Source organism: Panthera pardus, unplaced genomic scaffold (genome assembly GCF_024362965.1).
Source record: "Panthera pardus isolate Hobbes unplaced genomic scaffold, ASM2436296v1 HiC_scaffold_21, whole genome shotgun sequence".
NCBI classification, from domain to species: domain Eukaryota; kingdom Metazoa; phylum Chordata; class Mammalia; order Carnivora; family Felidae; genus Panthera; species Panthera pardus.
In genome coordinates, this window is record NW_026526777.1 from 20,423,083 (window position 1) to 20,495,171 (window position 72,089).

Here is a 72,089-nt window from a genome sequence, read left to right on the forward strand (position 1 = left end):
ATTATCACCATATAAAAATGAAAAAGCTGAGGCAAAGTGAGGCCAAGTGACCTGTAGGTCACACAGCTTGCAATTTATGAGCCCAGGACAGACTAAGGCTAGAAGCTATGTTGTTCACAGCTCCCTGTCATTGCTTCTCATGAATTAAATATCAAACTATAACACCTAACCAATATAAAACACCATTTCCCAAGGCGCCTGAGTGGCTCAGTCGGTTAAGCATCTGACTTAGGCTCAGGTCATGATCTCATGGTCCGTGAGTTTGAGCCCCACGTTGGGCTCTGTGCTGACAGCTCAGGGCCAGGAGCCTGTTTTGGATTCTATGTCTCCCTCTCTCTGTGGCCCTCCCCCATTCATGCTCTGTCTCTCCCTGTCTCAAAAGATAAACATTAAAAAAAAATTTTTAATTAAAAAAAACACAATTTCCTATCATTTTTAGAGACCTCTATATCTAATCTGAGATAGTCCTTATTCTGTGTCTCTACCTAGTTTTCAAAAGAAGAAGCAAAAATCTTCTCTCAAAACACAATACTATTTACAAAAGCACTAGTAAAAAAACATTTGAAATGCAACATTCCTAAACATCATATGATTTGTAAGTAATCATTGTAGATTTCCTTGTGTACCAGAAATTTATTTAAAAAATTTTAACATTCTATGAAAAATAAGATGCTCTGGGTGTTACTGGTTTTTAGAGGTCACTATTCTTTTGAGAAAAGATTCAATGATTATTTCTGAAAAGCGAATGACAAATGATCAATTCTCAATGCATTGTTTTGCTATGTAAATAAAACCAAAATGTTAGGCTCCTGCTACAGATGCTGTTAATGGCAATAGACTTGGTAAATTTCAGAGAACAAGCCTCAAGTGATACTGCAAGTCCTGTTTCACACTGTGTGCATCCTGTTTCCTGTCGACAGTGGCTGTAATGGGCACATAAACTAAAATTTACACACTATTTAGTCTGCAAATGTTCTGTGTCCTTAGCCTTTAGCAATGGAAATATGCCAGTATCTTTTTCGTACATAATACCCTATCTTTATCAGATTTGAGGCAATTTTATCTATCATGGAATTATAAACTGTTAATGTCATTTGTACATTAGGAGGCTCCTAATAAACTTAAATCCAGATAAAGAGTTAAACTTAAATTATACCACAGTTATCTGATCAGAAAAGCCTACAGTACATATCTAAAATATATTGCATTAAAAACAACTTTAAATGCATAACCTACATAAACTTGAGAAATTATTTACAAATTTAGGAGTCCTTGGCCAAATCTCCACTGAAGGATGAAACTCATAAAAGCATTATCTAAATGAATAGGGCAAAGTGAAGAGATTTATTTTGTTAGCCAAATCATATAATTTAACATTGACCTTTACTTTTTTCCTTTCCTAAATTTTCTATAATCTCATTTAAGCCATTATTTTAGGCATATGATTTATTCACCACATTCTTCCTTTCTAAGTAAATCTTAATAAGCAAACAAGATTTTTTAAATGTGATGATTATTTAAAATTTCAAACTCTTTTATTTTTTCTAATAAACATTCTAGTAATAATTTACCAGAAACTACAGAGCAGAATAAAAAGGAAAATTAAATGAAAGGCTATGACCATACGTAGAGTAGGATATTGACTTATTGACAGCTGAGTTTATATATCTCACCAAATACATTATTTTTATTTTTCTAAGAGTTATTTTCCAATTATGTTTGTCATAAAGCATGGTAATCTCTCCAGCATAGAGAACTACTCAATGAAACAATGTACTTTAGGTTTTAGGTAGAAATTTTAGAATTGTTATGAATGCCTTTCTTCATTTGTATGGAATCGGGGTTTATCAAAAGTGGGCGTACTATTTCTTGAAGGCTTAAATCAGGGATGAAATTTGAAGACAGATTTGGCTTAACAATTTTAAAAATTTTATCTGAGAAGTTATGAGGTAATTATCAAGTAGCATTAATGAGTATATCTTAATTCTGTAAAATAAATGAATTTTAAATTATTTCTTTAATGTTATACTAGACAACTAGTAGATGGGAATAAAAAATCAATTTATTTGCATATTTATGTTTCAGAATTATCAACACATTTTCCTCGTAAATTTCCAGATTCTTGCTTATTTTGAAGTGTCAAAAATGAGGCAATAGTATTTTGCAATGCTGTGAACAAAAATTGTGTTGTTGATGGAGATTAGGAAGATAGACTTGAAAGGCTTTTGACTTGTAGGAAGTGGTTTGCAATTTGCATTTACCATGTATTTCTGCAGTTCAGAGTTAACTACAAAGGACCTGTGAACTTGAATATCTATGTGTACAAAACTGCATAAAATGAATACATAGATAACATCACACACTTCTTGTTCCATTGCCTAAAACATATGCATGATAAGGAATGTAGATACTTACTTAAAGCCATTAATTAAATCACAGTATTTTTTGTTATGATATATTTCTCGATCAACATATGCTGTAAGTATCACAACTAACTTGGTATAAAATTGCATTGATATTATAAAAAAAAATCTTCATATTCAAAACACTTCGGAAACTTTCCACCAAAGGAAGACTTGCCACCAAGGAGAAAATTATCTATATGTTCAATTTCAGAGTATTTACTGTTCATATTGACTGATGTAGAGAATAACTTCAGTATGTCATTGTAGTAAAAGAACCACTTTCTACTAGGAGTGAGGAGGTCAAGGACATGAATGGATTGTAGAAACAAAAAATTCCTCTTCATTCCACATTTACATTTTTACTAGATATCTGAACTGTAATATTTAGGCATCAGTCAAAGAGACCATAGAAGAAAAAACAATTTAAACAATGAAATGTATGTAGACTCAAAATCATTCTTACTTCAAAAGTATACACTGTCATTAAACCAAACTCTCAACTATAAGGATAATTGAAATTTACCCTAATCCTGTTTTATGGGCTTTTCTTGTTGTGAATGTATGTGTGGTAGAGAGACTAATGGTCTTCCAAAAATGTCCGGGCCCTATTCCCTAGAGCTTTTTGATATGTTTCATGGCCAAGGGGAATTAAAATAATAGACAGAATTAAGATTGCTAGTCAGTTGATCTTAAAATAAAGAGATTAGCATGCATTATCCTTATGGTACCAGTGTAATCACAAGGGTACTTAAATGCGGAAGAGGGAGGCAGAAAAGTCAGTGTTAAAGTGATGCCAAGGGAAAAAAAAAAAAAAAAAAAAAAAAAGACTTGGGGATCCTGGGTGGCTTAGTCAGTTAAGCACCTGTCTCCTGCTTTCAGCTCAGGTCATGATCTCACCATTCGTGAAATGGAGCCCCGTGTCAGGCTCTGTGTTGACAGTGTGGGGCCTGCTTCAGATTCTCTTTCTCCCTGTCTCTGTTCCTCTCTCTCTCAAAATAAATAAACATTAAAAAAAAGTAAAAAGGGTCAACTGGACATTGCAGTTTTTGGAGCAGGACCATGAGCACCTCTGGAAGCTGGAAAAGGCAAGAAGATGGATTTACTCCAGAGCCTCCAGAAAGGAATATGGCCCTGCCGACACTTTGATTTTAACCCAGTCAGACACATTTTGGACTTCCAACCTCCAAAACTGTAAGAGAAAAAAATGTGTGTTGTTTTAAGCCACCTGGTTTGTAGTAATTTCATACAGCAGCAATAGGAAACTGATAGAGTATGCTAAGGTCTATGCATTTGATAAATATATAAATTTTCATGAACATAGAAAGAATTCAAGTGAAATAACAATGAATTAGTTTAGCCCTCTCCCAACATAATTGCTTAAAGATAATGACATTTTTTATATAATGAGAAAAGATGCCCTGCTTGTCCTTAGAAAAGAACATTTGAGCCAGTAGGATGAGGCAGAAATCTGGATAGGTGTAACAAGTTTATGGGGGTGAACAAAGCACTGGGCCAAAAATGTTCAATCAGGGCCATTCCAGGACCACCTGGTCTTTGACTTGATCATCACAGCACTGATTCTGCACAGAGACAGGCAGAACAACTTAATGAAACTACATGATTCATAGGCAAGTGTGACTACTCCACAGGAGATAATGGGACTTTCTGTGGGAGAAGAAATCCCTGGGTAGGGGGAGGTAAAGTTAGAAAGGAAATTATGAATTTATTCTGGAAAAGGCAGAAGCAGCTCTAAGTATAATTTTATTATTGAAAAGACTTACATACTCAAGGGTAGGAAGGGCTAGGCATTTGATTTACATTTGAACATGTCTCAATGGATTAATTAAGGAGGAAAAAAATGCAAATAATAAACGAGGAATGTAATTTATGTGTTCAAAACCAGAGCACTTCTTCCCTGGGTCTTCTGTCAAGAGCACTTCCTTTACAGTGCCAAGGCAACCAGGTACTTGAAAGCTCGTGTTTGCTTCATGGACAGAGAATAAGAGCAAAAGAAATAGATGTCCTGAAAGAATATTTTATCTGGTCATGAAAAAACACAATGAACTAGCCTTGCTCAAAAACCTTGCTCAAAAACTTTCCAGTGAGTCAAACACTAATGTCACTTGAAATACTACAATATTTCTCTCAGTGTCTTGGACTTAGACTGACCTGGAAAGAAAATGTCAGATTTTAGTATTTAAATTGTTAGAATAAGCAGTTAGTTAGGTCTAACAAGATGCCTGGAGGCCAGCAAGGAGGAAGTCATGGCTACTTATGAGAAAGTTAAAGGACTGTCCTGGTAGCATTCCAAAAGAAAGCCACAAGAAACGAGATCAAACCAGACAAGCCCAAAGTATCTGGCAAAGTAGGCTGGAATCCCCTGAATAAACAAGGAAGAAAAGGCACATAACCCACATTCTTGGAAGAGACCACCCTGCTTCAAAGAAATCCCCACCTGAAGTAATGAATATTCCACCCATCTGTTAACAACTGTCTATAAAAATAGAAACCTAAACCAAGCATCCAGCTCTCCCTTGAGCTTGTCTGATCTATGCTTTCACTTTAGTAAGTTTTCCTGCTTGTACTGCTTATCCGCTGTGTTGTCTGTCCTTTTAATTCTTGTGACAAGACCAAGAGACTTTGGCAAATCTTTTGGATGGGCTGGGTTGAGGCCTCAGGGTCTAGGTCTCCCAAGTCCACCTAGCAACAGAATCACCTTTATGAACTTATATGAACCATATTTAAACACAAAGTTATGAAAAATGGCTTAAAACAAAAATATAATTTGTTATATTTTATATTTAGTTTTACTTTTGTCCTAAGGGTAAAACCTGGTCAGCTGGAATTTGAGAGTCTCCTGTCTTCATTAGGAATTCAATTATATAAGCAATATTTTAAGTTGGATTTCTAAAGATTGTCTGTCTCTCTCTTTTTTAACTCTTTCTCATTCTTTCTCCCTGGATACATAGGTACTTTGATTATTATCGGTATCCTTTTCAATTTTGACATCAGCTCCATATCCTAGATATTTTATTTTGTCCATCTATATTCTAATATGAAAAAATAAAGCAAACAAACAGCAAAACTTTTTTGACTAATGCTTAGGGAATATGCATATGAAAGTTACCAGGTTCCAAAAGCAGAGTAAAACTAAGACCAAAGAAAGTTTTCATTAAAACTGTTTCTCAGAGGTCATTTCTTTCACACACTTCCTAAGAATGACAACATACTGATCACAGAAGGAAACTTAGAATCATAGGTAATCAGTGATAAATGTCAGCACGTCCAATCAAGACCACAAAGGAAATGTAGAAACATCACCCAAACGGTGGCCATTTTTACCCTTAAAAGAGTGGTGTGAGTAAATATGTGCATGTGGAGCTGGGAGGGAATTTCATTATAAAAACACTCCAGGACTCTGTGTGAAATGTTCATGAAATTAAAAATAACAGAATTATGTGTAAATTTCCAACAGAGATGCCTACAACTACAATATATACTTAGTCATTACTGGCCTCCTCTGACTGAGACACTCATTTATACTAAATGTGAAAAAATCACCACAATCAAGCTAAAACACTTATCCACCCCTCCATATAGTTACCATTGTGCGTGTGTTTGTGTCCGTAAGATTTAAGATCTATCCTCTTAACATATGTAAAGCAGACAATGCAGTATTATTAACTATCATCACTATGCGGTTCCTTAGATCTCCAGAACTCATTCATCTTGTATAACTGAAAATGTGTACCTTTGGGAGGTACAATATAATTAACTAAATTATTGACTTCACTCAGATTTCCCCAACAATTCCCTAAATACCCCTAAATGCTTGTTTAATTTTCCCTCGTCCAATGACTAAGACTGAGCATAGTTTCATGTATTTAAATCCCACTTACATTTATTTTTCTGTGAACTCTTTTTATAGTCTTTTCCATTTTTCCATTGAGTTTAATCTTTTTTATTTTTAGTAGCTCTTTAAATTTAGGGATATTAACCCTTTCTATGTGTTCTATATTTTATTTGTCCCACAGTTTGTTTTTTGGCTTTTGTGTATGGTTTTTCAGTTTATGTTTGAATAAAATTCTGGTTTTATTTTAATATACTCAAATTTATTAAACATTTTAAAAACTAAAACACTTTCAGATTTTGAGTTATTTTTAGGAAGAATTCTATCCTCTCCCAGATTTTAATGAAATCTACCCATGTCTTCTTTTAACTTGTAAAGGGTTGTATAGTTTCATTTTTAATATTTAAGTCCTTGGGGCATTTGGAATTTATCATCTTATAAATAGCAAGGTAAGGATCTACATTTATCTTTTTATAATGGTTATACATTTGTCTCACCATAATTGTTTTTAAAACGCCAATCTTTTCCCACTGATGTAAAAGGTACTATTATTAAATATTGATTTTCTCTAATATTTAAGTCTACCTCTAAACTTCAGATTTTTTTCTATCAGTCTATCAAAAAATATAACAAACACATTTTTTTAAACTGTGGAAACTTTATGATTTGTTAAGCATAGGCTTCTTCTCTTTGTTATATGACTTTCTTGACCATTAACATGTATTCTTTTTTTTTCTGTGTCATTGTTTAAATAGCACTGGGTTGGGAGGCAGGGGCACTGTTTGGATATAACTGAGATTTTATTAACATCGTGTCCATTTTTTTTAATTAAAAGTAAAGTCTTTATTTGTATTTCAGGAGTGTTTTAAAGTTTTTCCCCAGATATATTTTACATATTTTTATTATTATTTTATGTTATATTTCAAAAGGGAACAAAAAGAATATAGAATGTTTTTCTTGAAAATCATCAGTAGGTGGGAATTTTAGAAATTTTATCACAATGGTAATGCATATATAAATACTATACCTCAAAATGGAATTGAATTATTTAAAAAATAAGGACAGGGTGCCTGGGTGACTCAGTCAGTTGTGCATCCAACTCTTGATTTCAGCTCAGTTCATGATCCCAGGGCCATAGGATCAAGCCCCACATCAGGCTCTATGCTTAACATAGAATCTACATAGATTCTCTCTCTCCCTCTTCCCCATTCCCCAGCTTATGCTCTCTCTACAATAATAAATAAGTAAATGAATAAATAAATAAATACATATAAGGACATAAAGGATAAATAAAGTGTGGCAACACATTGCTAGTTTTAAAACTGAGCATTAAAGTGTATGGGGAATTATGATATTCTAATTCCAAACTATAGCAAACATTATATTTTTTTTTTCTCAAAGTTTTTTTTGTCAGCAAAATCCATCACATTAACTTAAAAAGTTATTTCAAGATTTATTGATATCAAAAAAAAATTTGCTTCCCATAGTAATAGTTAAGAAATGAAGTGTATTTAATTACTTAAAAATCCTGCAACAAGGAACTAATTTGAGTTACCAATGACAAAAGCTGGAACTATTGGATATCAAAATAAATCTGCGGTTACTAGATTGTAACTGAAAATGTAAATACACATGAGTCTGTATTGATGGAATGAATTATTGGATAAATAAATGTAAGAGAAGAGATAAATCTTCCTTACAAAAGAATTAGAAATAATTTGTGTGGATACTTCCTCTTCCAGAGGTAGAACCTAATTCTGCCCCCCTCCCACTTGAAGGCAGGCTGAACTTAGTGACTTTTTCCTAAGAATAAAGCATAAAAAGTTTGGGAAAAAAACTTTCAGTGGAAAATCCTGGCAAATTCTACCTAAGCCAAATGATCAAGGTTAGCATCACCAATGCAAGTCATGTTGATAGTATATACCCACTGATAGGTTGTGATAAAAAGGCATTCCACTTCTTTGGTATTTTTTTCCTAAACTCATCCAGTCTAGTCCTGGTAAAAACATCAGACAAACCCAAAGTAAGAGATACTTTACAAAATACCTCACCAGTATTCCTCAAAACTGCCAAAGTGGTGAAAAACAAGGAAAGACTGAGACACTGTCATGGATAGAGGTAACTAATCAGGGATGACTAGTAAATACAATGTGGAAAAAATAAAATAAGTGCAATGGGGAGTTCTTGATTGGAACTTGGAACAGAAAAATGGCATTAGTGGAAAAAAGTGAAATCCAAATCAAACCTAGTTTAGTTCATCATCTAGGCACCAATAGTGATTTCTTTGTTTTCACAAATATACTATGGTAATGTAAGACATTAACAATGGTGGAAACTGAGGAAAGAATAGGTGGGGAACTCCTATACCTTTGAATATCTTTGCAATATTTCTATAAATCTGATTCTTTCAAAATAAAATGTTTATTAAAAATAAAAATTTCTAATCAAATTGAAAAACTTAAAATATATTGAGTCCTAGTATAATTAGCAATAAAGGATCAGAAAACAAGCCTGTTACAGGTCTGCAGGTGGGGAAGACCACCATCAAACTATGATGTAATAGTAGAGCAAAAAAAGTGGGAGAACTGTCAGAGGACTAGAGGCTGGAAGAGAGGCAGAATAATGGTAGCTCTTTCTTTTAATGTTTCTTTATTTATTTTGAAAGAGAGAGAGAGAGAACGCACAAGTAGGGGAGGGGCAGAGAGAGAGGGAGAGAGAGAGAATCCCAAGCAGGCTCCATACCACCAGCACAGAGCCCAAAGCAGGACTCGAACTCATGAACAACGAGATGATGAGCTTAGCTGAAGTCAGACACTTAACTGACTGAGCCACCCAGGCACCCTGGTAGCTCTTTTTCTAATCTAGCTTTTTTTTTTTAAATCCAGTTGCAGGTTAAAGCCCCAGTGGAAGAAAAAAAGGATTCTTGTAGGAGGCTAGTAAAGTCACAAGCAAACTGGAGTGCTTAGACATGGGACATGAGTAGAGCAATTTCCAAGCCAAAAGCTTTTAGTCACTTTCAGATGAGCTGAGGGAAGGCCCAGGAGTTATAAAAATCTTATTCCATTTTCAACTCTGCCAGTAATATGCTGACAGTGAGCAAGTCATTAAATTTTTCTCATCTTGGTTCTCTCATCTATGGGTTGAAATCCATCCATAGTTTTGATTCTATTAATTTACAAAGACAAGTTTCTTAATCCTTTTGGAAATGTTAAATGAAGTTGTATATTTGACAATGACATAAAAATTAAAATAGGTTGCAATATAAAAAGGAAAAAAAGTTTTGGTCAATATATAAAGGTTTAAGTTTTCATTTTGGCAAGTCCTTGGACATGGTCCAAGGTAATTTGTCATACGATTACAGCATAGGCAGGTTTGACCATAGTCATGCCTTTAATTCCTGAAGTATTCATCATGCTTGCTATAATAATACCTGAAAATATCATTCATAATCAGAAGAATATGTTGAACTGCACCATGAATGTGCAATCAGCAAGATTCAGATAGTGGGGAAAATTATAGCTCAGTTTTTCAACAGATAAATTTTAAGGAAAAGAAGGGGATTGATGAGGGACCTATTAAAAGAGACTTAAAAGTCATAGCAAGTTGAAAAAAGGGAGAGGATAAATATAATATCAAAGGATACGTATCTGGGTTACAAAATTAAAAATCAATGATCTTTTTGAAATTCAGAATAATAGTTACCCATGAGAAGATGGAGGGCTGGTAATTGTGGTGTGGCACATGGATGGGGCTTCTGTGTGGCTGGCAAAGTACTGTTTTTTTTTACCTGAATAATGATTACAAGGGTGTTAACATTTAAATAATTTTTATGGCATGCATTTGTTTTGTGTGGTTTTCAGCACTTTTTGTGTGTATTACAATGTGTGATAAAATGTTCAAAAAGGTAAAATTATGATTCTTTTCCAAATGTAAAATAAACATACATCTAAGGTTTTATTTAACTCACTAGTTAATGAGGGAATCAGTAAGACATTATAGAGTGTTCAAAAGAGAATTGAAAACATTCACACATATACTGGTCATCAAGAATACTAAAATGAATTTACAAATAGATGCAAAATTATCAACATCCATAGGGCAATAGTCAAATGCATCTCCTTAGAGCTAATCTGCATATCTGTGAACAGGAATCACAGGCATTGCTATCCGTGTTCATAATTTATAGAACTGTAATATGCTTCAAAGACAATGAAAAGGGAAGACAACTCTGAAGGGTGAACTGGGCAGGACACTCAGTAATCTTTTCCCTATTTTAAAGTCTTTTACTATTATTCCTGACAGTATAAATACTAAGTATTGCAAAACAGCACCATCCATTGTAAGAATGGCAATGATTTTATACAGCTGGGGTTAAAAGGACAGAATGGATGGGGTGAGAAATGAGGCTGGAAAGATGGGCAGGGCCCATATCATGAAGCTGAGTGATGCCTTTTATTTTGTTTGGCACTGGGGAAGAGGTAGAGACAACTCTGGATGGCCCTGCTTGTCCTCTCCTCTTCTTTTTTTCTGTAGGATAGGAATAATTTAGCATAGCAGTTATGAGTTAGCTCAGTAGAAGAGTGTGGTAGACTCTGGAGATTCTTTCTTTCAAATAAGGGCATTTCCTCAACCAGTGCACTCCCATTGATACACAGCTGCTATCTGTCCTCCTTTCCTTATAAATATTTTGATGATTGAGGTAAAGTCTCTGTCTTGAAGCTCTTCTATGAAGTTGTCAAGTGCAGCTATGCCCATGTCAGACATACTTTTAGGTGAAGCAGTGCAGGTGTGGGAGATCTTTTACACTTTGCTGTTTCTCTGCCTGTGAGCTTCCTCAGTAAAACATAATATATAACATTTGCACTGAGGATGTAGGAACTTTTTCCCCCTTTGCATTAGAGGTAGTCAATGAATTTACTTTCTGTTTGGTTTTTTTATTGCTATTGCTGGTAGTAGAAATATCGTGATTTTTGAATTAGTATAATCCTGTAGAGTATTGGAAGAACTAGTGTGTTCCAGTATTCACCCTGAGCTGCTGTGTTGAAAAATTACCAAATTACTATGATTGAGAGTAGTTGGGGGTAATTATGGAAAGGGAGACTTGATTTATTTTCTGATATGTAAGTTCTTACAGAATTTCCTTACCCCAGGTGTTTATGCAGTTACTCTTAAAATGGCTAGTAAAATCATATGTCAATTTTGACGACGTGATTAGTAGTAGAACATGGGTGTTTTCTAGATAAAAATCAAATAGAGTTTCAGGTCGAACTAATGAAGCAATTAGTTCTTTATTTGAAAATACATATTTGGTTTATAGATTAATATTTTTCAGTCGGTCCACAGATACAATTCTAATTCCCCCTTATTTCAATCACCTTTTCCTTGAAGAAGTGAACTATATAGTTTCCCCCAGTCTGGATCTCACTGATTGCACATTCAGGTGCGGTTCAACATGTTCCTCTGTCTTCTCTCATTCCTGCTAACTAGAAACTGGGTCCAGAGACTGGATCAAACTCTGATCTGATCTCTTTGGAAAACTGTAAGTGGGATATGGCAAGGCTATAGGAAACCTATAATGTTTGTCTCTTTTTGTGACCTTAGCAACCATTGAAGCTTAATGCCTATATTTAAATATTTGTTTAAAAAGTTGAAATACTTCTTCTTATCTACTGTTTGATTACTCATCGCAGAATTAATAGGAAAGGCAGGAAAACAGCTTAATTCTTATTTTAAAATTTTTATTTAATTTATTTTTTAAATTTACATTCAAGTTAGCGTATAGTGCAACAATGATTTCAGGAGTAGATTCCTTAGTGCCTCTTACCCATTTACCCCATGCCCCCTCCCACAACCCCTCCAGTAACCCTCTATTTGTTCTCCATATTTAAGTCTCTTATGTTTTTGTCCCCTTCCCTGTTTTTATGTTATTTTTGCTTCCCTTCCCTTATGTTCATCTGTTTTGTCTCTTAAAGTCCTCATATGAATGAAGTCATATGATGTTTGTCTTTCTTTGACTGACTAATTTCACTTAGCATAATACCCTCTAGCTACATCCACATAGTTGCAAATGGCAAGATTTCATTCTTTTTGATTGCTGAGTAATACTCCATTTTATTTATACACCACATCTTCTTTATCCATTTATCCATCGGTGGACATTTGGGCTCTTTCCATACTTTGGCTATTGTTGATAGTGCTGCTATAAACATTGGGGTGCATGTGCCTCTTCAAAACAGCATACCCGTGTCCCTTGGAGAAATACCTAGTAGTGTAATTGCTGGGTCATAGAATAGTTCTATTTTTAATTCTTTGAAGAACCTACATACTGTTTTCCAGAGTGGCTGCACCAGTTTGCATTCCCACCAACAGTGCAAAAGAGATCTTTCTCCACATCCTTGCCAGCATCTGTTGTTGCCTCAGTTGTTAATGTTAGCCATTCTGACAGGTGTGAGGTGATATCTCATTGTGGTTTTGATTTGTATTTCTCTGATGATGAATGATGTTGAGCATTTTTCATGTGTGGGTTGGTCATCTGAATGTCTTCTTTGTAGAAGTGTCTATTCATGTCTTTTGCCCATTTCTTCACTGGATTATCTGGTTTTTTGGGGTGTTGAGTTTGATAAGTTCTTCATAGATCTTGGATACTAACCCTTTAACTGACATGTCGTTTGCACATATCTTCTCCCATTCGAGCAGTTGCCTTTTAGTTTTTCTGATTGTTTCCTTCACCATGCAGAAGGTTTTAATTTTGATGAGGTCCCAATGGTTCATTTTTGTTTTTGTTTCCCTTGCCTCTGGAGACATGTTGAGTAAGAAGTTGCTGCGGCCAAAGTCAAAGAGATTTTTACTTGTTTTCTCCTCAAGGATTTTGATGGTTCCCTGTCTTACATTTAGGTATTTCATCCATTTTGAGCTTTTTTTTGTGTCTGGTGTAAGAAAGTGGTCCAGGTTCATTGTTCTGCATGTCACTCTCCAGTTTTCCCAGCACCACTTGCTGAAGAGACTGTCTTCATTCCACTGGATATTCTTTCCTGCTTTGTCAAAGATTAGTTGGCCATACATTTGTGGGTCCATTTCTGGGTTCTCTATTCTGTTCCATAAAAATCTGGAACGCTTCACGAATTTGCGTGTTATCCTCGCGCGGGGGCCATGCTAATCTTTCCTGTATCGTTCCAATTTTAGTATATATGCTGCCGAAGCGAGCACGAAAACTTCTTAATTCTTTATTATTCCTTTTATTAACAAGTTTTCATGATAATAAGTTAATTTCTATAATCTTCTGAAGGTAGACAATTATTTTTAGATAATATTATGTACCCCACAGATATAAATAAGTTTAATGTGTTCAATCCAGTCTAATTATGAAAATTCTTCAAATTCAAAGGATTTCATTTTGTTTAGTGGAAGACTTGCAGTGTCAGCCCTTGAATATCTTTTATATCTATTCTATTTGTCTTTGATAGTTACTTGCTAACTGACATGACAAGATTGACCAGTTCAGCATGTTCATTTCCTGTCTCAGACATCAGCAATATCTCCACTAAACCTAAGCTGCTTTTAGTAAGGGGTGACATTTCAAAACCACAATCTGGGTCTTAATGCTAATGCATTAGTAATTATATATAGGTCTTTATAGTGGAAAGAGGTAGGAAATATTTACAGGTAGGAAAAATATATATCCTGTGTCCAATATAAAAGACTAGAAACTGTGACCAATCAAGTATCAACTTGCAAAGTTGATACTGATTCTTGCCATCAAATTTCAAGACTAAGGAGATTTTAATTAAACTGTTTCCTATTGCATCTATGTGTCCCTTATTTCACCCTAAGAATTCAGTTTCTCATTGGCACAGGGAATGATAAATTAGAACATCCACTAATTACTCATTTCTTAAATTATTCTCAGAATAATATAAATACTACCTCCACTCTGATTACTGAAATTTAATAAAAATAGAAAAGGTTCCTTGAAACCTGGTCCTTTCTAAAAGCACAAGAAAACTAATTTCACAACAAAAATGTATCAAAAGAAAATAAACAAGAGAAATATATCAAATTTAAATTCCATACAAAGTTATAGTAAGGAGAATAAGGAACATAACTGTATAAATTGTGTAAGTTCACAAAAGATAAGTATGAAACCCAGCCTAATTTTAATGGGCCTTAATTTTTCCTAATGCAATGGAAAAGAAGGTGAGGATTCCAACTATCAACTTACTACACTGAAGTTATAAACCAATCATATTAGACTGGAAAATAAATTAGAGTATAGCAATTTTAAAAGGGTTTGTTGAAACTACTAATATTTATACAGAATCTATTTATTGATAAATTTAAGAAAACTAATTGAAAAAAATCTATGAGTTAATTCTATGAGCAATAATAGAATTCAGTAAGGTAATTGGACATACATATGTCAGGTAAAAGATGGCCAGGATCGTGACTAATTGGCCATGATCATGATGGCCATGGCCATGATTAATTAATAAATACATTACCTTTTGCCAAAAAAACTACAAAACTGAAAAAATAAATGTAATATAACTGTTTCTAGACACTGAGGAATCTGAGATCCTTAACATATGAGAGACAATGAAATGAACCATACAACATCAATCACTTTCTTAAAAGACTTTAGTGTGGGGAAGAAATATCAGTCTCATTTAGAAACTGAGAAGTTTACAGGGGTATTCCTTAAACAGAAAAAAAAAATACGATTTTAAGCTGAGGAAATATCAAGAGTAAGGGGGGCAGAAATTTGCAAGACAAAGTATTAGAAAGAGTACAAGAAATTTGTGCAAGGTTACCTTTGAGTCTGGCTTATTACCAAGCAGCTCACATGCAGGATAAAACTCCATGAGTATTGGCAAAGAATACTTACCATAAGATATAAGTTAATAATTTTCAGAGCTCATGCAGAGCTGAGGGACATTCAATTTCTTAACATCCAAAATAGGAAAGCTTTAATGAACACCCTGGGAATTCATTATAAATTTAGGTGTCATCATACCTCAGTAATTAAGGCTTGTATGCACCCATAATATCAAGCTTTTAAATAAAAGTCTTTAAAGACAAAGCTGATACTTAAATAACTGCTGATCAATGTTAACTCCATCATCATTAATGAAGACCAACAAAATTCTGATATTTAACATCATAAAATTCAAATACCCAGCATCCAATAAATAATTATTGGACATCTGATGGATTGAGAAACTGTGCTGTCATCAGGGAGAAAACAAATATAAAAGCAGACCCAGATCACAGAGATGAATTTTCAGAAATAAACTTCAATATAGGTATTTCAAATGTGTTCAAGAACATTAAAAAACATAATGAAGGTAAAATATTCAAATTATAAAAAATCAGATCTCTGGAGGTGAATTAACATTATTGGATAAGCTTAACAACAAATAAGGCATTGTGGCAAAAAAGATCGGCGAAAATTGTTGTGAAGACATAGCGATGAAAAATATCCGTGAAACAGAGAGAAAAGAGGCAAAAAACTGAATATTTCCTAAGTGACTAATGGGACAATATCAAGAGGTCAGACATACCTGTAATTTGAGTCTCTGAAGTTGTGAGAAAGGGAAACAAAAAATGGAGAGCTAGTACCTAAAAGTTTCCAATTTTGACAAAAATTATAAACCCACAAATCCAAAAGGCTCAACGAATCCCAAGTAAAATGAACACCTTTCATATCTTAATCAAGTCTTTAAAAACCAGAGATAAAGAAGAAATCTGAAAAGTGGTCACAGTCTTACATTAGGATGTAAGAACTCTTAAACGAATTAGCAGTGACTTCTTAACAGGAATAATGGAGGCCAGAAAACAAAAATACAACATCTTTAAAGTTGCTGAAGGAAGAAAAAACAACTGTCAACCTAGATTCTATCTTGTGAAAATATCCCTCAAACTGAGAAGGAAAAAAAAAATTTAAGAGACATTTTCAGAATATCAAGAGCTGAGAAAATTCGTTTTCAGCAGACCTTCACGACAACAAATGTTAAAGGTGTTCAGGCTAAGGGACTTGTGCACTTCTGCACAAAGAAGTGAAGAGAACTGGAAATCATTAACTTGTAGGTAAATATAAAAGACTGTTCTCATTTAAAATATATATTTAATAGATTATTGTGCCCAAGAATGCTGGCCACCATGCAGCATCCACCCTTTTCTTTCTCTCCTGCTTCCGACTGTTTGCATACAAAAAGAGTAAATCCACACATCTCATAGTTCTCTTTCAGATCTTTACACAGGCCTTTAATGTAGTTTCCTTGTGTCCATATTTTCACAATATCTCTCTCCTTAGTTCTATGAGCTTGCACACAATTTCAACACATCTAATGAAAACACCAGTAAGTTTCTGTCTCTCCTCTGGATATAGTACTTCAAATATAGTCTCATTATAGTCAACAGTCAAGATGAATTTAAAAATGTGTTCAGGGGCACCAGGGTAGCTCAGTTGGTCAAATGCCTGATTCTTGGTTTCGGCTCAGGTCATGATCTCACTGTTCGTGTGTTCAAGCCCCACGTCAGGCTCTGTGCTGACAGCGCAGAACCTGCTTGGGATTCTTTCTCTCTCCCTCTCTCTTTGCCCCTCCCCTGCTCTCTCTCTCTCTCAAAATAAATCAATAAACTTTTTAAAAAATTATAAAAATATGTGCAAAATAAAAGTTATCAAATCAGGAGGGTGTGTGTATAAATATATACTAAATATTCTTTAATTTCAGTTCTGTAAATGTTTTGAGCTCCTAGGTGTCATCCCTGTCAACTATTTTCTTGAAATCAATAATTTGAAAAGACTAAAAATAAAACAGGTTTATTATACATTTGTTAACTTCCTTTTTAATAGACAAAATTTTAGAGGAATTAAAGCATCCACTACTGGAGATCAAAGACTTTTCGAAAGACTAAATCACATGCTCCTGGTGATCAAAGGCTCCGATAATTCCAGATCTTTTCTTCCACTGACCTCTGGGGCTTTGCAAGAATAAATCACTTAATATCTATCATTCTTGGTTTCCTTTTCTACAAAATGTAAACTATGGACTACATCAGTATTTCTTAGATATGTAGGTGTCTTAAAACAGTGGAATAAGTGGATGTTTAACCAACTTGGAGTTGTCATTTTTTTTTAATAAGGACGTAAAATAAACAAACACAAAACCTGCCATCTCTAGTTAAAATGTTTCATCAAAAAGAATTTTTTAACAATCAAAAAGGTAGAAGGGCAACTTCAAAATAAGTAAATTCTTCATATTAATATATATGTAGTTTAAGAAAAAATTTACATATTATCTTTTTATCCCCATTTTTACCATGGACTGCTTAAAAATTTCTTAAATGTCTAAAATCATTCCATGAAACTATGCTTAAAAATTATTGAATTAAATACTTTCTACTGTCTCTTTCAACTATAAAACTCCATGATCTATATTCTTATTTTGATACAATATGTTAATCAAAGGTAATTTACATTACATAGCATTATGTCAAGTAAATGAAATTTACTTAACTCCTTGTAATTAAAATATGCACAAAAAAAAATTAAGAACAAGGGAAAATATCTCCTAATGTTTGATGTAGTACTTCACCACAACATATTTGAATACACACTATACACATTTAAAGATGTTTTAAAAAGTTCCTGTGGGAAATGACAGTGTCATTTGGGTCGATTAAAGCATCATTCTGGTTGCACAAACTAGAAAGAGAAGTTCCACTGTGGTAATACTAGTCTTTATCTTAGGGACCAAGAGTCATTTTGCAAATTTGTAGTATCATTTCCCTAAACAACTCAGAACCAAATTGTACTTCAGTTCCTCAGTTCTACTTTTTTGTAGAGGCAGACACACAGCTCTGGACTCTTTTTTTGTTATTGTTTTTTTGGGGGTTTTCTTTGGCACTGCTGACAGAGTTGAGATAACTTTTTATTGTACCATGTATAACTATGAAATACCATTAACAAGTGAAAGATGTAATAAGCTAGGCATCTCTTCCTTTTAGAGAAAGAAGATGGAAACATCTTTGGTTTTCTTTTCTCAATTAAATATGTGTGAACCAAAGGAAAAAGCTTTTTTCAAGTTAATACATGGTTTAGGAAAAGAAGAAACCAGCAAAGAAGCCAAAATCAGGTAAAATCAGTTTTATACTTCTAAAAACATGATTGATGTTGAATATTTGTTAGCAGTTGTTTTTAAAATATCTGGTTGAAAATATATTGACTGTACTGTTAAAACTGGAGGAAAAAGGTCTCTTTGTTAGGCGTAAACAACTGTCAAATCTAAAGTGTTTTTATTTTTTTTAATGCAACAATTTTAACCACACAAAAGAAGTAATAACAATCTTAATTAAAATATAGCCTCAAATACTTCCTAGTCACTGTGGGAAAAAACAAATATATTTCACATATGCTCTCCTAATTCCTCCACAAATTGAATGAAATTCATTAGGAAAAACATTTTGAGTGTGTGGAGAGTGGGTGGTGGATGAGAAGGGATGTTCAGGTGATTACCAATTCCAAATTTGTTCGACAGTCAGAAGGAAAGATTTTAATTGTCATCCAAATAGTCCTGAAGCTAATGCGTTTTCATTTCAGAGCTAAGGAAAAAAGAAATAGGCTAAGTCTTCTTGTGCAGAAACTTGAGTTTCATGAAGAACCCCCCTCCAGCAGATCTGGGAACTTGGCCAAAGAAACAAGGTGAATAACTTTTAATTATTTCAGGGAAGATTTTGCTGATTCTAACATTAAAGGTTTAAGAAAGAGGAAATTAGGGATTTGCATTTTATTGGAAATTACACCATAATATAAGGAAGGTTAGAGATCTCATTTCAAAAAAACTAGGAATATTCCATAAAACTAAACTATTTTAATAACTCAAATTAAATAACCTTATAAAAATTTAAAGGTGCTCTTTTAAAATTATATACCTGTCAATTTTAAATGATATATTTTACTCCTTATAAACTGATGAAATACTCATTAATTTAAGAGTTTTCACAATGTAATATTGTCATAGAGGAGAGCTATTCATCTCTTCCTTTAGTAGTTTGAAAAAAAAATTCCTCTAGGTATAAAAGAAAGAAAGCACAAAAAGGGATGTTTTGTCACTTTAGGCCATTTCTTCAATTCAAACAGAAAATGAAATAGCCTTATCTACTAGTATAATACAGATTCTTCCAAGAATGAAATATGACCAATAAAAGATCCAAAACAAATATATTATACTCTGTAAATTATAACTCTAAAATACTTGTTGTATTGCAGCTTTTTAAATATATTTCTTATCCCTTTAGAACTTCATTAGCCAAACTTCCTGTATCTGTTTTTTTTTTTTTTAAATTGCTGCATATTGTGGTAAGAGCTTCAAGGAAATTGCAGTTAAAAAGTTTGACTAAAAGATACCGTCAGTTTATGTTCTTCTAATTGTTGAATTAAACTGGATATGCAGAAATGAATAAATTGTTTTCTTAAAAAAATAAAAAAGATAAGTGACCTGATTTCCTTTCCTTTGTTCTTAACCTAACACATGATTAATTTTAAATAAAATGATTCGTACACTCATGAGAAAATAATGAATGTTATTTTATTATATGTTAAACTTGACCAATGATTTTGAAATTTCCAATGTAAAAACAACTTTCATTGAATAATAATAAAAGAAGAAACCCCATGAAATATGACTGTAAAGAGCAGTGTAATAGCATATGTTAGAGCAGATCCATAAACAGACTTTCTGCATACTCCATTATAAACATTTTGTTTCTTGAACAGAGTCTCCCCTGAAGAAGCAGTGATATGGGGTGAATCATTTGACAAACTGCTTTCCCATAAAGGTTAGTGGTATTTTCCCCAAATGCTTTACATCTTAATGGAAAACTGCACAAAATATGCATGTAACTATACAAAACAGGCTGCAATAAAAATGTAGTCTGATTGGTAATTGACGGCAATCTGAGTTTCTGATCAAGAGAAATAACTAAAAGAATAGTCAACAAATGGAAAGTATTTCTTCAATATTCTAATGTTACTGAGAAATACTTATTGTGGTTGAAATATTACCTCTTTGTGTCATGATTAACAGTTTCAAATTTTTCATTTATTGATTTTTTTAATGAGATCCTTGGGTTTTTTTATTTTTAATATTTATTTATTATTTATTTTGTGTGTGAGAGAGAGAGAGCAGGTGAGGGACAGAAAGAGAGAGGAAGAGAGAATCCCAAGCAGGCTCTGCACTGACAGTGCATAGCCTGATGCAGGGCTGGAACTCACAAACTATGAGATCGCGACCTGAGTTGAGATCAAGGGTCAGACGCTTAACTGACTGAGCCACCCAGGGACCCTAAGATCCTTTTTTTTCTTTATTAAAAAAGTTTTTTAATGTTTATTTATTTTGAGAGAGAGAGACAGAACATGAGTGGGGGAGAGGCAGAGAGAGACAGAGACACAGAATCCGAAGCAGGCTCAGGTCTCCAAGCTGTCAGCACAGAGTCCCACGCTTCAAGATCATGACCTGAACCAACATCAGCTGCTTAACCAACTGAGCCACCCAGGTTTCCCAATCCTTGTTTTTTTTAAATACTTGATTATCCTATGTTACTTTTATTTTTAAGTGATCTAAAATGTAAAGAAATTCTTTTATTGGAAATTCAGGAAACCCTCATGAAAATACTTATTTTTCCAAATTTTGTAAATATTTCACTCCTCATATCAATAATCTCTTATGATGAGTTTTGTAGGTGACATGGAAGGTGAGGACAAATATTGAGTCCTTGTTTGACTATTCAACACTATGATAAAGCATGAGTCAGAAGATAGGCTGCCTAGATTGTTACTCTGTAGTGTCAACTTACATAAAGCAGGGGTGTGAGCATTTTTTGTCTTTACTGAGTCCCTGATTCCTTTCATGAAGCAAAATTGGTAAGTTTAACTGAGTAAACGATGGGCCTATGAACCACAGGGTTGATCATTTTCGGCAACCAAGCAGAGTTGTTTCAGAAACACTTTACCATTACACACTTCCTCAAGTGCACCACTTTTACTTGTATCTCACAATTTCCCTGGTTCCTCACCTCATTCTTTGTCTAAAACACAAACCCTCCTTGCTCTTGCCCAGACCATTCCAAGATGAGGCTAGCTAAACTACTGTACTGTCACTCTACTGTGTATAGTATTCCTAGTGGAGTTCACATTCTAAAGTTTCTGTTGGAAGAAGAGGTTTCTGTTGCTAGGACAGCTAAGAGTGCACTACTTGTAATTCAGCCTCAAGTACTGTGCTCTGTTTGACGAAACACCAACTTTTCTTGTCTGTCTTCATTTTCTGTATTTTTCTCCTTCCTAGTTGTCCATCTCTGTAAGGTCTTGGTGTTCTGTTAATGCTTCCCTGAATTTATTGACACAAGAATTCTATTTCTGTACACCATCCCTGAATACTTTCCCTCTTCCAATGAAAATACATTGTACCTCTGAATTGTAATATGGACTGAGAGAAAGAAAAATATAGGTAGAAAAACCAAGGCTTGCATTTAAGCAAGAATGTAATCAATGAAAATGACATAAGAAAGAAGTTGATGCTAAAAAAAAAAGTAACTTCTTACTCCTTTCTCCTTATTTCACCTTAATACTGTATCGGTCCATATTTTGGAGAAGAGTAATTTAAACATCTTTCCTCAACTGCTCACTTTTCTTCATCCCCGATATCCAATCATTTTTTAACTATTATTCCAATTCTTGCTCAATATATGTCAAATCTGTCTTGTTCTCACTAACTCCACTGTCTTGGTTCAGGAATTTGTCAGTGCTTAAGAATAATTACAACAATCTGTATAAAACTTTCCTCCATCATTAATTATGCTCCCCAAATTTGTTTCTTTTCTTATTTCTTAGTATTTCCAACATTTGAACACATCCCCCTTTATTCTCTTCACCAGTCACAGCAAGAGAAAAAAGGAATGGAATTCTTTCTTTCTCTTTCTTTCTTTCTTCCTTTCTTTCTTTTTCTTTCTTTCTGGAATTTGATAGTTTATTACAAGGAAGCAGATGTCTTTTCATCTGTGGAGGCTCAGCCCAGTCCATCACCTGATAAATATTAAGTTCTTAAATAATATAACCAATTTTGTTGCGAAGAAAAAGTTAGCCCACGTTTCCTTTGACATTTGAGTTCTGGTTCTCTTCAGCTACATAATGATTGCATAATCTTAGGTAAGCTTCCTTATGTCTCTGACTTTCAGCTTCTTCAATTGTAAATGGAGATAACAGTGTCTTTAACTCCAGTAGGAATGGGTTTCTCTCAGGATTAAATGAGATGATGAATACGAAACCAGTAACTGACACTCCATAAATGTGAATTATTACTGGTATTATGAAAAAATTAGAATTATAAACAATGAATTTAATAATCTTTTTCTATTTTCCAGTTCATTCCCAACAGGGTTAAATTTCAATTAAAAGAAATATATAAGCTGTATTTATTTATTGAACTTAATAAATTGGTACATAATAATTTCATCATATTCTCACGACTCAGAGAGAAGAAAGATTTAGCAAGGCTAATTAGTCCTACAGAAAATTCTCCCCTGGCATTCTGTAATCATTTTGCTTTGCAGGTAGTCAAACCTGAATGGAAAAAATTGAATCTGCTGCTGTCTCTCTTTTCTCTGCTGGTGGAAATATTAAAGAGCTGTAAAATAGCAATTTGAATCAAGAGAGTTCAACATGATAACAAAAGTCAGCACTGACCCACTTGGACATTATTATCATTGTTCATGATCAAAGTGCTAATTAAATTATATGGCATTCACAAAAAAATTATGTTACTAGTATTCGTTTAATCAATCCCTCAAAATCCAATTATTTTTAATTGCAAAGCTTATCATAATATTAAATAATAAAGCTTAAAATAATCAGCTAAAAAGGTCTTTTTGGTTACAATGGTTAAATTCAGCTCAATTCTACTGACTTGACTCCAGACCAAAAAAAAGGAAAGATCTTACTCATTAGTACCCTCCCCCCTCACACACACACACATATGCACACACTTTAAGAAAGATCTTACTCTATCAAATTTTATGTAATTCCCCTTTGGTTAAATGAGTAAGTTTCTCAAATTCTATATGTCATGTCTATATAAAGGAAATAGAGATTGTATTAAATTTAGGCAAATAGGAAATGTAGTGATACATAACAAAATGTAGAATCAAAATACGATGGAAATTTGAGTATTTAGTTTGACAAAAATGGCTGATATTTAAAGCACTGTATGCTGATTATTAGTATCTTTAGAAATGGAGCCACAGAGTAGATGGTTCTTACGCTAGATTTTAGGGGATTAATCAAAATTCACCAGCTGGACAAGAAGAGAGAACACCCAAGTGGAGAGTCATCATAGGCGTGGGGCATTAACCAGTTTAATTTAGGGAATTAAAAAGAAAGTAATTCTCTGCTGAGAAAAATAATTTGAAAAAGGAAGCATGGCTTACAGTGACACACAATAGACAGATAAGACTAAAACAGAAAAAGCATGATTTTTACTATATCTTCCATGGAAGCGACAGAATCCATGGAGTATTTAATAACTCCACTATTTTATCCAAATTTCATTCTTAAAATGTAGTTTTACTCTTTTAAAAAAACAGAAGATAAAATACAAGTAAATCTAAACAAAGTATGCACTTTAGTTAGTAAAAAGTTTCAGTATTTGTTTATTATCATATATGTACCTTACCAACGTAAGATGTTAATAATAAGAGGGAACTGGTTGTGGGATATAAGGAAACTGCACTATCTTCATAACTTTTCTGTAAATTCAAATCTATTCTAAAATAAAATATTCCTCATTTGTTTCTATACAGATATTAGGATACATTTTTTTCCACCATCCCCGTTTATTGACAAATTTGTCTGGAATTGTGAAATGAATCATAAAAGTCTATAATTTAACTATACATATAAAAATCAGTAATTTTTTAAATGTTTTTAATGTTTATTTATTTTTGAGAGAGAAAGAGAAAGAGAGACAGAACACAGCAAGGAAGGGGCAGAGAGAGAGGAAGACACAGAATCCAAAGCAGGCTTCAGGCTCTGAGCTGTCAGCACAGAGCCTTGATGTGGGGCTCGAACTCATGAATGGTGAGATCATGACATAAGCCGAAGTTGGACACCCAAATGACTGAGCCACCCAGGCAGCCCTCCAAAAATCAATAATTTCCAAATGCTATTTAATAGAAATAAAATTTATGATTAAATCAAAAACCAATGTCAGATTATATCTAATTCATAATCACCAATTTCATATTTAGTTATCAGTCTCCTCATTCACTGATTGACTTTATAAAAGTAAATGCTATTAATATGAAGTTAGCAAACCAATTAATACCAATAAGATTATATATATACATATATATACATTATACTTACATATATATGTGTGTGTTTGTATGTATATAGGTATGTTCCATGTAAGACATCTTTGAAAATAAAATCATGATGTTGATCAATATATGTTTGAAAATGATTAGCTAGTTTTATAAATGTTATATAACTTGCAATGTATCATGTAGCCTTTCAAAAAATTTTTAGAGATTGGATAAATGGGTACAAGGTTTCAACAGGCAGAAGAAAAAATAATTCCTGAGCTGAGAAAAAAAGGCAGGAAAAGTGCTAGAGATTTTGTTGTAACTTGGAAAAGCAACCAGTTATCTTTCACTGAGGCAGAGTACTGAAAAAAACACATTGGGAAATCAAGTTGGGGACAAATTTTGGAAGAGTTTGTCAGAAAACTCTGATGGACAGAAACGTAGAATTCTATACATGTAATATGGACTACCCACAAGGTTGTTACAAATATAAAAGCTAACCTCACAGTAAGTGCTATTTTAGCAAGAAAATGGATAAACTTGGTGATTGATTGAATGTGTACGTGTGTTGTAAAGTGAGATGGTGAAGAGATATGAGACGAAGAAAAAGGATGAGCCAAAGGTCCCTAGATTTTATTCCACATTAAATAGGAAGATGACAGTGCCTTTTAAAGATGAGAAAAAGAGGTGGAAGAACAAGATTTGTGAGAAGATAACAGGTCAGAGTTTGAACTTATTTAGTTCCTGGTAAACTACATCAGAAGTTTTGCAGGGTTTTATAAGCATACACCTAGAATGTGGAAGAGTAATCGATCATAAATAGAGATTTTTCTAACCATCTCACATAATTAATAATTGAGGACGTGAAAGAGGATGTTGCTTCCTGCGGGGAGTCTCTATCAATAAGAAAATCTTTCCACTACATAACTGTATATTTTCCTATGCACCCTTTTTTCCAGTCATTACAAATAACTCCAATATTTTTGACCTTTTCATTAATGAGTATTTGCTTGACTTTTTGCACCCTGAATTGTGGTTCAAATAAACTTAATTCTGGGAATAATTCATAATAGATGAGAGAAATAGAATATATAGGTCATTGCACCCCCTTGATTTAAAAGTATAAACTAATTATACTGTGGAAAATACTTATTACTGACTGAGTAAAGGCTGCAAGGAAATGAGTACTTCACTTTTGGGGAAGGAAATGAGTACTTCTCCTTACACTTTCTACCTTGTGGCTTTTCAACTTGCCCTTCCCGATTTTCGGTTACTGATTTTCTGCAAGATAAGGGATTCCAGTGTTCTGCAAAGTTAAATTTCTGAGTCAATCTGAATCAAGCTAAACACTCAATTTCTTAATCTGTTTAACAATAAAAATAAGTAAAATCCAGTTAAAACTAGGAATGGATTACATAAGTAAATCATTATTGCAAAAGTAACCACAACATTCTGTGTAGGGTCAAGAGCTATAAAGCCCAATATTAAAGGGGAAACAATGCAACCTAGTAATACCGTACTTGAGTTTCCAACTTCAGAGTTTCTTGACTTTTTGTTTCATTTGGTTTCTTGGCATCAGAAAAATACTCCAACAGATGCCAGCGTTTCAATTTAGAAACATGCAATCACAAGTGTTTCATATTTGTATGACACATTGAGCCAGCTTCTTCCAGTGTGAATTCTAATCCCAATAGGTTCCATCAGGCACTTATGGCAGCTGCATTCACCACTGCTGCCTTCTAAAGGACTGTTTGGTCAGTTACTCCGTCCGTGTGAGCAGTGGTTCCATGGTGACCTGACAATGCAGCTGCCCAGAGTAAGAGAAACAGGAAGTCACTCATGTGCTGGGATAATCTTTCACAACATTGCTTTTTACTGTTTTTTTTTTTAAGTTTTTATTTAAATTCTAGTTAGTTAAGCATATTACTTTTTAAAAAGTAATTTACTTAAACTTTTAAAATTAAATACTTCTCATTCATTTTTTCAAAAAAAAATTTTTAATGTTTATTTATTTTTGACAGAAAGAGAAACAGTATGAGCTGGAGAGGTGCAGAGAGAGAGGGAGACACAGAATCCAAAGCAGGCTCCAGGCTCTGAGCTGTCAGCACAGAGCCCCACGCAGGGCTCAAACTCACGACTGTAAGATCATGACCTGAGATGAAGTCAGAGGTCCAAGCGACTGAGCCACCCAGCCACCCCTCATTCATTATTAACTCATTTCCTGAATCAGTATTTCTTCTTTTTATTGTATTCATATATGCCAACAAAATCCATTCACTTTGATTTTCCCACTTATCAGCACTTTTTAGCACATAGCGCTTCTCCTATTCAGAGTTGGACTTCACTCTGAGTGTCCATATCAAACTCAAGACCAATCATGGTAACAAAGGCCTTTTGCATGGTATTTCAGAGCACAATGGCAGGCACATAGTCAACACTCATATTTTATGAATTACTAAAGGACTGTATTTTAAGAAACATTTGTGCTATTTTCTGAAGTCTTCGATTTGAATTCCATACAAGCTGATTTTCCTGGGCTGCTCCAAATAGAATAAATCATCCCACAAATATCCTTCCTTAGTCCTTGGTATATAAGTGCGTGCCTTGTCCATTAACCTTCATATTACTCAACACTAGGGATTTTGTTGTTTTATGGCAGTTTATAACTTTGAACAAAATACACTACAGTTCAGACTTCTGCTCTATATTTTACCAGCTATAAATTTAGGGCAACTTAACTCTTTGAATCTCAACTTCTTTATTTATAAAAATGGGTATAAAAGGACTTACTCCACAAGGTTGACATGAAAATTAAATGGAGCCGCACTAATAAAAGTCATATAGCAATGTGCCAAGACCTTAGCAAACACTCAAAACTTCCATTATAATTAATATTATTGCATTTTCAGTATATAATACAGTTCTCGGGCTCATACTAGGTGTTTCATAAATAAAATAGATGAAGAAAGTTATTTTTAATATGTAGCAATTTCAGTTGCCTGGCATATGGATGATCCCTTTTGGATGTTAGTGCAAAAATTGAGATATATTAATAGGAAAAGTAATGATCATATTCTCCCAAAATTATGACATTTATTAACTCACTTTAGGAATAATTTGGCATTTAAAAATTGATCAACCATGCTTATACATGTCATGTGGATAGAATAAATTGAAATCTGAAAAGTTTTTTCCTTCACTTGGGTCAATGTAACTTTATTCACAAACCCAATAAAGCTTATAATTTATTTCCTCTTTCTAAACTAGGTTTAACCTGGAACAGATTATTGTCTCATTGTAAGATAGCAGGATTTTTTTTTAATTTTTTTAACGTTTTATTTATTTTTGAGACAGGGAGAGACAGAGCATGAACGGGGGAGGGTCAGAGAGAGGGAGACACAGAATCCGAAACAGGCTCCGGGCTCTGAGCTGTCAGCACAGAGCCCAAAGCGGGACTCCAACCCACGGACCGCGAGATCATGACCTGAGCCAAAGTCGGCGGCTTAACAGACTGAGCCACCCAGGCGCCCCATGATAGCAGGAATTTTATTTTTAGTCTGAAACGTATACATTTTAGGTATTTGAGGAAAAGCTTCTGTGTATCAAAATGCTTCAGAGAATCATTACCCATTCATATTTCCCTTGCACCTTCTGAGAAAAGCACACCGCTCAACATGAGAAATAAATCTTGAAAATGAAACACAAAGTGAGCTAAAGAAATTAGGAAAGTGGTTAAATATCACCTATATTGATCATTCTTGCTATTCTCAGTGATAAGAATTTGTTGACTCACTCAGGAACTGCTTAGCACTAAGAGCTTTTTAAGAAAGTTCTGTTTAACCAGGAATTATCTTACCAGCATCTAGTGACTGTAGACAAGTTCTGAGTTGCTTGTCAGTCTTAACTGATACCTTCTCAAATCTTGTAAGCCCGATCTTTGCTTGTCTTCCTCGTTTTTCCACGAACAGTTAACCATCAACATCTGCTCAGTGTTAATTTACTGAGAAAGAAAAATGGCAGAATCTCCCTCTTTATCTCAGTAAAAACGCCAGCGGCAGGAGCAGTGGGTAGAGACATGATTCTTTTGTCATGGTTGTGGTTGGAGTGATGCCATAGTCAATATTTTGGAAATACTTGTAGGTTGTCATTTTCTGTTCCTGTATTTCAAATATATGTTTTAATTGCTTACAACATTAAAAAAAAATGATGCTTCATGACAAAGAGGACAAGTTCTATATATAGGAGAAATAAATGGTGAAATGTAAAGCATCATTTGAGGATTGTATTAGTTTCCCATTGCTACTGTAACAAATTACTATAACTTTAGTGGCTTCAAACAACACAAATCTCTCTTATAACTTTGTAGGTCAGAAGTATGGTATGGGTCTCATTGAAAAAAAAAGTCAAGGTGTGAATAGGCTGCTGTCCCTTCTGGAGGGTCTAGGGGAGAAACCCTTTCCTGCTATTCAGGGTTTTAGCAGAATTTAGTTATTTGTAGTTTTGGACCAAAGTCTCCATTCTCTTGCTGGCTGTAAACTGATGGCCATTCCCACCTTCTAGAAGCCACCACATTTTTTGGCTCATGACCATCTTCTTTCATTTTCAAGGTCATTAACAGTCCTTCTTGTGTTGTATCTCTCTGACCCACTCTTCTGCCTTTTTCTGCTTTTAAGGATTTATGTGCTTAGATTGGACTTGATTATCCATCTGGGTAATCCAGGATACTCTCCCCATCTCATGGTCCTTAACCACACTCACTTTTTCCAGGTAAGGTAATGCATTCACAGGTTTTGGGGATTAGGGCATGGACATCTGTGGAGGGCTGTTGCTCTGCCTACCATAGGAAGTGTTACCTTCCTGAGACAGATACACTTCTACAATTTGTTTTGTTTTGTTGTTTGAAAATGAGATCTGGGGAAATTGAACTTATTTGAAACTCAGTTTCCTCATCTATGAAAATGAATATAAGACATATTCCAAGCAACTGTTGTAAAAGTTAAATGGTAAATGTGGTAGTGCATATAAGCAGCACTTAGCCCTCAGAACCTCTAAACATGTCACAAATGCCAGATCTCTTAACTGCCTTCATTCTACCAATAGATTCATTATTCTTGCTTCACTCAATATGGAACTTTTTTTTTAATTAAAAAAATTTTTAATATTTATTTATTTTTGAGAGAGACACACACACACAGTGTGTGTGCCCGTGGGGGAGGGGCTGTGAGAGAGAGACACAGAATCTGAAGCAGGCTCCAGGCTCTGAGCTGCCAGCACAGAGCCCAACGTGTGCCTCAAATCCACAGACCATGATATCGTGACCTGCTTATCCAACTGAGCCACCCAGGTGCCTCAGAACTTTTTATATTAGACACCATCACTGACCGTAAGGAATAGTGCTAGACAGAAGTGAGTATAAGAAATTAATATAGGTGAAAATGAATCGAGGGGAAAAAAAAGCTATCACTTTATTTCACAGTATTTTTTCACCATAATGCTAGAATGCTTGCTTCTTTTAATATATTACTAAATTTAAGTCTTTAATATTTTTTCAGAATCTTTGCATCTGTGATCATGAGGGATCTAGGTCTGTAATTTTCTTTTTGCTTTCTTTCTTAATATTTATTTTATTTATTTTGGAGGAGGCAGGTTTTGTTATGAGAGTTATCCTAGCTTCTTAAAATGAGGGGGAAAGTATTCATCCCTCCACTGTTTTAGAATACTTTCTTTTTTTAGGGAGAGAGAGAGAAAGAAAGAGAGAGAGAGTGCACACATGTGAGCACAGGTTGGAGCAGAGAGAAAGAGACAGAGAGAGACAGAATCTTAAGCAGGCTCCACTCTTAGCTCAGAGCCTGACTCAGGGCCCCATCCCATGACCTTGGGATCATTACCAGAGCCAAAATAGAGTCAGATGCTCAACCAACTGAGCCACCCAGGTACCACTAGAACACTTTTTCTTAAATGTTTAATAAAATTCACCAAGTCTGGGCCCAAAATTTTTGGGGAGAAGAGAGAATATTTTTATTATAAAATCTGTTTATTAATTGGATTAGGGCAATCAGATTTTTCACTTCCTCAGCGTCATTTTGGGTAGGTTTTCTTTTTTTAATGATTTTCTCATTTTATTTAAGTTACATTTATTGGTGTGAAGTTGTTCATAATATTTACTGTCTTTTTTCTATCTGCCAGATATGTGGTAATATCCCTGATTTGCTTCCTACTGTGAAGCAGGCTTACTAAGGGTTCTATTTTATTAACATTTTCAAGGAACCAACTTTTGGCTTTTGTTAATTTTCTCTATGTTTTTTTTTCCTTCATATAGATTTCTGCTCTGTTTTTAATTATTTTTCCTTTCTACTTACTGTGGTTTTAAATTGTTCTTATTTTCAAGCTTCTTAAAGTAGAAACTTAAATCTTGATTTTCATACCCTTTTTTTATTAGTACAGCTTTACATGTAATGAATTTTCCTCTAAATATTGTTTAAACTCTACCCCACAAATTTTGATGTGCCATATTTTCATTATAATACAATTGTAAATATATCCTAATTTCTCATGTAATTCCATATTGACCTATGAATTTATGTGTGTATTTTATTTTCAAATATATAGAGACTTTTATAGCTATGTTACTGGTTATAATTTTTTATTAAAACCCTTGTGGGCAAAGGAGATACTCTGTAAGGTATCAGTCTTTTGAAGTTTGTTTAGATTTATCTTATACCCTATCTAGCATGTGGTTTGTCTTGGATAATCTTTTCTTGTTCTCTTGAATTTTATAAGTGTTTTATAATTAGCAATTAGGTCAATTTGGTTGATAATGTTTTACGTTACTTTATCAATATTCTGTCTACATGTTCTATAAATTTATACATGAATACAATTAAAATCTACAATTATATTATAATTTTTTTACTTCTTTCAGTTCTTCCAGTTTGCTTCATTTATTAAAGCTCTTCATATGTTAAAGGTCTACAATTAAGATCATGTATATGAAGGATTGTTATTTACTAGTAACAGTTGACCACTTTACAATTACGAAATGGAAAGATGCTATTTTGAAGTCACTGTGTCAGGCCACATCAAATTGTGTTTTTGGGTTTTTGTTTTGTATTGTTTTGTTTTGTTTTGTATTGTTTTGTTTTGTTTTGTATTGTTTTGTTTTGTTTTGTTTTCTCCTTCCCTCCCTCTCTACTGAGAGAGAGCCATATCAAATTGTTTTTATACAGATTTCTTATGCAAAACACCTTGTGAATCATTTTCATCTTTTTATACTACCTTCCTGGTATTTTATTTTTAGCATGTGTCTCTTATAGCCAATATATAGTCATTTTAATTTTTAATAAAATCTGACAATCTCTGACTCAATCAGAATGTTTAGTCCATTTAAATGTAATGTCATCATTGATATAAATGGAATCTATAGGTTACATCTTATTTCCCGGTTGTCCCATAATTTTGTGTGGTCATTTTTCTTTTCCTCCTTTCCTTTTCCTTAGATTAAATAATTTCTATTCAACTCTGTTCTAGTTTACTCGCCCTTTCTTCTTTAATTTGTTGTCATGCCCATTCAATAACTTTTTACCCCAGATATTTTCAAGATTCAGATCTAGAATTTCCATTTGATTCCGTAGTTTCAGTTTCTATGCTGAGTTTTTTGCATTTATTTACTCATTATGCCTTAACTATTATGTTCTTCAACAAATTAATAATAGATTTTTTACTGTCCTTGCATGCTACTTCCAATATTTTGGATACTTCATGGTCAGTTTCTTTTTTTTTTTAATTTCATTTATTTATTTTGAGAGAGAGAAAGAGAGAGGGTGGGAGAGGAACACAGAGAGAAAGAGAGACAGAAAGGGCTCACTTCATATGTTTCTTTTCTCTCACTGTTTCCAGTTCCTATTACCAGTTGTATTATGCTTGAAAACTCCTGCCTTGATACTGGGTCAAGTTTTATGGTTATGTATGGTCAGAGGGCAAATTTGGTTCCTGCTACTCTGTCATGACCCTCTTATTTATAGTTTAATAGTAAATATGTCTTCTAATTAACATGGGGCTCTGTAGATTAAATCAAGAACTTTGTCGACTTTGTTTAGCTAGATTCTTCAGTATTGAGAACAGTGTCTGGGATATAATTAGCACTCAATAAATATGTTTTACATTTTTTATTTATTTAAAAAAAATTTTTTTAACGTTTATTTATTTTTGAGACAGAGAGAGACAGGACATGAATGGGGGAGGGTCAGAGAGAGGGAGACACAGAATTTGAAACAGTCTCCAGGCTCTGAACTGTCAGCACAGAGCCCGACGCGGGGCTCTAACTCAGACCACGAGATCATGACCTGACCCGAAGTCGGCTGCTTAACCGACTGAGCCATCCAGGAGCCCCAATAAATATGTTTTAAATAAATTAATGTGTTGCTCACTGGAGAATTTGGGATGAAAACAAACTTATTTAATAAGATAGTTGACCAAAGTTAGGAATACAAAATAGAATTAGGAATATGCTTGAATAGCCCACAGTGATATCCAAAAGGGAGCAATGTACCCCCAGGAAAATATTTCAGCTTGTCTGAAATTACATAGGATGGCATTTACCACAAACTCTAACCTTGAAGGTTGTGAATATTGATGTTGTCATTTTGTTAACACACCATGGACCCAATTCTCAGTAGAAGGCTCACCTTGGCAAAACTCATGAGGCCAACCTCCAACTTACTAATAGAGATTCAGAAATAAAATTCATCAGTTGCCATTTCTCTCCCTTTCTGTTTGCTCAAACAAGTAAAATTATAATAAAAATTCTGCTTGACAAGCTTGAAATTAGAACATTAATTAAATATTTAATAACATTAGGCTAAGATAAGTTTTGACTTTTAAATGAATATATTATTAATTTAATACCTTATGTATCCATATTTATAATATGACAAGATTTTTTGTTTTGTTTCTTTGTTTATCGCCTTTTTATACGTACTGGCTTTAACAATTTCTTTCCTAATTATTATAGAATTGATGTTTTATGAAGAACACAAAACATTTTCCAAAACTTTTTTTATTTTTAATGAAATTTTTTCTCATGTATTTAATTATTTGTAGATCATTTATTTCAGTAAGTAATTATTGAATGTTTTCTTCATGTTGGACATTTGGTGGCAAATTAGACAAAGGTCTTCATCTCATGAATCTTAAAAAGTAGCATGAGATATAAAAGCAAGCAAGCAACTGTAGCACAATGTTCTAAGTTCTTGGATCTTAAAATGTGAAAAAGAGAGTGGAAAGAGATGAAGGGCACCTGGAAAATTTTAAACAGTGAAGAGACATGATAAGGTCTATACTAGCAAGATAATACTAACCAGACTGTGGATAATGAACTAAGAGGTTGTGGGAAGAAATAAGGGAATCCTGGAGCCAGGGTCACTAATTAGAAGGTTGTTATAATAATCCATGGGTAAAATAATTCTAATAAGTAAAATACGTTTAAAAAAACCAGCCTCTTTATGTTTTTCAATGGGCAAATAGTTAAACAAATGGTAGCATATTATTATCTTACTTGTGATACTTACTGTATTACACTTGACCCTTGAACAACATGGGTTTGATTGCATGGCACCCCTAACCCTTGCATTGTTCAACAACAACTGTATAGTTTTGGAAGATGTTACCTTGGTGAACACTGGATAAAGAGTACATGGGACCTCTGTTCTCCTACAACAACATGTGAATTTATAATTTTCTAAAATGAAGAAGTTTCATTTTTTAAAATGTATATAGGCCAAAAAATGTAGACTATCAGGGAAACCTGGATGGCTCAGTCAGTTAAGCATCCAACTCTTGATTTCAGCTCAGTTCATGATCTCACAGTTTGTGGTTCGAGCCCCACATCAGGCTCTCTGCTGACAGTGCAGAGCACTCTTTCTCAAAATAAATAAATATATAATCTAAAAAAAAATTTTAAAAAGTAGAATATCATAAAAAGTTGAATGAGCACTAGTTTTAAAGTCAGTTTGTCTTAGAGAGGAATTCTAAGCCTGCCACATTCTAGCTATGAAAACTTAACCTGACTGAACCTTAAATAAATAATAGTCATCAAGACCATTATCATCACCACCACCACTGAAACCCGTACAGTATACATACTATGTGCCAGTCACTGATCTAAGCACCTTGCATGTTTTAACACTTTTAATTCTCTCCTCTCTTGTTTACTTCTCTCATGGTTTGCTGACTTACTTTAGTGATATACTTGTATTTTGTGTCATAATTTACATCCTTTTATTTTCTTAATCCCTTGACCTATTTTTTATAGATATACTTACTTTTACTGTTTTCGTGCTTTCTACTTTTCTTACTTCTACTTATGGTTTTCCTTTCCTTTCATAGAGTTCCTTTTAGCATTTCTTTTAGGGATGGTTTAGTGGTCATGAATTCCTTTAAATTTTGTTTGTTTGGAAATCTCTTTATCTATTCTTCTATTCTGAATACTAGCCTTCCTGCATGGAGTATTCCTGGTTGCAGGTTTTTGGGGTTTTTTTGTTTTTTTTTTTTTCTTTTAGCACTTTGAATATATCATGTCACTGCATTCTGACCTCCAAAGTTTCTGCTGAAAAATCAACTGATAGACTTTTAGAGTTTCCCTTGTATGTAACTGTTTTCCTTTTTTTTTTTTTTGATGCTTCTAAAATTCTCTTTTTATCTCTACTTCTTCCCATTTTAATTTCTATGTGTCTTGGTGTGGACCTCCTTGGGTTGATTTTGTTGGGTCTCTCTGTGCTTCCTGGATCTGGGTTTCTGTTTTCTTCCCCAGACTGGCAATTTTTCAGCTATTATTTCTTTAAATAAAATTTCTTCCCCCTTTTCTCTCTCTTTTTCTTCTGGGATCTGTATAATGAAAAAGTTATTATACTTGATGGTATTGCTGAGTTCCCCAAGTCTATTTTTCTATTTTGTCCTGCTCTTTTATTTGGGACATAGCCCCTGTCTCCTCATTTTGTCTAGCTCTATGTATATCTTTCTATGTGTTAGGAAAGTCAGCTAGATCTGCTCTTGAAAGTAATGGCCTTATGAAGAAGTCTTGTGGTTCCCTATAGTGCGATGTCCCCTGTTCAGCAGAATCTGGAGCATTAGGGGTGTCTCCTATGTGTGTTATGTGTGTTATACTATTATGGCTGAGCCTGGGGTGCCTGACATGAGGGTCCATTTCTCTCCCCTTTCAGGGCCTTCAGCATCCCTTCCTCCTACGATCGTATGGATCCATTTGACTCCTAACTATGTCTCTTTCCTTCCTACCTACTTCAATGTGTCCTCTTCCCTACATTCTCTACATTTAGCTGTGGAGTGTCTGTTCTGCCAGTCCTGAGGTCATTCTCTTGGTTATTTACACTGATGTGGTTGCTATTTATGGAGCAAAATGAGCTTAGGGTCCTCCTTCTCCATCTTCACCTGAAATCAATGCTTTTAATTCTCTAAACAGCCCTATCTGGTAGGTATCATCATTATCTTAATTTTAAATATTGAGAAAATGAGGCAATGAAAGAAAAGTATTTCACTCAGGACCACATAGTAACTGGCTGAATATGAACTTGAAACCGGGTTGTCTTCCAAAAGGCTTGATACCAATGACTAACATTGAAGGAGCTCAGGAAAAAAGTAAAAATGGAGACTCCCATACTAAATGTCTAAATGCTTAAGAGCTATAAATCAAGCTAACAAACTGTCAAAAATGTATATATTTCATCCTTCTATTTAGACAAATATACTGTGTAACCATTAAGTTTAAATTTAAAATTCTCAGACTTTTTACAGTTCTACTCTGTCAACATGGACTGCCTTTCTTCTCTTTCCACTCATGGTTTGGTTCCACACTGTGAAAGTTCTTTTTGTACATTTTTTTGGACACCCCAGCCTGCAGATCCAAGTCCTGTCCTAATGATATACATACCATTGAGTCAGTGTGCCTTTAGTGGATGAATTTAGGGAAGAAGACCATGCAAACCCTGGTAACACAGAGCTTTTAGATAGGGAATTCCAGGGTCCTGTATACAAAAGCATAGTCTAGAATTGGGGGGATGAACTCCAGATAGAATGGTTTCTTGGCTCTGTAGAATAACGCCCACACCCCTGAGAGAGGTGCTGAGAGATCTGAAAGAAACCCAAGCAAGGTCCTGAATAGGGATTTGTCACTCTTACTCAGATCTAAGTGTGATACCAGCCTCATTTCAACAGGAATGATACTTACCTTTTATAATTGTGAAGACTACAGCTTATTTACATGATGTCCCTCATTATATTCTTCAAGATGTGTGTTACTTCATTGCACTGGAGGGAAGAGGTAGTTATTCTGTTAACATTTGCAATTGTACTTTAATATCAAGTAGTACATTACTGGAGGGGAGTTGGGCAGGGGATGGGTTCCATAGGTGATGGATATTCAGGAGGGCACTTGTTGTGATGAGCACTAAGTCTTATATATAAGTGATGAATAACTAAATTGCACACCAGAAACAATATGACACTGCATGTTAACTAACTGGAATTTAAATAAATATTTGGAGTAAAAAATAATATTATGTAATATAATTTCTCAGCATTTAATTAATATTTTATAGTTAAAATATATCACTTCTTTTCTTGGTAGATGGACTAGAGACTTTTACCAGATTTCTTAAAACTGAATTCAGTGAGGAAAACATTGAATTTTGGATAGCCTGTGAAGATTTCAAAAAAAGCGAAGACCCTCAACAAATTATCCTTAAAGCAAAAGCAATATATGAGAAATTTATACAGAATGATGCTCCACAAGAGGTATAGTAAAGATGATCATAAAAATTTAAAACTGTTTGAAAAATTTTTTGAGAAAGTCTGCCTTGATCAAATTGATATCCTCATACATTCCACCAAAAGGTCAATATTTCACTGAAGTAAAAATGGGTATTAATGTAAATTCCTACATACAAACAAAATTCACTGTAAGACTTTGCCATGGAAATAAAATTATAATTGAAGTCATTCCTTGGGGTTATTTTTATTCTAGACTAAGAGTCAATGCAATTATTTGCAGCATTTAGATTCATTCACTTATCCATATTAATAACCTAAATATAAGCAATGTCTCATCAAAACTAATGATTTCTATAAGTGAGGAAGGCAAGAGAAATTAAAAAGTTTGTATAATGTGCCATTTTAGTGTGAACTCATCTACCAATGCAAAGTTTTGATTGCCCCAAAATAATTATTCCTCCACTTTAAGATAGACTAAAGAAAATTTCATAATAAATAGTTGAGGGAAACCTAATTTGGCAATGGTTCAAGTAAAAAAAACAGTTGTGATTTTCTTTGACCACAAGCTCAGTGTAAGATAACTGTGTGATACAACCACTAAAACAATAGCTATAAAACTAGCCAATATTACCTGACTACCCTCAAAAGTAATTTAAATAGAGTTTCTATATTTCTGTGTGTTCAAAAAATACTGTTTCTTCGCTAAAGGAGTAGAACTGGTAGTCTATCACTGGTAAGAGTTCTGTTTTACTATAAATTACTATTGTCCATGAGGTAGCATCGTCTATGTGGATATCATTTCACATGGAATGATGATTGTTTTTCTTGTTTCAGCATGTTTCAGTTGGTTCTGTGTTTCAGTGCATTATTCTGTTTTTCCCATGGCCAACCTTATACATGGATTTTTAAAAACAGCTAGTTTTATGGTGCTACCTATGAGGGAAAAGGAAGGACCCTTACCTGAAAACACCTCTACCAGAATCAGATATAGCAGTAGTAGTTTCATAAAACCATTGTAAGATTTTATATCTTTATAAGATCTCCATTTTCAGCACACATTTGTTTGTAAGAAAGCATCATAATAAAATGAAAAGAGCATGGTGATTTAAAAAAAAAAGCCCCACATTGAAATCCTAGATATGCCCCAAACTCACTGCCCTCACTCAAAATAATTTGATTTCTGTGAAGCTTAGTTTCCACTTTGAAAATGAGTTACCCTGATGGTCTTTATGATATTTACTATGTTTCGTTATCTTAAATTAGCAGAAGTGAGAAGGACCAGGAGCATAGGAAGAGAAGACCCTGATGAAATGCCAACCCAGAGTAAATCATTGGATCCCTAGACCCATAACAAAGAAAATCACCCAAGCATTCAAGTACATTATGCCCACTCCAACACTGGATCAGTCCTGCACTTTGTTTTTCAAAGGTGTTTACTTAAGTAGATTGACCATATTCATGCTTTTTTGTTATTATTATCATCTAGGTTAACCTTGATTTTCACACCAAAGAAGTTATTACTAAGAGCATCACCCAACCCACCCTACACAGCTTTGATGCTGCACAAAGCAGAGTGTATCAGCTTATGGAACAAGACAGTTACACACGTTTTCTGAAATCTGACATCTATTTAGACTTGATAGAAGGAAGACCTCAGAGACCAACAAATCTTAGAAGACGATCACGCTCATTCACCTGTGCTGAGTTCCAGGATGTAAAGTCAGATGTTGCCATTTGGTTATAAAGAAAATTAATTTTGTTCATTTTGATGGCAAATTTGTAATCTGCTTTTAAGATATAGAATATTTACTTTTTACAAGTGGGTACATCTTTTAAAATAAAATACACCATGTCAATGGATTTTTAAAATGTAAATCAAAATTTACATTCTAACAACACATACTATATCTGCCAATTTATCCTGTAAAACCTTCCATTTGACTTCATTCCATTCATAATCCCAAAAACATTACTTAATTAAAAAGAAGTAAATAAGTAATAATATTTTATGAGACTGTAAAGTTGAATTAAAGTTAAGCTTTTGCAAAATTGTCAATGGTTAGACCCAATATCTACTTTGGATTATTTTTCTAGATTAAACAATTTATTGCTCAGATATCCATATATTCAGAACACAGTTTCCATACTGATGAAGACTCTTTCTTTCTCTTTCAGTCATAGAGAGTGTAGAAGTGATCTGGTTCTACAATAGGAGAAGACAATCATTTGCTCTTGTGTTACTAACACTGGCTCATGAATAAGCATTGTATCACCTCTAGTTATAAACCAGAAACGGGAACTTTGGGGAAGACACATTCACATCTATAGAACTTCCAAGTTCAACATAACCCATATTGATAACTGAGAATAGGATCCACATGTGGGCTCATTCCTAAATGAACATGGGCTTACCCAATAAGTGGAGCACATTTCTGGTGGTCACAGAAACATGACCAGGTCATACATAGCTCCAGGTTGAGACTAGGAGCATCTTCTTACCTGCTAACATAAGTAACCTGCTATTAAAATAGTGGCAGTCAGTGGTTTGAATGACGCCCAGAGGAAGTTTACCCCAGCTGTAGTTAGGTTTCATGCTTAGACTTTTAGGATTGGGATGAAAGTTAGAAATGAGAGGAGGTAAAAAAGCAAGGAGTCAAAGGCCCTGGAGACTCATGCATCTGCTACATTGGCTCATAGAAAGAAAGTGTTCCCCATTGATCATGTTCTTATTTCCAGTCTCATTGAATCATTTAATTCTATCTTATTCAAAATAAGATTATGCTAATAAATATATGTCTCTACTTTAGGGAAATATTTAATTTTCAATGTGTGCTGCATGTAAATGCCTATATAATTAAAGATGTCATACATTTGGCTTTGGCAAATGTTATATTAGTTGAAATGTAAAATATAAAAATCATGGATTACCTATAGTAATAAATATTTTTAATTTCTTCTTTTGTACAGTTAATGTTTATTTTACCATTAAGTGTTCTTGCTAATTATTGAATATTCTTTCTGTCATCAAATTACACATAGACATATTTTCTTATTTTAGAATGATAATGGAATAGAAAGAATTAAAATGTTTTGTCACTGATCTTAATGCTAATTCAATTCTTTATACAGTTATAGATATGAAAACAAGGTATCATGCTTTTCAAAAATCAACCAAGAAAGTGATTTTTAATTTTTCTTTGGGTGATTTGTATTTTATTTTTTGTCTGATTGCCTCATGCACAGTTAAGACTTGATACAAGGTACCTTTTTTATGTTTATTTATTTATTTTGAGAGAGAGACAGCACATGTGGTGGGGGGAGGGACAGGGGAGGGACAAAGAGAGAGGGAAAGAAAGAGAATCCTAAGCAGGCTTTGCACTGTCAGCACAGAGCCAGACACAGGAGTCAATCCCATGAACCATGAGACCATGACCTGAACTGAAATCAAGAGTCAGGTGCTTAATCGACTGAGCCACCCAGGCATCCATGCAAGCTTTCTGGTATCATCAGAAAAATCATGGGCTGATTTTTAACAGCATTGTTCTAGGACTACAAATACATATTATGTAGGGTTTTTTTTTTATTTGTAATACTTCACAGATGTGTCCAATATCTTGTTTAAAATATTCAATGGGACCCTTCAAAAACATACCACGGATAATGTGGCCACAAACAGAAAACAAAATAAACATTTGGAGAAGTGAAAGAAGCCGAGTAAAACTGTGCAGACAGTACTGAGCAATGGCTGAAGGAATTGCAGAAATATATAATAAAAGTCTGAGATCTTGAGAACCTCAGTGCCTGGGCTCCCTAAACAGATGTATAAGCCTCAGAAATTCATTTAACTTCTAAACATATCTATCTTAACCATGTTTTGTTTAATAAAAGGGCTCAGCATTTCTAATTCTAATCCTCTTTATGGTCCCTACATTTACTGATTCTAAGTACATCACCTGATTTTCTCCAAAGCACCTCTTGATTAATGCCCAAGGAAGGAAAAGAGGCAAATATGTATAGTTAATGAAGGAAAACTTCAGACTAAAAGTTAATATGGGATATTGGTCTAATAGTAAGGAATAATTTTATAGAAAACTTAGAAATACATGAAAGGAAAGAAACCACAGGAAATGTAGCTTACATTTTTTTGACTGATCATATGTATAAAACAGAATGTCTTTAAATGGCTTGAATAAGATAATTTGGAGTATCTTGAAGTCCATAGACAAAAGTCAATACCTATGCTGCCATATTTTGTACATAATAGAAATTCAATACGTGAATATGGAATCAAATGGAAGCAAAAGGATGCATTATGAGGAAAATTCACATTTCAGCAAAGAATAAAGGCATAGTTTAATTGAATGTGGCATACTTTATTTGAATCCTGGGTCTGCCACTTATCAAGTGTAGTATGTTGGGAAAGTTACCTAAATATACTTAAATATTTTGAACTTCAATTTCTCATTTGTGATATTGAAATAAACATTCACAGTGATCTTAGTGCATGAACATTAAAATATCGGAATTATTCTCAATATTTACGTATCACATTTTAATTATGATATAAATTTTCCTAATGTTTATGTTAAAAACAAATATATGTCCCTTGAGAATAAGGAGATTTTTCTTGAATAAAATACGGGGGCGGAAGAACAGTTCTTGCTCTCACCTAATCTTTTATAAATTTGCCCTCCATTGAAAAGTAAGTAATGACATTTTAGTCATATAAAAATATTGGAAAATTATAAGTTAAAATATTCTTCTAAAGAAAAGCTGAAAAAAACTTAACTTATTAATTATGTGCAATGAAGTCCTTCTCTAGGAGAAAAAAAAGGACAAAGCATATTAAAGATACATACTTCCAAAAGTGCTCACAGACTTAACAATAACATTAGCTAAAATTTAAACACATTAATTTTATTTTCACTGTGTTACATTGATTGGTCTTCTATTTAATTTCCTTGCTTTTTAATTATTATCTATCTATAAAAGAGAAAACAAATACAAAGATCCTTGCCAATTTAACCATGGGTTTATTCATAAACACTAACTGGAATCTTTTCAATAATGAAAATTAAAGATAATATAACATAGCCAAACCCAGCTTCTGTTGCATGTTGAATGAATGAACAAATATTTATTGAACACTTTGTGTTTGACTGGTACAGTTAACTGCTGGACATTCAGAAGTGAATCAAGCAGAGTGAAAGGGAGAGAGAAAGAAACTTTCTTCATGGTATGTTCTCTGATAAAATTTGCATAATACAATATTCAGCTAAAAGCCATGCTTTACACAAGATGTTCCTTCATATTTATACCAGATAGTAAATCCATCCATGACTGATGATGCAGATATCATTTATCTTTTGAAGCTAAGAGTTGGATAGCTAATTTCTTCACTTGTTTAAGAGAAACACAGTAGTCCCACTAACTTGTACAAATTTCGTGCACCTTTTATAAAATGAAAGTGGAACTAAAAGCATACACATATCTAAGAATACATTTTATTTAAGACTGAGGGGTTATGTTAATTTCATGTGTTTTTACTTTATAAACAACCAATTGTACAAAAGTCCTTTGTAGAGTAAAAAAAAAAATCTAAACAACATTTTAAAAAATCATATCATTTGAGGAACAATAGAGAAAAATGAACAGCATAAGTAGAAAAATATTGCATATGAAAAATAATGAGCCAGTATTAACTGTGCTTTTAAAAGGTATGACCATTTTACAGAAAATACACATATTTTTTGAGGAACCTTACCTTCAAATTGAATTTTGTAGAGTGGAAATGAAACTTTTAGAAGTAGTAACCAAGGGAAATATTTAAAATATCATGAATTTAATAAAAACAACAGTATTAACTTTCAGATAGTCTGTTTACAGTCCATTTCTGATATCACTAGCAATACACAGAAAATAAATAATAATCAAAATAAATATTCTTTTTGCTAGAGCAAGGAAGGAGATAGAAAATATTTGGAAAGATGGCCATCAACATGTAAAACCCAATAATTATCTTCTGAACATTGAACTATTGTTACCTGTAGAGAAATTAGAATATTTAAATATGAATTCAAATGATGTCAAATCAGTATTAACAATATCTGTAATACATTTATTTAATAACCTATAGTTTGGAATACTCTATACCTAGTTTATCCTTATTTTATCATACAGAACCCCTGAAGTTCAATAAATATTGGCTATACTTCACCTTTGTTCCAGTCACTGTACTGGATGGTAGGAATGCAAAAGTGAAAAACATAGTGTAGAGTATATTGTTGAGGATATTACACCTGACGATACTCCTATGTAGGCAAACACATAAACTAGTCATTTCAATCCAACATGCAAAACAGTCACAGATATCTTGCTATCCCTATCTCTAAAAAATTGCCAGACATTTTCATGTGATGTAACAAAACACCGGAGTCATACCTTTGTGTCTTCACAATACGTCTGAGTATATTTTGTAGTACGAGGTGAGATATTGAATTGTTATCTTGCCATTGAAACTTGCTTTAAAATGCTTGTCTCTATAAACCTGAGATCTCATGGAAGAGATAAATGGACTTCATTCACATTATGATTTGATTCATTAAAGGCTACCGTTAAGTAGGAGATTTCAGAAAAGTATTTAGGTTTTATTGACAAAAAAATTACTTAACATAGAGGCTTTGGAAGTAGATCTTTAACAGAAAGTGACAAGCAGAGTATTGAGACTCTGGTAAATGAATATCAACCAAAAAATCAGATGAATGATATCTGAAATTATGAAATATTCATTGAAAAATCATTATTGAAACCATAACATTTTACTTATTTATATTATTTATAAGCATATTTATTGTGAAATAAAATTAACATTCTCTAAAAGGAATCACATGCTTATGAAGGAAACAATAACCTTGCAATTTGGTCCACTAACATTATTTGCTAGCATTTATAGTGTATTTTCTTGTTTGTTTTTTCTCCAGATGGCTATTTTGCCAAGAATTTGTAAGTAAAAGATGATTTCAGGATGGTATACACATATATATAAATATACCAGTAGTGTGATTTTTTAAAAATAATAATAATAATTACCATTATTTTTCAGTCTACTGGGTAAACTGTATTCTCTCTGCCACACAATATCATAGTTTCTTCATTGAAGAAAGTCTTATAGGCAAATGTTTGGGGTGATGTAAGACAATATTTATACTTTGCAAAAAATTTTGACTTGAAAATTAGAATCTCTATTTAAACAGATAAAAATAGAAAGAAATCAATAAAATAGTAATTTTTGTGCTTTAAAAATCATATAAAAAGAAGCATTTTTTAAATCCCTGAATATTGCAAATAGTATTGTGTTTAGCAACTGTATCTGCCTAACAAAGGAAATGATATCATTTAATCTTCATTTTTTCACTTTTCATATAGAATCTATGAATCTTTTAGAAATTTAGGAATAACTTAGATTGGGGCCTCCATTTTCTTGAATGGCTGAGTCAGAAAGATTACATAAGATTACATAATTATCATAGAACATATCATATTCTCAGCTAATAAATATCTTTCTCAGCTAATTTTCCAGCAAATATTTGAAACATGTCCAAGTAATCTTGAAGTCATCGGCAAAGGTTAAATGGGGGGAAAATATCTTAATTTTAAGAACATGCATATTGGCAACAAAAGCGATGTATACATTCTGGAAAACAAGAATGCATTATAGAAAACTGAAAATTATCATAATCTGAATCACAATCTCTGATATCACATCATGGTTTTAAAAAGTACTATAAACATATCTAAGAGAAACAGTTTTTAATTCTACATATGATTTAAAGACAAATATAATGCATGAAGAAAATAAATTGAAGAAAAAAGACCTAATCTTTCAATTCAGAACAAGCATTTTAGTGCACATGTATATTTCCTTCTAATTGTTCTAAAATCTATTTACTATTGTCATCATTCTAATGATGGATTATAAACATGAATATTAATTAAGAGAATTCTGTTTGTTGATAACAAAAAATTAAATTTTCAAAATAGTATTGAAGTTTGGAAAGAATAAATTCTCTTTATTTTAAAAATATAATTTATAATATCAATTTGAACTAGAGCAATAAAGCGATGAACAAAATATAGCCAAATCTCAAACATGACAGGTGATAATATACTTGAGGTAAATCCTAAAAGCAGTATGTGAAAAAAATTAATGGATTACAAGGTATGAAGATAAGGGATGAGGAAGAGTAAAGGAAGTCCAAAAGCAGAAAGATAGACATGAGGTATACAATAATGGCTTTTAAAAGTCAGTATATTTTTAGTTATAATGCTCTGGAGAGGCACCTGCCTGGCTCAGTCAGTGGAGCATGTGACTCTGGATCTCGGGGGTGGTGAGTTCCAACCCCACATTGGGAGGAGAGATTACTTAAAAATAAAATCTTTGGAGCACCTGGATGACTCAGTCAATTGAGTGCCTGACTTCAGCTCAGGTCATGATCTCATGGTTCATGAATTTGAGCCCCAACACCAGCCGGCTGCTGTCAACACAGAACCTGCTTCAGATCTTCTGCACTTCTCCCTCTGCCCCTCCCCCACTTGTGCTCTCTTTCTAAAAAAAAAAAAATTTTTTTTAAAGAAAGAAAACATTGCATGTTGTTTTTGAACAAGGACAAATTGGCAAGACTTGAAATTTTCTATTCAAAGCATGACATTGTTCTGGTAAGGGAAATCCACTCCCTTATGGGGAAACTGCATTGGACAATTTGCAGATTTCTTACATTTTATTCCAACACTTAACACTAGTGCTGAAAGGAGATTTAGAGATTGTGTCCATCGATTTTCACATTTTATAAGTCAGGATAGTAAAGTCATCTCTAGAACAGTCAGAACAATAATGAAGAATTTGTGTGAAAACATGATTCCGATATCAACCAATATAATTTATTTATTCATCTCGTCAATAAAAATTTATCAGTACCTACTAAATATCAGGATTTTCTTCTGATATAAAATACATTATCAGATGAGTATACCAAATACACCATCCTTTCAAAGAAGTCATCTAGTTTGCTTTACTGAAAATTAAACCTTAATCAAAAATCAAAATAAAACTAGATTCTACCCTTCAAATCTATTTTTGCTGATTTATATAAATATATAAGTAAATATAAGTATATAAATATATACATAAATTTTAGTGAATACACACATGTACATATATAATTGTTTAAAGACATTAAATTAATTATTTTTGTTTTACTTAAAAATTCTAAAGACATAATTAAGTTGAATGGCAATTTTTGAAGCAATGAAAATTCACAGAAGTTTATTTTATGGAAGAAATGAAGTAAATTAATTGCCAGGCATACCTCAGAGATATTGCTGGTTCAGTTCCAGACTAGTTCAATAAAGAGAATATCACAATAAAGCAAGTCAAGTGAACTTTTGGTTTCCCAGTCATATAATACTATGCTCACACACTTCTGTATTCTATTAAGTGTGCAATAGTGTTTTAAAAAAAACAATGTACATATCTTAATTAAAAAATACTTTATTGTTAAAAAATGCTAACAATCATCTGAGCTTTTATCAAGTTATAACTATGGATCATGGATTACCATAACAAATAGAATAATATAATGAAAAAGTTTGAAGTATTGCAAGAATTATCAAAATGTGACACACAGATAAAGTAAGCAAGCACTCTTGGAACAATGGTGCTGGTAACTTGCTCAAGCAGGGTTTCCACAAGCCTTCAAATTCTAAAAAATGTGATATCTGCAAAGCATAATAAAGTCAAGTTCAATAAAATAAGGCATGTGTGTGCATTTATTAGCATAGTACCTGATTTTTTAGTCATAATTCATAACAGTATTATAATTTTAATCATATGTATAGATAGATAGATAGATAGATAGATAGAGATATATATGTGCAATTCCCAACTTCTTGACCTTTGTAACCACTGAAATACTTACTGTTATGCTTTACATTAAAATTGTATATTTAGTTTATATAACTACTCAGTTATAACATACTAAGCTAAGTAGTTTGGTATTTGGCTCTTATTCTGAGGACGTGTGTCATATATTAAATGGGCTAATCGCTTAAATTATTTTTTAAATAGAAACTACCTTAATTTTTAAATATTTGGTAGAATAATTTTAATAAAACATAACGGGAGCTCTGCTGATTTATTATTTTGTTTTATAAAAAATCTCATTCCTTCTTTCATACTTTATATATACTACATATACTTAAATGCTAGAATGAGTAATGCCAGTTAAAATTAATAATATAAAAAGTGAACATTTAAATTGTAAGTTTTGGAGCACCTGGGTGGCTCAGTCGGTTAAGCGTTCAATTTCGGCCTAGGTCATTGTCTCATGGTTTGTGCTTCAAGCCCCATATTGGGCTCTGTGCTGACAGCTCAGAGCCTGAAGCCTGCCTCAGATTCTGTGTCTCCATCTCTCTTTGCCCCTCTCCCTTCTGTGCTCTGTGTGTCTCTCTCTCAAAAATAAATAAACATTAAAAAATTAAAAAAAAATAAATTGTAAGTTTTGACCATAGACATTAATTTTTCTCTTCCATATTATAAGGCTAAGTCTTTAGCAAAGATATAAAATGGGTTGTTTGCTCAAGTCTCCTCAAAGGGTAAGTGATAATTCTGACCAGACTTGACCTCAATGAGGAAAAAAAAAAGGGCGGGTTCAGATACTAAATGTAAAATCACAATTATACATTTGAAAATTTGTGATTAAATATTCTTTTTAAAACCTCTAATTATGCTACATAAAGTAAAGGAGCACGTAAAGTCATAGTAAAACAATGGATTGTATAGAAGGAAATGTAGGATTGGACAAAAATGGCAAGGAGGAGAAGGGAAGTTCTGGGAGAAATGACAATTAATCTCTATGAAAAGTTCCTCAAGTGGGAAAGAATTTTGTACATGTATTGATATATGTAGCTGAATCATACAATTTATTAAACAATTATGGAATCTACTTATATATTTTTTGTTTCTCAACCCCTAACGTCAACAAGCTTGACAATTTTACCACTTCATATATGGCTATTCTTTCTTCTACTTCTTTTAAAATTAAAATTCCTAAAAAAATAAACTGGATCTCTTGATTTTATAGATTTGGTTATTTTATCTCTCAGACTTCATCTTCCTAAACTAAGTAATAATTGAGATTATTCTAAAATATGTAAACTCTCTTTTTATAGGTGTGTTCCCTTTAAACCTGGCTTACAAACAAAACTTTCTGGGTGCACAAGTAAACACCAACGCTTCTATTTTTGATGCCATGCATGATGTTACATTAAAAAATACTTTAATATGAAAATTGAATCAGGATGTTTGGATAAAAGAAATAAAGTCCATGTAATATGATTTCAGAGTGTTGAAAACAAGATGCTATGTGAATTTAAAATAAATGGTGCATAGGAAGCTCAAAGTTTTTCTCCTTCTTTAGTATACAAGACATCACTGCCGCCAGGCATCATGAGGTTACGTTTGCAAATTTTAGGAGAAAGCTGAGATTTTGTGCATAGAAAACACACATCCTGTATTTCTATTTTCCTCAGAAATCATCGAGATTTAACAACTATTCTGAAAGCACTCTCAGATAAAACAGAAAACAGTTTATTATTTGTAGTAACATGGAAAATAGCATATCTTTTTTGTTTCTAGGTATTTAAGGTATTTTTTATTTCTTAATATGTGAATATATTATTGGAAGTACAAATTGAGGATTTTTAAATATTTCCAGAATTGAATGTCTTTGTTTCAATATGTGTTTTATCAATTTCAAGCAGCCTGAGAAAAATGTCAGCTATGCCAGTATATGGGTTGAAAAGCACCTTCAAATCCTGAAAATATTAAGAGCCAATTGTTGCAGTTACTCTTTTTCTTATCTACTAAATTCTAATATTTTAAACACTGTTATTTCATTTTCATCTTGAGAAAAGCAAAGTATTTTAATTTTTTATCAATTATCTCAAATTTCATTTCATTATATAATAGGATTGATGACTTGGAAGGCTAAAGGCTTCTGTTAAACCTCAACAATGTAGAGCAAGAGACATTTTTTTGAAAAAGATTTTCCTAAGCAGATTCACTTTACAATTTAATTTCCTTCAATGAAGTAAAGGTCAGTGTGAGGCTATAAGAAAGTTAATTTGCATGAGGTATGCACATGGAATATGAAAATAATATAATATGAAATATTCATAATTCAAGCTTTAAAAACCAACCTCAGGGCTAAAAAAGCAATTATTATAGGAAATGGCTCAACAATTACAACAAACTTTTTGTGATGATGTCAACTAGCATACTTTCATTCTGAGAGACACGAAGAGACGATCCTGTAGGATAAAAACAAAGTCTGAGAATTAGCCATTGTTTTCATTGTCTCTTTCATTTATTCATTGGCCTTAGAAAATGTTTATCAATGCTATTTGTCAACTACTAACATAATTCTCTATGCAATTCTACTAATCATGTAAGTCTATGTCCATTTTACATTTATGCTGATTGTCTCTTCGTCTCTCATTAAATCTATATTAGTATTTTTTCAACCCATGGCAGCCAACACATACATCTTTATTGACTATGTTCCATGTTTATCGATTTGAACAAGATTAAAATTGCATTCTTATTCACAGAAGTGTGGCAGATGTCTGTTGATCTGTTACTTCTTTATCTTAAAATCAAATTGTTTGAATAAAAGTTTCACAAAATTACAGTCTCTCTCCAGGTCACTCAACTGATTCCTATCCTGTTCCCTTTAAATCAGAATAACTAATAATTCTCTACATTTCTTGATAAAGAAGTATGATTTTCATGAACCTTACTGAGTATGCAGATGAGTTTCTTGAAATTATATAAAGGGTCCTGCAAAATATTAATTCAGTAACATGATCCTGTGTTTCTGTTGATCAGAATGAGCATAATGCCTAAAAAACACATTGCATGACTTGTCTTATTCCTAGGTTTCTTCCTGTAGCATTGGGCTCTTGGGTATTAAACTTTTTAAAATGCCTCTTTGCCTCCTGCGGCCTCCTTTGTCCTTCCATAGCCACCTCCACCTGCTAGAGCAACTGTGACATAGAATCTGATTCCTAGTTGCTTGTTAGGCTTTGTAGTCTGTGCTGAGATGGGAAAAATAAAAGCATCAGGGGCAGAGTGCACGGTAATAAGAGATGAGGAAAAGGCACGGTACTGTTGTTACCTACAATCAACCGTGGGGAGCTGGAGAGGTCATTACCTAGATTTCTGCTGGCACAGCCAAAATCAAACTTTGAGAGAAACACATCATCTTCTTGCATGACCTTAGCTTCTTTACCATGAGGTCAAAGTTAGGTTACACCAATAAATGAAACCTGGATTAAATGCTTTCCATTCACTATCTTTTTTTTTTTTAGTGTTTATTTATTTTTCAGAGAGAGAGAGAGAACATGAGCGGGGTAGGGGCAGAGAGAGAGGGAGACACAGAATTCGAAGCAGGCTTCAGGCTCCGAGCTGTCAGCACACAGCCCGATGTGGGGCTCGAACTCACAGAGTGTGAGATCATGACCTGAGCCAAAGTCGGACGTTCAGCCGACTGAGCCACCCAGTATCCTCTTACTATCTTTTTTTTTAAAACTAGTGCAGATCCTATCCTGGTTTATTTATATTATATAGCAAACTATGATAGGATAGCCACTTCCATAAATACACAACCCTGACAATTCCCTTGATTTCAGCATGGTGAGACCCTAAGTAGAAAACCAAGTTGAGCCCTACCCAGAGTCCTCACCCATGGCTAAGTTTGTTATAGTTTGTCATGCAATAATAAAAACACTAATACATTTCTTTAAACTTCCAAACACTTATGTATACACATTTATGACACTTACAGAGTCATCATCTGATATGAATGAAGATATTAAGTATTTATTGAACAACTATTTTATGTCATAAACATGCAAGAAAGATTTGGGATACATGAATTGATAAATTAGACAGGATCAATTACTCCTTTTTAATGTTTTAATGTTTTAAAACATTAGACCTAAAATTGGTTAAATACGTTAGATTATTTCAGACCAGTGCAAAGTTCAATGAGACCATTGATCTGACTGTACACTTTGAGGGAGACAAAGGGAGCAATAGATTTTCAGAGCTATTTATTCAACGTTAGGTCATTTATTCCCATAGAGAAAATTCTTTTTAAAATGACATTTTTTAAAGAGATCTGTTTCATTTTTCACAGAGTTACCGTGAAGCAGTACAAAGATATTTAAAACATACTTTCAGCCTTTTGAAGGAAGCACACTTTACAAATGCAAAAGATTACTGTTAACAAAAGCCATTTTCATGATCTTATATATAGAGACATACTTATCTAAATATTTTGGATATATAATGTACTATTTATTTAAGAACAGACTTAATTTTTAGTTATTGAATCAGGTCAAATATCCTCCATCATTTTAAAAAAATATTTATTTATTGTTGGGGAGGACAGCATAAGCTGTCCCTCGGCAGAGAGAGGGAAACAGAGGATCTGAAGTGGGCTCCCCACTGACAGGCTGACAACAGCAACCCCAATATGGGGCTCAAACTCACAACTGTAAGATCATGACCTGAGCTTAAGTCGGACTCTCAACCAACTGAGCCACCCAGGTGCCCTGTCTTCCTCCATCTTTTAAAATGTTAAGCAATGATTAGTGCTAGAAATGAATATTAAATTACATTTTTATAAGCATAATTTTAACTTTAATTTCCACAGAATCAGACTCAGTTGATTATGGCTTCATAATTTCACATAGTAAAGTAGATTAAAATGCAACCTTATATTTAATCCTAGCATTAGTATTCACATTTAGAATTTTTGAGATGAATGTCAGACTACAATATTGTCTAACCTAACCACTTTATTATTATTTTACCACCAACCCTTGTAAGCCTCCAAAAGAGACAATTATAATGTCCAATTGCCTGCTGCCACACTTACTGACTACAGGAAGCGAAAGCTTTCAGTCATGTTGCAACTAGAGATGGAAAAAAGGAGCACTATGGAAGAGAAGACAAACACTTTTTCAAAAAGCCCAATGAAACCTATGATTTACTTTGAAAAAGAATGTTGGTAAAAAAATACTTGCTTTTCATATCACATATGTACACACTTACCTGTCTTTAGCTTGTAGCAGAATAGTAAAATACCAATTAGAAGCTACTATTGGTGTCGTGGAGTGAATCTAAACCTGAAAGCAGTGGACATTTCTGGAAACATCTATGGTAATTGTTTGGAGATTGACACATAGTAAAAATGTTTTATAAACAGCTTGCATAATACTATATATTGAACTTCTGAACACACTTTAATGTACATTAAAACTACTAACATTTAACATAATTTTATGACCTCTGAAAATAAATATACAAGAAAAACCAGGCATGAATTTAGGAAATAAATATGTTTCATGTAAAGCCCTATGTTTTTTCTAGCCTTTTTGAGTATTTTCCCTCTTTATCTTGTGACCAAATTTTATCTCGCTCCCTGGGACACACATTACAGGAGGATGAGGGGAAGGTTTAGAAGATTGTAGGAGAGCAAATGAATTATTCTGAGGTTAGTTCTCCAAAATACAGGAGGCTGTCAAAAAGGATCCTATATGGGGGAAAAACAAGTGTTTATGAAACTCTGCTTATAATAGAACAGCAATATCTGGGCCATAATAACTCTAACCATTCACTTGCCTGTCGTCCTTGAAATCTAGGAATTCCTTAAGGATATCAACACAGTTTGGAAAACAGAAAAACATACTGCTGTTGGAGTTGTTCAGGCCCGTGTTTTGTGCTAGCCTTTCACGTTCTACCTGTGTGATTTTATTAGTCAGAAACTAGCAGTAGCTTTAAAAAAAATTACAGCCTTGTTTTTCCTCACATAATAAGCAGGCCAGGACTGGTCTGTTGGCTCAATCTGACATATCTATGAGCTAGGGTTCCTCTAATTGCTCTGTTATTTTTCAAGGCCTTTTGTCCTCATGATGGCAGTATGCTGCAGCAATAGTAGGCCTGAGGTCTGCTTGTCCAACAAAGAGAAGAGAAAGTGAAGAAAGTGCCAGGGGCTTCCTCTGATCACAGCAGGACCCTCTTTTCTGAAAGGACACCCTCCCAAAGGGCCTCTGCCTATCCACCTGAACCAGAACTGTGTTTCATGGCCACAGTGGTTTAGAGACCTGAAATTTCAATTTTATAATTTTAAAATGGGTGAAAATTAAATGATATAATATATATGAAAAACCTATCACAGCACCTGACTCATACTGATACTGATACAAAATAAATATCAATTGCATAAATTAATACATAGAACATATTTATTTAAAAATAAAAATATATATTTGCTGAATAACTATTGGTTTTTTTTCCATGTGGTGAAGGTGGGAGGTGTCAGGACAGGGTATGGTGGTTTGTATTTCAGTATTTCATTAGAAACCTGAGTTTTTAGAACTAAAAGTAGATTTTCCCAATCACATAATTCATTGAGTAGCTTATTTAACACAAAATATGCATACTTCTATTTTACCTATAGTATACTTGAACTGTGTCTGCAGAATTATGTACATGTTGTTCTGACTCATTGGTAACTGAGTTAAAATGAACCACATCCACATGGGGGGAGGTATCTTGGAATGTATATATTGAGATACTTATACATTTGTCCATGGAAATATTTATATAATTTTTATGACATTTTTATATATGGTGTATACGTATGTGTTTATATGTATTTACCCATTTAAATGGTGGTATCTAGGGTTTTGTTTTTAATTAAAAATGTGAATTCTATTTGCCTCAATTTATTTTTATATTACCTTTTGAAAGTCATGAGTCAGAATAAGTTAATAGATTTATAACTAGTAGATGGATTCTAACATGTCAGTTAAGGGTAGATTGAACAGACCAGGTAAGGAGAACTCTTTATAGAATAATGACTCAAACATCCATTCTTTTATACAAATTAACTCACTTAATGAGTATACTGTGAATTTTTGGATAACAAAATTATGGAAGCAACCTGTGTCCATCGATAGACAAATGGATAAAGAAGATGCAGTAGATATATGATATATGATAGATAGATAGACAGATAGATGATGGATAGATGATAGATAGATGGTAGATAGATAGATAGATAAATGATAGATAGATGATAGATAGATAGATAGATAGATAGACAGATGATAGATATTATTAAGCCATAAAAATAATAAAATCTTTCCACTTGCAACAACATGGATGGGGCTGCAGACTTAAAAATATATTCATAAGTAATGCTATAATAAGTACAATAAGCATATAGTATTCTAACTAATAGTATATAGTATATATGTATAATAGTATATAGTATAATAAGTATTAAGAGGTATATAGTATAATAAGTATAAGTATAACAAGTATAAGGGAAAGACAAACACTATATGATCTCACTCATACATAGAATTTAAGAAACAAAACAAAGGGAAAAAGAGAGAGAAAGAAAGCAAGAAATCAGACTCTTAAATATAGAGAAGAAATAAACAGTTACCAGAGGGGAGGTGGGTGGGGCGAGGGTGACATAGGTGAAGGGGATAATGAGTACACTTATGATGAGAACTGAGTAATGTATAGAATTGTTGTTATATCGTATACCTGAAACTAATATAAACTGTATATTAACTATAATGAAATTAAAATAAAAATGTAATTTAAAGGAGTAATTTTGGCCATTCTAATTACCTACCTTACAGTCCCAGCCCAGAGCTTAACTATAAATATCAGGTGTACTACAACCTCAGGTCAGTGAATTACCAACCCCACATTAAATCGTTCTTGTGGTAGATCAGAAAATGACTTTGGTACATCATTGGCCTCACTTGATTTCTCTACTTTACACTCTAGTTCTTTAGTGACAAATACAGCTTCCAACCTATAAGTATTACAGTATTTTAATTGTCTTCCTGGGGTACACAAAAATGTATACTGGTTACAAGTGCAGAAACTGAAATACAATGAAGCCAACTTTAAATCTCTGTTCTAAAACATAATTGTTGTATAGATTTGCCCAAGTTGCTAATGACTTTTTACGCATAAGTTTCCTCATCTATAAAATGAAAATAATTATTCCTCCTTTATTAGTTGTTTGGAGAACTAAGAGATAATGTATTTATCCAATTAATATTTTTTAATATCCACTATGTTCATGGCTCATTTTTACTTACTTAGTATAGGGAAGCTTTTTTAGTTTATCATCAATACTGTTTTTTAATCATCTGTCCTACTCAATGTCTCTTGATTTTGGTTTTTGCTGTATATTGGTGGAAGCTTCATAATCTTTCTAGTCTTATATCAACTTTCTGATGCAATCATATTCTACACATATGTTTTCATAAATTTTTTTAATGTTTATTCATTTTTGAGAGACAGAGACAGAGCATGAGTGAGGAAGGGGCAGAGAGAGAGGGAGACACAGAATCTGAAGCAGGCTCCAGGCTCTGAGCTATCAGCACAGAGCCCGACACGGGGCTCGAACTCACAAACTGTGAGATCACGACCTCAGCCAAAGTCGGACGCTCAACCAACTAAGCCACCCAGGCGCCCATCTTCTACACATATTTATGGTTATTTCTTTTTTTTTAACGTTTAATTTTATTTTTTGAGTAATGGAGAGAGACAGAGTGCAAGCAGGGGAGGGGCAGAGAGATAGAGGGAAACACAGAATCCAAAGCAGTCTCCAGGCTCTGAGCTGTCAGTACGGAGACTGATGTGGGTCTAGAACTCATGAGTGCAAAATAATGAGCTGAGCCAAAGTGAGACACTCAACTGACTGAGCCACCCAGGCGACCCATATTTATGGTTATTTCTATTACATCTTCTCATTCTCTATATAGAAATCTAATTTATGGTTTATTCATCTTTATATTCTATATAGGGTATCATATAGAGTAGAAACTGAAAAAAGTTTCAATGAATGAATGAATATCTGGACTTAAAACAGAAACAAACTTTTTAAAAACTTTACACTAAAAATTTTTAAATATCCATCCCTGTTTTAACTTAAGATGATAGTGGTTAAAATGGGATTCAAAATCAGATCCCAACTCAAATCCAATTACAATGTCCCTCCCTATGACTTTCCTAATCAAAACAATAAGTGCGAAGTACAACAATGGAAACATTTAAAGCTATAATTATACCATTGGTGGAAGGGCTTATTTGGGGTTTTAAATTCAAATTAATTTTATATTAAATACTTTTTGTCTTGTATTAAATTAAAACTACAGAAAAAAATATAGCTATAACTTTTTTTTTAAAAAAAGGGAAAAAAGTAATAGGTAATTTCATATGCATTGTCATACATCAGACCCAGCATATTTTGTTTTTGAGACTTTTATAATGTGGAGGTGTCTGATATTCTTGTTCGGATTCTGCCCAAACAGCTGCCATTCACCACCTGCTGTGCAAATCCCACTCATACTTTTAAAAGCCTCTAGAATTATGTAAAAAAAACCTCTTCTTCCAAATCAGTTAACCGTACTTCAAATGTCACCCACACCTTTGCTTGGCAGTCAAAAAAAGTATCAAAGTGAGAAGGTAAATAACACTAAGATTTACTTCTTACTCTCATCCAAACCCACAAAATCTTTCACATGCTAGCATAATTTACTTTGAATTATTCTGAAGAGTTAAAGAGTGAAATGGGCACAGGACAAAAATGTGTACAAGGAGCTACCTATATTTTCATAGTCATGTCTACCTGGAAGCCAAGTTGTTAAACCACAGAAGACATTAGTGGATCCTAATTATAGGACTGATGCCAGCTTTCAGGAGGAGACCCTTGTATCTATCAGCTTTATAATGCTTGTACTGCTGAAGCCAAGTTTATATTTATTTTAATATAAATTCCTGGACACTCTTCTGCAACATCAGCTTCTCAGGGACAATCCAGACACTTCCACCAACATCTCAAAGCTGGGGTAGGCACGGGTTGTGTGGGCTGTGGGTTCAGCTAGGCTACTGTATCCTAAAACAAATAGCACATGTTTTTAGGAACATAAAGGGACTCCTTTCTCTTTCACAGTTATGACACTCTGCTTCTTCATGGGACTGGATATGTTTGGGAGACAGAGACAAAAGGTGGTCAGGTTGAGAAGCTTGGTGTGGAAGAGACAGTGGCAATTTGTTTTAATGGATATGCACACATACACACAAATCTATATACATTTGAAGTTTTTATAAAGATAACTTTCTATTGTTTAGTCAGTTTCCTAGGACAAGTGGCAGCAGAGGAAGAGCAGGCCCAGCACACAATAGCTTCCCTGATTCATTTTTACTAAAAACGTACCACTATTATTCTGTCACTGCCCCATATACGTGACATGTTACTTGCAGTTTAGAAAACTAATAGAAAGACACTTCCTTTCACATGACAGGAGAATTGTAACATATGAATAAGGAAGAAAATTTAAGAGAAAGATTTTCCTGGAATTTCAATTTTCAGAAATTCAGATATCTGTTCCCATAATTTCCAAAGTTTACCTGCAATACTGACTCATCCCGCCATGGAATTTTTATATGATTGCCAAAAGTATTGGAAGGGCATTAAATTGGGGAAGTCCCGCCAAAGGAAAAAATAATAACCATGAAGAGAGTTAATTCTGAAAGATAATTTCTTAGCAAATAATCTGATTACCTGTACAATATCAAAGGAAGGAACACACAGTTTTATTTCATTTCAAATATGCTAACAGGCACAGTCTGCTGAAAAAATAAAGATTTGATGCTCCTTCAATCAAACAGGAAAGATTTATTTTTAATCTAATTGGAAGTTATTTGGGCCATAAAATATTATAAGAATGACAAAGAATGCATAAAACATGGGTGCTATACACTTATGAGGTTGTTGTCATTATTAAAAGTCACTAAGCATGCTCAATGTATTGGGCCACGTATATAAAAAAAAATGTTGGACCAGATCTTCCCTCAGAATTTAGGAGGTTACAGGGAGGAGTTAAGATGGCAGAGAAGTAGAGGGACCTGGATTTCCCTCATTCCTCAAACACAGCTGTACTGAGGTCAGAACACTTGAAACACCTAGAAAATCAGTCTTCACAGTGACAGAAAAATCTCCACAGGTAGACAGAGACAGCTTGGTGGGACAGAGGTGCATGTATGAAAATTGGGGAAATAAAACAGCATGGGCACAGAGGGTGGGGGGACAAAAGGCAGAAAAAGAGAGGCTGTGGAAGGAAGTATGGTGTTGCATTAGGACAAGAGAAAAACCTCTCTAGACCACAGACAGGGGAATGAGAAATACAGAGAGTGCCAGTTTCTTCTTTGGAAAAAAGCTCTAAGAAGCTGAAGATCAGAGTTTTCAGGGGTGCATGACTTTCTGCCAACCAAAGCTGCCCTGGTGTGCGTGTGCGGGGTAGAGGATGTGGAAGGGAGAGCCAGTTCTGGGGCATGATACTGATCTCCCGAGTGCACTGGGAAAGACCAATCCACTCCCTTGATCACTGTGGGAAGAGGGTATATTGCCCCACCAAGGACAAAACCTTATAGTCGCCAACCATATAGGCAGGGCAGAGTGGCACTACCCCAGAACCAGATCCTCGAGGTGAGGGATCCTTTAAGATGTCAGTTACTGAATCCCAGTCAAGCACCTAAGAAGCACCGGGGACCCTGTGAGGACAAGCCACAGCCCGTGTTACGCTGTGAGGGCTGCCTGAACAGCATGGTTTGAGGCACCCGGTCCAGGGAGGTTGTGGTTTTTTTCCCCTTTCCTTCTCTTCCCCAACATGGTGGAGCTTCAGGGGACAGCGCAGCAGTCACTAATGGAGGTGGGACCTGCTTACAAAAAACCCTACCCCTCTGTGCCTGGTAACTGTTTATTTACTGGAGCGAGGGACACTGAATGAACCAGATGGCCTCTCCTCCAGACCAGCAGAGTCACTAGTCTCAGGTACCAACAGACAACTGTCTTGCAGTTTTATATGTTAGTCTGTGTTTTTTGTTTGTTTGTTTTGTTGTTGTTTTGTTTTTCTCTTTTCTTTTCTTTCATTCTCTTCTCTTTCCCCTTCTTTTTCTTTCTACTTTCTTCTTCTTCTTCTTCTTCTTCTTCTTCTTCTTCTTCTTTTGTCAGTTGGAATCAGGCTCATAGTCTCTGATTTTAGTTTTGGTCAATTCATATTATATATGTATATATTTGTTTGTGTGTTTTTTTCATCTGTTTTGGTTGTTTGTTTAATCAGGCATTTTTACTCTATTCTTTTTATACCTTTTCTGTATTTCCTTCTTTATTTACCTCTCTCTCTCTCTCTCTCTCTCTTTGGATTAAGACATAGTTTCTTTTATTCTCTGCCTGGTCTTTTTTTTTCACCCCTTTCATTTTTCTCTTTGTATAGGATCAGTTTCCCCTGTCCTCCTTCCTTTTTTCCAGTGTTACTTCACTGAACAAATCAAAACACACCTGATGGAAGGTCCAAAGAATCCATCACTATAAGTAAGGAGGAGTTTTGTAGAGGGCTGACTAGGGGAATAGAGCAGCCAAATATTCAACAACAGAGTGCATGCAGCACACTCTAGAAACACTTACTGGAATGTCAGGCCCTGGACAGTGTATGATACCTTTTTAATATAGTAGCACTCACTGGTGCAGGACACATAACAAGCTATTAAAACAAGTAAAAGACAGAAATTTAGCCAAAATGATGAAACAGAAGAATTCTCCTCAAAAGAAATTTGAGGAAGAAATGACAGCAAGAGAATTGCTTGAAACAGAAACAATATGTCTGAACAAGAATTTAGAATTATAGTCATGAGACTAATAGCTGGTCTTGAAAAAGCAGAGAAGACAGCAGAGAATCTATTGCTGCAGACATAAAAAAAACTAAGAATTAGTCATGATGAGTTAGGAAATGCTATAAATGAGATGCAAAATAAACTAGATGCAGTGACAGCAAGGATGGAAGAAGCAGAGAGGATAGGTGAAATAGAAGATAAAATTATGGAAAATGATGAAGCTGAAAAAAAGAGAGAAAGGAAATTACTAGATCATGAGGGGAGAATTAGAGATCTAAATGATTCCATGAAATGAAATAATATCCATATCATAGGAATTCCAGAAGAAGAAGAAAAGAGAGAGAGAAGAAGAAGATTTATTTGAACAAATTATAGCTGATAACTTCCCTAATCTGGGAAAGGAAACAGGCATCCAAGTGCAAGAGGCACAGAGAACTCCCTTCAAAATCAACAAAAACAGGTCAACACCATGACATATCACAGTGAAACTAGAAAAATGCAAAGACAAAGAGAGACTCATGAAAACAGCCAGGGACAAACAGGCCTCAGCCTACAAGTGTAGATATAGGGGTAGTGGCAGACCTGTCCACTGAAACTTCACAGGCCAGAAGGCAGTGGTAGGAAATATTCAATTTGCTGAATAGGAAAAATATGCAGCTGAGAATCCTTTATCTAGCAAGGCTGTCATTCAGAATAGAAGGAAAGATAAAGGCTTTTACAGACAAACAAAAACTAAAGGAGTTCATGACCACTAAACCAGCCCTGCAGATGACCCTAGGGAGAACTCTGTGAGTAGAAAGCAACAAAGACTACAAAGGACCAGAGACATCACCACAAGCATGAAACCTACAGGTAACACAATTACACTAAATTCATATCTTTCAATAATCATTGAATGTAAATGGACTAAATGCCCCAATCAAAAGACATAGGGTATAAGAATGGATAATAAAACAAGACCCATTTGTATGCTGCCCACAAGAGACTCATTTTAGACCTGAGGACACCTGCAAATTGAAAGTGAAGGAATGGAGAATTATCTATCATGCTACTGGATGGCAAAAGAAAGTCAGAGTGCCATATTTATATCAGACAAGCTAGATTTTAAAACAAAGACTGGAACATTAGATGAAGAAGGTCATTATATCATACTTAAGGGGTCTATCCATCAAGAAGAGCTGACAATTATAAATGTTTATGCTTCCAATGTGAAAGCACCCAAATATATAAATCAATTGATCATGAACATAAATAAATGTATAGATAATAATACCATGATTATAGGGGACCCTAATACTCCACTTATAGCAATGGACAGATCATCTAGGCAGAAAAATCAATAAGGAAACAATGGCTCTGAATGACACACAGAACCAGATGGACTTAACAGATATGTTCAGAACTTTTCATCCAAAAGCAACAGAATACACATTCTTCTTGAGTGCACATGGAACATTCTCCAAAATAGACTACAAAAAGCCCTCAATAAATATAAAAATATTGAGATCATACTGTTAGTATTTTCAGATCACAATGCTATGAAACTCAAAATCAATCACAAGAAAAAAGTTGGAAAACCCCCAAATACATGGAAGTTAAAGAACATCCTACTAAAGAATGAATGGGTCAACCAGGAAATTAAAGAAGAAATTTGAAAATATATGGAAACAGATGAAAATGAAAGCATAACAGTCCAAACCCTTTACAATGCAGCAAAGGCAGTCCTAAGAGGAAAATACATTGCAATCCAGGCTTATCTCAAGAAACAAGAAAAATCCCAAATATAAAGTCTAACAGCACACCTATAGGAACTAGAAGCAGAAGAGCAAACAAGCCTCAAGGCCAACAGAAGAGGAGAAATAAAAAAGATTAGAGCAGAAAGAAACAATATAGAATCAAAAAAAAAAAAAAACAGTAGAACAGATCAATGAAACTAAGAGCTGTTTTTTTGAAATAATAAACAAAATTGATAAACCCCTAGCCAGACTTCTCAAAAAGAAAAGAGAAAGGACCCAATTAGCTAAAATCATAAACAAAATTGGACTTATCATAACCAACCCGGAAATACAAACAATTATCAGAGAATACTATGAAAAATTATATGCCACCAAACTGGACAATCTGGAGAAAATGGACAAATTCCTAGACATCCACACACAACCAAAACTCAAACAGGAAGAAATACAAAATTTGAACAGACCCATAACCAGCAAAGAAATTGAATCAGTTATCAAAAATCTCCCAACAAAAGGAGTCCTGGACCAGATGACTTCCCAGGGGAATTCTACCAGACATTTAGTGCCGAGTTAATATCTATTCTTTTCAAGCTGTTCCAAAAAATAGAAAGGGAAGGAAGGATTCCAGACTCATTCCATGAAGCCAGCATTACCTTGATTCCCAAACCAAAGACCCCACTAAAAAGGAAAATTAGAGGCCAATATTCTTGAAGAACATCGGTGCAAAAATTGTCAACAAGATACTACACTAGCAAATTGAATTCAACAGTATATCAAAAAATTATTCACCACGATCAGGTGGGATTCATTCGTGGGCTGCAGGATTGGCTCACAAGTATTCACAAATCAATCAACGTGATACATCACATTAATAGAAGGAAGGATAAGAACCATATGATCTTGTCAATAGATCCAGAAAAAGCATTTGACAAAATACAGCATCCTTTCTTAATAAAAACCCTCAGGAAAGTTGAGATAAAAGGCACAAACCTTAATGTCATAAAAGCCATATTTGAAAGGCCCACAGCTAATATGATCCTCAATGGGGAAAAACTGAGAGCTTTCCCCCTGAGATCAGGAACACAACAGGGATGTCCACTCTCACCACTGTTGTGTTGGTTCCACACACTGTTATGTTCCACATAGTGCTGGAAGTCCTAGCCTCTGCAGACAACAAAATGAAATAAAGGCTTCCAAACAGGCAAAGAAGAAGTCAAACTTTCACTCTTCATAGTTGACATGATACTTTACATGGAAAACCCAAAAGACTCCATCAAAAACCTTCTATAACTGATATATTAATTGAGCAAAGTTGTAGGATACAAAATCAACGTACAGAAATCAGTTGCATTTCTATACACCAATAATGAAGCAACAGAAAGAGATATCAAGGAATCAATCCTATTTACAACTACACCAAGAACTATAAAATACTTAGGAATAAACCTAACCAAAGAGGTAAAAGATCTATATGCTGAAAACTATAGAACACTTATGAAAGAAATTGAAGAGGGGCACCTGGGTGGCTCAGTCGGTTAAGCAGCCGACTTCAGCTCAGGTCATGATCTCATGGTCCATGGGTTCGAGCCCCGCGTCAGGCTCTGGTGCTGACCGCTCAGAGCCTGGAGGCTGTTTCAGATTCTGTGTCTCCCTCTCTCTCTGCCCCTCCTGTGTTCATGCTCTGTCTCTCTCTGTCTCAAAAATAAATAAGTGTTAAAAAAAATTAAAAAAAAAAAAGAAATTGAAGAAGACACAAAGAAATGGAAAAACGTTCCATGCTCAGGATTGAAAACAAATATTGTTAAAATGTCAATACTACTGAAAGCAATCTATACATTCAATGCAATCCCAATCAAAATAGCACCAGCATTCTTCACAGAACTAGAACAATCCTAAAATTTGTATGGAGACATGAAAGTCCCGAAAAGCCATAGTAATGTTGAAAAAGAAAACCAAAGCTGGAGGCATCACAATCCCGGACCTTAAGCTGTATTAAAAAGCTGTAATCATCAAGTCAGTATTGTATTGACACAAAAACAGACACATAGACCAATGGAGTAGAATAGAGAACCCAGAAATGGACCCACAAATATATAACCAACTAACCTTCAACAAAACAGGAAAGAGTATCCAATGAAAAACAAGACAGTCTCTTTAGCAAATCGTGCTGGGAGAACTAGACAGCAACATTCAGAAGAATGAACCTGGACCACTTTCTTACACCATACACAAAAATATATTCAAAATTGATGAAAGACCTAAATGTGGGACAGGAAACCATCAAAATCCTACAGGAAAAACAGGCAGCACCCTCTCACTTGACATGTCTTTGAAGGCAAGGGAAATAAAAGCAAAAATCAATTATTGGGATCATCAAGATAAAAAAACTGCATGGCCTATGAAAGAATCAACAAAACTAAAAGGCAACTTATGGAATGGGAGAAGATATTTGCAAATGACATATTGGATAAAAGGTTAGTATCAAAAATCTATAAAGATCTTATCAAACTCAACACCTGAGAAACATAATCCAGTGAAGAAATGGGCAGAAGACATGAATAGACACTTTTCCAAAGAAGACATTGAGATGGAAAACAGATACATGAAAAGATGTTCAACATTGCTCATCAGCAGAGAAATACAAATCAAAACTACATTGAGATGCCACCTCACACCAGTCAGAGTGGCTAAAATTAGCAACTCAGGAAACAACAGATGTTGTCAAGGCTGTGGAGAAAGAGAAACCCTTTTGCACTGCAGGTGGGAATGCAAACTGGGAATACAGCTACTCTGGAAAACAGTATGGAGGTTTCTCAAAAAGTTAAAAGTATAATTACCCTACAACCCAGCAATTGCATTACTAGGTATTTATCCAAAGGATACAGGAGTGCTGTTTCAAAGGGGCACGTGAACCCCCATGTTTATAGCAATGCTATTGACAATAGCTAAAGTATGGAAAGAACCCAAATGCCCATCAACTGATGAATGGATTAAGAACATATATATATATATATATATATATATATATATACACACATACACGCACACACACACACACACACACACACAATGGAGTACTACTCGGCGATGAAAAAAATGAAATCTTGCCATTTGCAACAACATAGATAGAACTGGCGGGTATTAGACTAAGTGAAATAAGTCGGTCAGAGAAAGACAGATATATGATTTCACTCATATGTGGAATTCGAGAAACTTAACAGAAGACCATAGGGGAAGGGAAGGAAAAATAAGATACAAACAGAGAGGGAGACAAAACATAAGAGACCCTGAAATTCAGAGAACAAACTGAGGGTTGATGAGGGTGGGAGAGTTGGGGGTGTGGGGAATATGGGTGACGGGCATTGAGGAGGGCACTTGTTGGGATAAGCAATAGGTGTTGTATATAAGTGATGAATCATGGAATCTACTCCTGAATCCAAGACTATACTGTGTGTTAGCTACCTTGACAATAAATAAATTTTAAAAAAAATTTTAGGAGGTGACAGTTTATGCGTTGTTTCTGCCTTCTTTCATCTGTGGACTATTTCGTACCATTCTTTGTTCTTACTGCTTACTATGTGCTTTCAGAGCAATTACATTCTATTTCTGCTATAAAAGTTTCAGTAATTCAGGGGTGCCTGGGTGGCTTAGTCAGTTAAGCATCAGACTTCAGCTTAGATCACGAACTTGTCATTTGTGGGTTCAAGCCCCACATCAGGCTCTGTGCTGACAGCTCAGAGCCTGGAGTCTGCTTCGGATTCTGTGTCGCCCTTTCTCACTGCTCCTCCCCCACTTGCACTGTCTCTCTTTCTCTCTTAAAGATAAATAAAGGTTAAAAATAAAAATTAAAAAAAGTTTCAATAATTCAAAACCAAGGTGAAAGTGGAAAACCATTATAAACTCACCAAGAAGATCATAAGATGAACAACAGAGGAGAGTCAAGGAAAACTGATTAAAACAAACTGTCATCTTCAGTATTAGACATTATGGACATAAGGCTATGTAACAACAAAAAATAAAGGTGCAAGTTACCATTGGACAAATGTAGATTATTGTTGTCACCTGCCTTCTTTATTCTAAGTTCACAATATCTCCAGTTGGAATCTCTCTTTGCTACAATAATCACAACTAATCCCTTGGCACAGCAACACAAAAATCCTCTATAAGATGCTTATACAGAGTGTATTTTTAAATTTATCTTGAACAGCCTGTGGATATTACAGTACAGACATCAACATCATCATTGCTTGAATACTGGAAGTATAAGAAACGTTTGAGACTGTTTCAAAAGCAAGGTGATATTGAGACACATCTTGTATAATAGGTGGAGTTGTATAGATGTGGAAGATAAAAAAGGGGAATTGCAGGTATGTGAGGAGAAGATAGCCCCGATGTAGACATTTAAAAGTGCTTGTCATAGTCTAATAAATGGCTACTACTGGAGCATATTGGTACATAACGCAAGAGGAGAGGGGCTTTGTGGATGGTGTAGCTGGGAAGAAACTTAGGGACAGATTGTAAAGGGACTCAATGGTTGTTGAGTTTTAGAAAAGATAAAAGATTTTGGAGTCTGATTTGTATTGTGGCAATTATTTAGAAAATCTTTGGGGCATCTATTAGGTATTAAGCATTGTTTGAGACATTCAGATCCAGCAATTTAAAAAAAGTAATTAAAACAAAGTAAAACGCAATTTAAAAAAAGTAAGCCTTCACAGAGGCTACAGTGTGACAGGAATGTGACTGCTAATGATACCAAATCTTGAGGAACGTATGCCATGCCAGGCAGCAGTATGAGGACACGTAACATTTGAGGATGTCAGGAACAAATTCCTGAGGAAGTAACATTTAAACTAAGAACTGAAGGATGAGTCATAGCCCTCTGGAAAAGGTAGGAGTCTAACATAAAAGGAGATTAGATTCCAGAGCAAAAAAGAGGAAAATATTGCAAGACAAAAATAATAAGTACTGGCGAGGATGTAGAGAAATTGGAACCTTTATACACTGCTGGTGGAAATGTAAAATGGCACAGCACCTTTGTAAAACGGCCTGGTAGTTTCTTAAAAGATGAAACATAAAAGTGGCCATATGACTCAACAGTTCTATGACTATGATACATCCAAGAAAACTGAAAACATATGTCCACACAAAAACATATGCACAAATGTTCATAGCAACACTATTTATAACAGCAAAAAGTGGAAACAACCCCAAAACCTGTCAACTCAGAAACAAATACAATGTAGTAATATCCATACAATGGCATGTTATTTGACAACAAAAAGGAATGAAATATTTATTCATGCTATGATATAGATGAACCTTGAAATCATTATGTTAAGTGAAGGAATGCAGACACAAATCATAATTATATGATTCTATACATGACATGTTCACAATTAGCAACTCTGAGTAGACAGAAAGTAGATTAGTGGTTGCTTAGGGTTTCAGGGGGAGAGAGGAAAAGAGGTGGGGAGTCAAGGAATATAAGGAATGACTGCTAATGGCTAGGGGGTTACTTTGGGGAGTGATGAAAATGTGCTTAAATTGGTTGAGTTGATGATTATACAATTCTGTGAATACACTAAAAGTCGTTGATTGTACACTTTAAATGGGTGAATTGTATGATATGAGAACATCATTGCAATAAAGCTATTGAAACTATTGCAAAGCTCAGGATGAGGGAAAAGCAGAGGTCCATCAAGAAACAGAAAAATCTAGTACAGTTAAAACTAGAGTGTATGCCAGATACTAGAGACGGGAGCAAGAGTCGGATATTTCTGGATTTACATGTTGAGAAGTTTAGATTTTATTTTAACACTCAAAAGAAACAATTAAATTTTATGAACTAGACAAATGATATAATTGAAATATTTTTTAGAGAGGTCATTAGGGCTGGCATTAAGAAAAAGAGATTAGAAACAAATAAGGCAAGAGACGAAGAGATAATTAAGATACTGTAGCCATAATCCAGGAAAAATGATGGTGAATTGGTCGACTGTATTGGCAGTGGAACATAAGGAAGTGGATGGGTTGGAGAGCAATTTAGAAGCAGATACAAAGAGACTTTGGTAATTCCTTAGAGGGTACAACAAGGAACACAAAATAATTACACACTCTGCCTTGGTGGCTGGTTTGGCTACTTGGGTAGACATTAATGTAATTCACGGAAATTAAAAATTAAATAGATTAGGTTTTGTGATGCTGCATAAAAGAAAGCTACAACATTATGCATACTTTCAAACACCCATTAAAGAATCAAGGATATAGGTGAAGTAGGAAAATAGCCATATGGCTCTAGAGCTTATATTTTAGGGATGCATTAAACCTGTAAAAGACTTACAAAAAAATCATGTTTTTACAATTTTACTCTTCACAAGAGCACACGTATTAAAGTTTTCTTTTATATTTCTCAAATAACATTTAGCATTATTCTTTAAAAATCAGCAATAGAATCTACAGAAGTTTCCTTCCATTTTGAAAACATATTTAAATGCAATTTCAATAATTATTTTTGTTGGGCCTACAATACTCTGTAAATCACGTTACAAATTGACATCAACATGTACAAACAAGGCAATACATTAAATATTCAATATTTGATATATGTATGTGTTTTTAACTCCCTTTATCTATAAACTTAACATATCTATCAAACTTTTAGTAATCCTAAGCAATATAAAAACCTTGTTTATTTTTACTTATTCAAGTAAAATACCAAGTATAGGATTTTACCAAGGCATAATGATCAAATTCTCTCACATTAAGACCTTGGACAATTTCATAAATAACAAAATAATAGTGGAAAATTTTTTCAAGTCTAAATCTAAGTCTTTAACTTGTGCTTAATTTCTGAGCCAAGAAATTTGGCTGTTAAAAATATTTGATGTTAAAAATATTGACTCTACTCTCCTGATGAACATGGATAATCACTATGTAATATGGTATCTTAGAAAAGAAAAAAATGTTTAAATAAATATACAATTTTAAAACTTAGTCTCTTCTATTTAATGATGGACATTCAAATAAAATTATAAAAATAATTATATTTTAAAAACAGTAATAATTATAAGTATTGATAATAGTGATTTGGTAAAGTTAAGGCAACATAAAATTAAGTGCTAAGTAAGTACTACAATCATAGTAATAATGACAGTGGTGATATGATTGTTTGAGTATCCATTATGTACCAGGAATTTATGTATATATTCCTGATCCTCATAAGAACCCTGAAAGAACTGTACATTTTCCAACTGAGAAAACTGAGTTGGGAGAGAACAGCAGAACAATCAGAAATCTAAGAAAAGTAATCGGATCACAATAGCAACATTTACTCACTCCTCCTCTTCTGGAATTCCAGAAGACCAAGTCTCTGCACATTGTGTAATAATGTTTCTAAAACATGGTGGAATGGATTCTTTTTTATTTAGTGCAAAATGATGAGCACTGTAGTATCTCTGTTGTTGAACATACTTACCATAAGCAAAATCATCTACTTTCTTCATTCAAAGTCTTTCAGGGTTTTAAATTATTGTCATTTTAATATCTTAAATGATGCTGAGTATTCACATTTGAATTGCAAACTTTTACCAAACCTAAATTATATTTTGTCTATCTTTCAATTGTTAAAATGTCTTTGTATTTGGTTTTGGATATGTATGTGTATGTAAAAGCACAAGTGAAAAGATGATTTTCTATTCAAACCAATCTTGAGAAACTTTGTTTTATAATAGTAAAGTATAAAGTAAAGTATAAAGTATAAATTTGTTTTTATCCTGATTACTATTTGGGTTGGTTATATTTCAATTCTTTCTATTTTTGTCTGTGTTTTCTATAATATGTTGTGTTTCTATAATATGGGAATAAATCTATTTTCTATGCAAAAATAATCTGTGAAGTAGATATCATTTAATTTATCATTTTCTCCTTTAAAATAATTGTATTTTAAGACTTTTAAAAGTTTTTTTTTTAAATTTTATAAGCATATTTACATTTATTTAATCTCATATTTAATATTGTGGAGATGTTAGGATCGGCTAGATTTTAATCTTGTGAAAGAGAACTCTAAGGTCAATCTCATTTTTACTTTTGTGAATATTTTTTTTCTTTTTGCTTTTTTCACTTCTAGAATTTTTAAAAAATAATTCTTAGGAAGCAAAATATTTCCACTACACAGTCACAGTGAACTACGTAATTCAGAAAACTTCTGAGAACATTTAGAAAAGATAGAAATATAAAAAGCATCTTCCTTAGAAGAAAAGCCTCACAAGGCAGTAAAAATTATGTGGCCAACATCCATGAAAAGAAGAAATCCTAGAGAGATAAATTAAACATTTTAGGGTCTTTTCTTGTACTAACTTCAAGCCTGGTGTGATGTTCAAATACTAGAGATGTTTTTAAGGAACTGTACAGACAGAAACTGAATCGAGGGCACCAAAGGAGGAAATGCTTGATAAAACTGATCTCACAGAGTTTGTACCCTGAAGGCTTATGCCCAATGGTAAGGGTTAAGGTTGAGCTAGGAATCAAGTGAATGCTGGCTTCTAGATGCCACAATCCCAAAAACTGAATTATGAACATCTGAGATTACCAGTCCTTTAGCCTCAGATCAGAAGCAAAAATTAAGGGGCACCTGGGAGGCTCAGTTCACTGAGTGTCTGACTTCAGCTCAGGTCATGATTCCCTGGTCTGTGGGTTCAAGCTCTGCACCAAGCTCTGTGCTGACAGGTTAGAGCCTGGAGCCTGCTTTGGATTCTGTGTCTTCCTCTCTCTCTGCCCATCCCCTGCTTGCACACACACTCTCTCTCTCTTTTTCTTTCTCTCAAAAATAAATAAACATACAAAAAAATTTTTTAAAGAAGCAAAAATAAATCTTCTCTATGGGCAGATAACATCATCTTAACTCAAATTATCTTGACAAGTTTTGACATAAACTTTCCAAAACTCAATTCAAAATAAGAGGATGTTGTTAATATAATAAAAGGATAAAAAAAACAGATCAAGAAACACCACCAAAAATTGAGATACTGTACTCAATGATTTCATGAGTATTTTCACCATACTCCAACAAGCTCCAAAATATTTTTAAAAAAAAGAAAAAAAAAACTATATGGGCAGGAAATTAAAAATATCAAATGAAAATTCTAGGACTGATAAAATGAATGGGAAAAAAAGTGAACATTCATGGGTAGATTTAAAAGCAGATTAAACACAAACAAAGGCAAAATTATTAACCTGAAAGGTGAGTCCGAAGAAAATATCTAGATTGATAGTTGAAGGAACAAAAATAATGGCAATTTCAGAAAACAAGAGAATGAAGAATATAGTAAAATATTCGAATGGTTATTTTAATTAAAGTACTAGAAGAAAGGACAGAGGAAATCTGAAAGATAAAATATTTGAAGAGATAACAACTGAGAATTTTCCAAAGCTAATGAAAAGTTAATAGTCCTCTATATCTCAAGCCAAAATTATTATAAAATTAACCTAGTCATTCCACAGTAGAACTGCTGAATACCAAAAACAAAGAAAAAAATCTTAAAAACTTTAACAACAAAACAAAAACATCATTGCTAATGGGAATGAAAAATGGTATAGCTTCTTTGGAAGACAGAGTTTGGCATTTTCTTACAAAACTAAACACACTCTTACCTACTGTCTCACATCACACTCCTTGTTATTTACCAGAAGGAACTGAAAACTTATATCCACACAAAAACCTACATGCATCTGTTTATAGGACAGATGGTAAATGAATAAATACACTGGTGCAAACAGACAATGGAATTTTATTCAGTACTAAAAAGAGATGAACTCTCAAACTATAAAAATGCGTGGAGGAAACTTAAGTGCAGATTGTTAGGTTAAAGAAGCCAAACTGAAAAGGCTGTACACTGTGTCATTTCAACTGCATGGCATCCTAGAAAAGGTAAAACTATGAAGAGAATTAAAAGATCAATGGTTGCCAGGGATTTGGGAGGAGGGAGGAATGAATAGGTAGACCACAGAACATTTTTAGGGCAATTAAACTATTCTGTATACCATAAAGACGGGTACATGTTATTATATATTTGTCAAAACTCATAGACCATACAAGAGTGTGGTCTATGTTCACAAGAGTGAACTCTAATGTAAAT

General features: G+C 33.8%; 1 protein-coding gene and 1 non-coding gene across 2 annotated transcripts; one reads left to right on the forward strand and one right to left on the reverse strand.

Annotated features, from left to right (window-relative positions):
- Window positions 1-13,354: 13,354 nt before the first annotated feature.
- Window positions 13,355-13,461, reverse strand: LOC128778959 (U6 spliceosomal RNA). Its single transcript, XR_008424812.1, has one exon. It is a non-coding gene; the product is annotated as a U6 spliceosomal RNA (small nuclear RNA).
- A 4,590-nt stretch (window positions 13,462-18,051) lies between these two features.
- On the forward strand, window positions 18,052-40,343 carry RGS18 (regulator of G protein signaling 18). Its single transcript, XM_019465614.2, has 5 exons — window positions 18,052-18,389; window positions 18,854-18,955; window positions 20,030-20,091; window positions 37,247-37,413; window positions 38,876-40,343. The coding sequence occupies exons 1-5, from the start codon at window positions 18,271-18,273 to the stop codon at window positions 39,131-39,133; spliced, it is 708 nt and encodes a 235-aa protein (XP_019321159.1). The 5' UTR covers window positions 18,052-18,270; the 3' UTR covers window positions 39,134-40,343.
- The last annotated feature ends 31,746 nt before the right edge of the window (window positions 40,344-72,089 follow it).

Excerpts from the sequence above, each read along its gene's own strand:
- RGS18 (XM_019465614.2), top strand. The coding sequence starts at position 18,271 with ATGGAAACATCTTTGGTTTTCTTTTCTCAATTAAATATGTGTGAACCA. Across the intron at positions 18,390-18,853 it reads AGCAAAGAAGCCAAAATCAG|AGCTAAGGAAAAAAGAAATA; the intron begins GTAAAATCAGTT and ends TTTTCATTTCAG. Across the intron at positions 18,956-20,029 it reads AACTTGGCCAAAGAAACAAG|AGTCTCCCCTGAAGAAGCAG; the intron begins GTGAATAACTTT and ends TTTCTTGAACAG.